Source organism: Daphnia pulicaria, chromosome 1 (assembly GCF_021234035.1).
Source record: "Daphnia pulicaria isolate SC F1-1A chromosome 1, SC_F0-13Bv2, whole genome shotgun sequence".
Classification (NCBI taxonomy): domain Eukaryota; kingdom Metazoa; phylum Arthropoda; class Branchiopoda; order Diplostraca; family Daphniidae; genus Daphnia; species Daphnia pulicaria.
Genome location: NC_060913.1, coordinates 1609561 through 1681250, shown reverse-complemented (window position 1 = coordinate 1681250; position 71690 = coordinate 1609561). Strand labels below are relative to the sequence as shown.

The window sequence follows — 71690 nt, the reverse complement described above, 5'->3', positions numbered from 1 at the left end:
CAACGGATTTCCGTTGGCATGATGTCCATACTTTACGTTGGCCACAATATGCTGGATATGTCCCGGGAGTCAATCCATGTTTTTACTCTTGGGGATGAACGAATGGGACTTCTCAAATGGGCTATGGTTCTAACGACAGCAGAAACGTTTTTTTCAAAAACACCCAAATACTGGTTGATGTTGCGGGGTTCTTCAACGCGGTGAATCTCTCTTGGGAAATCGTATGACAGGCACCCGGGAACCATCTTAAATTTCCTGCTAAATTAAATTTAAAAAATACTATAGAATAAAAAATAAATGAATCACTCGAATAAAATTTATAAATACCCAAATCTGTGGTCGTCGACGAAAATAAAATATTTCCAGAAAGAAAAATATGACGACGAAAATTACAGGGTGAACAATTGTTGTTGTTTCATGTTCTAGATGAAAGGCGAAATTGCGATGGGACTGTGGCACGGCTTACAGGGGAAGTAGAGAAAAAGCAACTTAGAGCTACGAACTATATGTATAACTTGTCAAGTACGACTCTCGGAGTCGGCATATGTTGTTTGGTACACAAATACATCGGGGAACTGGGGGTTGTAAAGGATGGCACAAAACAAGACGAAGAAAAAAAAAACTAGTAAAAACGAGAAAATAGAATTAGACACGACAAAAATGAATATAATGCGAGGTAGAAGGAGAGACAAAAATAGTAGGAAAGTTGGGTGATGGCGATTTTTCGGAAACATTATCGAGTCCGTGAGTAGAAGTAGGTAATCTTTGTGGAGGACATAGAATTGACGTAAATGCATTCATAGAAACTGAAAAAATAAAGAAGGCAAATATAATAGAGGGTAAAATAAACCTGAAAAAACGGATCAGCTAAATAGAGAATTTTACGTATGGGGGTACGTAAATAGAAAGATATGTATCTCTTGGTAAGCACTAAAAACATGGAAGGGAGCTAGAAGAGGAGAACGGAAATATACTACTGGTTGGCACGCATGATAAACGAGCAAAGGCGTGCGAGAGGACAATGCGGAGGTAAACTGGGGAGTAAGGAGGAAAGGAAAAAGAAACAAAACAGAACAACAAACACAGATGAAAAGCGATCTTTCGGGGTAAATAGGGATATTGGTGCAAAACCGAAAATACAAAAAAAAATAAAAAAGATTTAAAAAAAAACATATGGAGAAGGAGAAAATCAAACAAGATGGGGAAAAAATAAAATAGCGATCAATCGTGTTGGTGGGAAACTTTGGGAAGGTGAAATAAATGCTAGCGTTGCTAGGGCGCTGGGTTCTTAGAGCTATCCCTGTGGGCTTGGAGTTCCCTGCTTCTAGTTGCGTGTGAAACGTGCACTGCGACCTAAGGTGTCCACTTTCGCCGCATATAGGGCATTTTGAACTGTGCCATTTTTGATGTTTTATCCGGTCTACGCGCATGATTGCAGGCTGTGGCCACCTGATGGTGGTTTCCGGGAATTGCAATTTTAGATTTCCCGGGGCCAGCGCGTCCAATCCATAAACCAATCTCACTGGGATTTCCGCGATTAGGATGTAAATGTTTGGGTTGCAAGGTAACGGGAATTAGGACTTACCCAAGATGTTGACCGTTGTTTTCGTTATCTGGTCGTAGATTGTAGGTGGACCCTTGTAATTGATGGCCACTGCATCGTTGCTTTCTTGGAACCATTCTGGTGATGCCAGCGACATGGTTAAACCAGTCGAGAGGATTGTCCAATTTTCCCCAGAGATTGGGTATAGCGGGTTCATGCAGCTGGCTTTGTTCATGGTGATTTTCATTCCTAGGGCTAGGGGAGTGTCCATTCCTAGGATTACGGGAAATCCTATTTCGCAATCGGCCACAACGTGCATGATTGCTGTTGCGTGGTTGTTACCGTAATTCACGAAAAGTCGTGTTTCCAAGAAGATGGGCATGCCGTTCTCTTGCATGCCGCGCATGCGTTAAAAAAATTCGAACTGAGACGCTTTTGCGTCTATGCGCTCTGGCCGTCGGACAGAGTGCTTTCCGTTTTTTTAGGCCTACGCGGCCATAGACAGGGGTAAACTTGTTTGTTTTTTAATTAGCTCCGGGTTGGGAAAAAGAGAAATAAAAAACAATATTCAGCACACACACAGCAAACGGAGGTGGTTGCCTTTGAGTAACAACTTTACGGTTTCAAATTCGCATTTTGAACGAGCGTAAGCGAAGTAGTTAAATGAAAAAGGGGCCCTTGCTGAGAAAAAAAAACAGAGAAAATATTTAAAAGGTGCCAGTTATTATATATATGAGAGAAAAAAACTTGGGGGCCTGTAGGCCTAGCGATTATTAATAGCGAAATTGGAAAAGAATCAAATCACTAAAGCGTTCCTCAGAACCTACGGAGTTTTTCGTGATTGCGACGCAATCGTAAAGAATAAAGATGGGCTTTTGAACGGTGTGATTTTATTGACGAACGGAGAGAACGCTTTTAAAAGGGTGCCAAAATAGACTTATCAAAACTGTCGATTACTGAAATTGTCTCCCTTTTTCGCACATATTTGCTTTTCAGTAAAATGCAAATTGCAAAATGCAATTCAAAGGGTCAGCCGTAACTGTGTCCGAAAAATGTATGCTTAAAATTAGTATTTAAAAGGTACTTCATTCGTCATAAAGTTTCGTGCTGATCGTGGACGAAAACATTTAAACTATCTAATTGCCGCTAGTATTATTGCATTTACCGAATGCGGTATTAGTTAGTCATTGGAAATATCATGTATAACCGTATCTTTATAGAAAACGCGTTATCACGAAACAGGTGAAATAGTTAGTTAAAGGGGTTCCAGTAGACCCAAAAAATTGACACTTGTGGATGAAGAAAATATCTTTCTACCGGTCGCTGCAAGACCTATCACAACAGCGCAAGAAATCGCAGGCAAGTTTGGTGTTACAAGCTCGCATTAAATATAATTAACATGATTTAAAAATCGTAGATTTCATCAATTTTGTTGTGACACCAAACACAATCAAACAGTGTTCTTAAAAAATGGAATATTCATCCCAGGCGAGTTTGGATGATGCGATTGATATCATCCCACATATCGTCAAATAACAAAAAAATTGGCTTTACAATAACATTTATTTGATACCAGATTTCAAAAGTAGCAGAACACGAACTTAATGAATGATTGTAAATACTAGTACAACACTTGTTATTTTCATTTTATCTTCTACTAGTAAACATATTTTACTTTTCTTTACTTTAAATGTGGGCGTATTTTGTTATGACATTTCAGTATTTTTTAAATCATGGCTGGAAACAATTCGTTTTTTAATAGCTCGTTAAGTGAACACATTAAAAAACATTTTGATCACCTGAAAAGTTTTATTTTAAATGTAAAAAAGCGAAATCTGTAGTAAAATCCCTCATTTCATTTGATGATACATTTTAGACATTGTTTACAATAACAATTATTTGTTTGATGTTAACTCCAATGGATTTATACAAATACCTGGTTGAAATCGGATTTATCATTAATACTGTGTCTTCAATTTGTGCACATTGTTCTGTGCTACTAACATTGGTAATTATACATAATTAGTGAAAGCTTATTGAAATAATTATCCAGCATTTTTCATAGGTTCCCTCTATAAAAGTTATTGATGGGTGTTTGTTTAAGTGTAACAAAGAAATTGGCGTAGACGGCAGTAAGATAAAAACTGAGATTTTTGGAAAAAAGTATACCACCCGGAAGAATTCTTTGTTCCATCATTCCCATCTTACTATATTCGAAATTTTTACTTTCAATTTTTACTCTTATACTTAGAAGTTCTTGCTCTAAAATTTATTGAAAAAGATTTGAAACTTTGGTTTGCTAATAATTATTAAAAATACTTGATGATACAAAATTGATGATACAAGAAATTTATTTACTTACTTTACTTTAATTTACTTCTCAACTCATGGTACACCTATTGACTAGGCAAAGTTTTGTCGGGAACTTGCTGAAGATATCATGATTAATAATTAGGAAAAAATTTGAGGTCCTGGTGTGATTGTCGAGATTGATGAATTCAAATTTGGAAAAAGTAAAGACTTGAATTGATTAGTAAAATAGAGTAAAGTAAATTTTAATAGAAAAATATAACTGGGGGAAAAGAGTTGAAGAAGTATGGGTTTTTGGTGGTGTAGAACGAGGTACTGGCAGATGTTTCTTAGTAGTTGTAGAAAGTCGATCCGCTTTTTTATATAGATCCATTTGAAACATGTATTCCGGAGAAATACTTCCGTTTCAATTTAGTGTTAGATACGCCTACACACTATGCCCGTCTCCTCATCTTTCGCCCCCGATCCCCAGCTACATTTTGGTATGGCGTCGGAACGTTTTTTATCGGTACGATACCTTCAAACCAGGTTTTTGGCATCCATTCGTTTATCCTTCATGGTAACCTCAATAAACAGGTAAGCTTGTTATAAGGACTCGTAGCTTTGATGTTTAGAATGGTTTAAAAACACTATAATCACTAATACATACATTATTGCTTTAGGTTCCTTTAGTCACAGTGAAGATTTCCGGGAAAAATAAAAAGTAAAATGTTATTGTTTTGGCTTCCATTCTTGAATTTTTTAGTTTCACGGATGAATATCTAAGAGTGAATGAATTCATGATGGTTTTTGAGGCTGCTATTTGACATTTATCCTTATCTTAATTTCACCTTTCACTATATTTCAGGAATACATGGCGGTATTTTCTACAGTGAAGCCGGCCGGCTGCTCCTTCACTTGACCCAGCCAGTACCAGTCACGCTTTAGGCTTCAGGACCTGCTGCAGCTGAAAACAATTGGAAAATGTTCCAAAGCATTGCTTCCAACGCCAAAGGGCTAAAGTTGCGCTTCTGAAATTATGTAGAGATGATTAACATTAACAACACGATTTTTGCCCTAAGAATGCTGGTCAATGTTTTTGCAGCACGCAAGGACTTCTAACAACTTCGACCCGTTGAGGGTACCCACAATAACCTAAAAGCTGTTGTTGGATGATTATTTTTTTTGTAATGGTATTTCTGTACTAAAGGACTTGCATCGACCAACCTAGTGACCTTTCTGAATAAGGTAAAGAAAGAGGCAGAAAAATTGCCAAGACCGGAAAACTGTTGTAAAAAAAGCCACAAATTCTTAAAATAACTCAAAAGGACTAAGAATCATAGCAGTAACATCTGACTGTAATGTGGGAATTTTGCACGAAAACGGACAATCCTTTCTCCTCCAAAGAGCTGCTGTTGCTGCTTGGAAGGTTGAGTAAGAAGCATTCCATCAACCGCGGGATAAACATTATTTCTGTCCTTTGAGTGGCGAGTAAATCACCAATTTAGATGTTTTTTTTCTAGCTGATTGGGGTAGACCTTCGATTCTTCTGTTCACAGTAGGCTTCTGTTTTTTTATCACTTTATTACCTTTCAAAACATCATCTTTTTTCATTCCATTCTACTCATCATCCACCTCTTGCGTCAATGTCCATTACTTCCGTGTGAACATTCAACAGTAGACTACATCACACAACCCATATCAATCAGTTCTTCAAAAAACTACTACAACGACCCGCCCACCTCTCATTCCACTCTCCGTGATCAGATGTTGGCCCAGTTAGTCACGCCCCCTCTCTCTCTATTGGCTGTTCTGTGTTGGAGTTCATAGCCTAATCGAAGCGTGGAGAAAAAAAAAGTTTAACGGAACATCGCAAAACCTCCAAACCCCCGAAACTGCACGTCACAAAGCATTTTACCCTCTCCTCCTCCCTTTTTGTTTTAAATGAGCGATTTAAATAATCTTTTGAGCTTTGATTGGTCAACTTCAATTCAAGGTCTACAAGGATTATTCCTCAGTTTTAAAACCGTCTGTATGTCTGGATGTTCTTCATATATTTTTGCCAGTTTTGAATTTGAATTGTCTCTTGCTTTTTTAGGGAGGGCTGGTGTGTTTGAGATAGACAAGCTCAAATTTGCATTTTTTACTTTCGTTTCCAACGAACCTTCATAGATGGCAGCATTTAATTTTTTTGTTGTTGTTTAGAACGTCGGATGTGCCTCCATCTACATCTCCATCTACTATTTGTCTCTCTTTTGAGTACCTTGAGTCACGGCCATGTTGCGCATTGTAGAAAGTGGTAACTGATGTCAAAGAAAATACATTGCCACGTGAACGTGGGACAATTTTTAGATAGTAATCCGGCGTTGAGATTGCGAAGAGATAAGGGAGATAAAGTAAAGATCTTAATTGGCCTTCAGATTTATGGACATGTAATGGTTCCCTTCTGTTAAAGAAATCGCGATGGTCTCTTCAATCTGATCTTCTTCTACTTCAGCCAGCTAGCAAAATATATAATGCATATGAAATTAAATAATTTAAAATTGGCGTTGTAATGTTGTATAACCTATAAATATACAGGTGTAAAATTGGTTATAAAAACGGATTGCAATTTATCAAAATAACCTTATGTTTGATCTCAATTTTTCTATTTCGTGTCTACATTTAAAGGATTACATGGAACAACGCTAGATGTTACGATTTATCTCCCGGCGACTGCCGAGTTCCATCTTCATCTTGTTTTATACTTCAACTTCCTTCAAACTTATATTTTTATCCAAACTTGAAGAAGTTTCTTTAACCGGCTCAAGAAGGATTGTTTCTTCATCCTTTTGCATACGACGCTCTTGTTTTCTTCTAAATTTTCAAGATTTTCAGGTAAAACAGTTTCTTTATCCACAATTGAAGCATAGCGTATAATAATCTACGATGCGCTGGTTTTAAGCCATCACGAACGTCGGGCAAGGATCTTGACATAATTGTTGATAGAGCATAAGACAGGTAACGCTCTGATAAAGCATTACCAAAAGTCTTCCACAAGAGAAGGTACAGGAAAGATTGTTAATTGATTCTTATCAATGTTAATGCACCCTTTATCTATATTTTCACGTTTTTCTGAAATTACAATTTCTCTATCCAAAGGAATAATTCTATGGTCATTCGCATCCCCATTTAGATTTCTAGTAAAAGGAAAAATATCATGTTCCTTTGAGCAGCAAGCTCAATTTTTTGTTCTTTCAACTTAAAAAAATAAATAAAATGTATATGTTTTAAAATAGTTAAACTCTTTATACATTACAATACATTGACCTTGAGAGTTTCGTTAAGAAATTTAAAAATAGATTCCGCGCCTAGATTCCTATTACAAATAATACAATGACTTTCATGCAAGAACTCACTTAATGGTGAAACACAATACCTTAGATTTGTTGAATCAAGGATGAAGCGGCGGCATTGTCTTCAGGAAAGCGCTTGTGGTGCTCGGCGTTCGGCACATACCTACGGCCATCAAACAGTTTAAAAAAGATAACGAGACCAGCAATGTTTGGCCTATCTCGGTTGTGCTGAATGCCAGCAGGAAGCAATTGCAGACATTCTAAAGGATTATACAATTATAATAATTAAAGAAAAATAAAGAAAATGACGACAGGTGCAAGTAATTATCCTAAGCTTACCCTGAGGAGCATAAAAAGTATTTTTCGACTCATAACCGTGCCGGTAAGTAACGATATTGTAAAATGCTTGATCCCGACGGTGTCAGTTTAAAACAGATTCGAATGAAAGTACCAAAAGTCGGCGAGATTCCTTCGCACGGAAACACTCGTTTCACGAAATCCGGCCGTTCTTCTCTGAAGGGGTACCGTATAACGGCACTTCCTTCCGAGTCTGACTCGATGATGTCGATGAAAGTATGAATTCTGCATCAATATTTCAATTTTTCGGGATACATAGGCTCTTGAGTCCCCAGAAAATAGTGAAGTGTTTATTTATAATTGCTATCTCACAATTTCTAAAAATTGGTCAAATTAAATCTGTAAACAAACTCTTCTGTTGTCACGTTTAAACCTTAAAAAACAATAGATTAATTCAATAATCCTTCTTCCAAAAATTTAAATATCAAAATATACATGTCTCATATGTAAAGATTTATTTTTTTTAAATAGTTGGTCAACATTTTACAACCTGTCTCCTCTCCAGTACGATATCACAATTAAACAATTTTGGTCACGTTAATTTTTAAACAATAGTTTTTAGTAAACAATAAATAAATTTAATAATTATTATTACAAATTAATAGTCAAATATTACCTAAAGAAAATAATCCAATCAAGATATAGAGCCACCGCATCATCTTCTGGGAAACGAGCCGCGTGCTCATCGTTGGGCACGTATCTGCATGATCTCCAATACATTTTACATCAATAAATTTATGTTAAGATATTCCAAAATCAAATCTAAATATTAATGCAAGTATTATGTGATACATAGTTTTACCACATATTCGATATTTTCAATTATGTACTTGAAAGGATTCTTCCAATATTGACATTCCAGTTTCTTTCTCAACTTAACTCAAAGACGCTACTAGCTTTTCTTTCTATTGAAAAATATATTTTTTTTATTTTGGGAACAAGGAAATACAATTATATCAAACCTTACGTATGTCAAATACGAAGATTAATTATATTTTCTTTTTTCTTTTGATAATTATCTATTTAATGGTTTTGACTTCTTTTTTGTACCAGACATTAAGTCAGCTCTCTTATTCATTTATTCTTTCGATAACGTGTCAGTCATCATTTGGGAGAAAATCACAATAGATTCAAATGTGCAATGCTACTTGGGTTTCTCGTCACGAAACAGTAGAACAAGGTGCTTATCCCAACTGCTACCTATCTAAAAAAATCTGCTGTGGTCAGTTGGTTCCGCAAAAACCGTGGTTCTTTTTTGAAGGAAAAAAATTACATAAATGGTAATACCCATTTTTTTTATAATAAAATTATTTATATGAATTAATTAAATGTTACATATTTTGGTTACTGGTTGTTATGACTTATCAAATTTTAGTTGCTCAGACTCTGCCTTTAAGTTTCTGACCGACACACATTCATTTTCTATTGGTTTTAATTCAAAGGTTAGGTTCAAGAGAAGTTAAATATATGAATTACATTAATATAATCATTAGTGTTCTTTCTATTACTAATTAATCCTTTTACAAGTTTAACTTTGGTTAGAATCATAAATTTATACTCATTTGGATTTTCCATTATCATTCTTCGTTACATTATGCCTAGAGGCTTTATTCTTACTTTAGGAATGCCATACAACTTTCGAGGCTATTCAATAACGACAGTATAAAACTCTCAGGCTAATTCTTCAGTCAGACAAAGCAATCTGTAACGAAACGTAAGACGCAATTACTAGGACAACCTATAAAACAGATTAAATAAACAGTAGTTCATTATTGAATCGTGAATAACATCAACATGCAAATATAACCTTACATTTCTCATATTTTCCGTAAAAAATGAAGATCGGCGTGGCTTGTAAGTCGGGTCACATTTTACCATTGCTTTAGTGCTTAATAATTCAAGTAAGACAGACAACTTTCACATAATAAATAATAGACTCTGAGAAATTGAAATAATATATTAAAAATTAAATATACCCTATCATATTAGAATTTATGTTCGATTGACTATGGCAAGTACTTAGTGCCATTATTCTTCCCCCGTACAGCTACTATGGGTCACCCAATCTCGTAATCCAGCTATGTTATCGATCCATCTGCTATCACCGCTTGCTATATTTCACCCATGTTTTTTCAAGCGCTTTTGACCACTTGCTGCTCCCATCTACCACAGATTAATGAGTGTCTCGTACATCCAGCTTCCCCTCATTTACAAAAAATGTTATTGAGACTTTTGTTTAATAAGGCTCGTTCAGTCTGGCGTTTTTTTTTTGTTTGACGTAAAGTCATTATGTTTCTTTGTTATAGTCGACATAAAATGGCGCTTTTCAATCATACCTGTATTAAATGTTTATCTAGTTTTATGCAATCATATCTTAACGAAAGCAGCGTAAAATCTGCTTTGAGTGTTTTTATAAAACCTTGTGTAGAGGGTGTTTAAAAAATGGTCTTCTTCTTGTTTGTTTACATTGTCGTTTTATTCTGCTTAGTCTTCTCTAGTCATTTAAATACAGTTACAACTAAAAGTTTTCTTCACCAAAATGGATGAGAGTTATACAGTCATGCTTCTAAGTTTCTTGAGCAGGCAAACTGCTCTATATGGTTTTATTTTAAGTTGACGGAAGGTATACTTAAAATCTAACTATTCCCCCTTTTTTTAATCCCCTTTTCGCCTTTTCTTTCTCTTCTTCTTTTTCTTTTTTCTCCGCTTTAAGTTTTCCCATCCAATTTCCCACACCCTTTTAGCGTGTTAATTACGGTTTGCGCAACTACTTTTCTAATATCATTTTTTCATTTGTGGTTAAATAAATAAGAACAAAAACGCGAAGTCAGGGAAGAAATAAGGTTTAATATTTCGTCATATCTCCCTCAAGTTCCAGTACACAAGCCAATCTATCAGGCATTGAGTCTATCAAATGCTCCCAATAAGCCCTCTCTTCTCTCATTTCTCCCCTGCATTGTGTAACCCAGTCCCATAAGTGTTCTTCAGTATCAGCTTCAATCAATCCCATCCGATTAACCATCCACCCCCAAAAATTCTCAATTGGGTTGAGGTCAGGACTAAATGATGGCCACCAAATTTTTATTATTCGGTGTTGATGAAACGCCTCGCCGGCAAACCAATCTCGGACGATTATCGCTGTGTGGGCTGGGCATCTTAGTAAAATAATAAGGCATAAAAAACTTGAAAAAAAAATTAAATTGTAACGGAACACTAACCCATCATGCATAAAAAACCGATATTGCAGCAATAGTAGTAATGGGTCCTCGTTGTCAGGCAGAGGAAAAGACTCTCTGGCGAATGGTACCATTTGGTCAGTTAAAATGTCAATGTAACTGTGCATGTTTAATCTACCACGGATCCTGTGTAATACACCAGGACCATGATAAGTCGCACATCCCCACACATTTATCGTTTTTCGGGTACTGTGTCTACTACGGGAAAGATTGCAAGGTTCTTGTCTACCGCCTGGTAAAAGATGAACCCATTGAGCATTATAACCATCGGTAGAAAATGTTTTTTCGTCAGACCAAATGACTTTTCTACAAAATTCATTTGTGTAATGAATGTGCTCTTGTGCGAAACGCAGCCGTTCCGCCTTCCGCACATCAGTCAAATAATTTTTTTTAGCTGGTCGTCGACCATAAATACCACCATCTCTCAAACGACATCTTAAATAGTTAACGGAAATATGGGGCACATTAGCCGTCTCTCTTAATTCCTCTGCTGAATCGAATGGATTAATGATACCTGTAATAAAAACGGACATACTGAGCCCATCTAAAAATCACAATTGAAACTAACTTTACTTACAAGCAGTGATTATGGCCATATCTTCGTCTAAAGTAGTCAAGCGTGGCCTCCCTTAACGAGCACGCGTAGTTAGCCCTTGGACCCCTTAATTTTGAAAAAAGGGGTGGTAAATTGGGTGAGAAAACTTAAAGCGGAGAATAAAGAAAAAGAAGAAGAGAAAGAAAAGGCGAAAAGGGGATTAAAAAAGGGGGAATAGTTAGATTTTAAGTATACCTTCCGTCAACTTAAAATAAAACCATATAGAGCAGTTTGCCTGCTCAAGAAACTTACAAGCATGACTGTATAACAGAAATTTTTGAAGCTGCTGCATGTAGCTTGAATTTTTCTTGAACGGATTAAAATGTTGTTGAAACAAACAGCTATTCTTCGTAAACGTCGACCACTGGGAAATTTGTATTAGGAATAATTGTTTTTTCAAAATTTACTTTCTGATGGATGACATTTCATTTCAGGCCGTTTATGGACTCGCATGCACAATACCTTTTCTTAGCGTTAACATCACTCTTGTTTACTACCATAATGAAAGCTTCAATAGATAAAGATCTGGAAACGTTTTACAATTTACAACAATGAGTCCCCAAGCTTTCTTTTATTTAGTTAGAAAATTAAATAATGTGGTCAAGAAGAAGTATACGTACAAGATAACGTAAAAGAAAAACAGTTGGTAAAATAATTTTGATACTTTTATATGCTATCGATTACATCTTCCGAATTTCTGTCAATATAGAGGAGCGTCTGGCAATCACAATGTTTTTTCTAGGTAAAGGGTCAGCATTCAAAAGGTGGCTTTAGGTTTTAGAATAGGATGTTCCACTCCTCAATAAATAGTGCTAGAAACAAGCAAAGCATTATATCAAGTGTTGGCTCAAAACCATCCTGTACCACCCGACACAGAGGAGTGGACACGTCTGTCATATGAGTTCGCAAAAACCTGGACGTTGTCAAAATGTGTAAAAGCGATTGATGGAAAACATATAGCTATTCAGTGCCCAGCCAATTCAGGATCAGACTTTTACAACTAAAAATAAATTTTCAGTATTGTACTCATGGCCGTCTGCAACGAAAAGTATCGTTTATTTCTCATTGACATTGGAGCTTATGGTCATGAAGGCGAAAAGCAGGTTTATAGTACGTTTGAAATATCAAAATCTCTAGAAGATGGGTCAATGGATCTCCCTGCCCAACACAACTACCATTCTTTCCTCTTAAAACATTTATGATGGAACCATACCCTGGTAGGGGTTTAATTACAGGTAATAATATGCCAAAGAGTATTTCATGAGAGTTTTGCTAGTATTTATTATGATCGAAATTTAGACTCTCGCGTGCAAGGAAAGTTGTTTAAAATGCATTTGGTATTCTTGCCAATCGTTGGAGAATTTTAAGAACAACCACAAATTCCAGTTCTGAACACGTCGACCACTACACTAAAGCTTCTATGATACTTCATAGATTTCTTATTGACACAGACCCGGAATACAGTGGTGCAAGTTTGGCTGACCATTTTGGGCCTGATGGCAAATTAATCGAAGGAGGTTGGAGAAAGTAAACAAGTGGAGCACATACCGTTTGACAGAGGTTGTTCCCTTACAAGGCCGAAACTATTCAAGGGAAGCTAAGTCTGTTAGATATTTATTGAAAGACTATTGTTTCGATGAAGGTAGTATACCATGGCAATTGGAATTTGTTAATGAGGATGGTTATTGCTCTGAATCTGATTATGAATTATTGTATTCACATTGTCTTGTTAGAACTGTAAGATGTCAAATGTTGATACAGAATTTCTTCCATCCCATATCTAATGGTATCTCCTTTACCAACATCGCTAATGGAAGCAACTCTTTTAGCCTAGGTAGAACAATATGCAAGCTAATCACTGTAAACAGGGTCTGTAGGTACTTTGGGGAGAACTTTATTTTCAGGGAATTGAGTTATCCTGCTCGAAAAAAGCTTCCCATTGCTGTTAGGGCCCAATCTATTTTTTCATCAGCTGCCAACAAGGAATGATTTTTCCTCTTTTTAGAATTTCATCGGCTGTCATAAATGGAGTTTCGTTTACGTCCCTCATTGAACCTGTTGAGAACAGCACGTAAAAGATACATTAGTTCGCCACATGTTGTTTAAAACAACTAGCCCATACCTTGCCCGTCCTTTGTGGTAGTCTTTATTATTTTGAACAGATTTTGGTTGCATTACACTTTCCGGAAATCCAGTTTTCTTGAGCTGGAGATTTGGTAAGCCAAATGATTTGCTTGGTCTCTCTTCATCTGCTAATGGATCGTTTTTTCAAGAGCTTCAGAATCACTGATTAATGCCAAATCTCCGTTCAAGTCCTTGTCGTCAGAAACGGGACTTATCTCTACTTTTTTAAATTTTATTCATATAGCCTTCATCAATTTTGTAGTTCTCGTCGTCAATGGTTATTGAACTAGATTCACCGTCGTCACTGATCTGATCGGAGTTTTTTCGGTCCCCTTAATGTTACTTGTGTGCCTGTGTTTAAAAACAAGAGAATACAAAAATACTGTCATTTTATAAAATCAATACTTAACTTGTTTGCTTGATGTGTTTTTCAAGAAAAGGCATTAGCTCCATAAACATCCGGTCTGCTTTGATTCTGCCAGCGTAGGCTGAAATTTCACTTTGTGGTTGCTCATTTTCAAGTTTTTTCTCTCTTTGATATCGTGTTTCTAACAGCTGTCACTTTGCGAAAGCTTCATTTGGATCTAATAATGGGCAATAAATAAAATATAAGTATAATAAGGCAAAATAATGCATGATTCTTACCACAGTTACCAAAATACCTGCAATCATGGCTTTAGCTTGAGTTAAAATAAGATCATTCTTGTATTGAGCATTCTGAGAGTCGTAAAGACATGGAAAATGGTGAACCTATTCAATCAAGTTGAATGTTTCAGCCTCAGTTCAGGATCTCAAATTAACAGATCTAAAAGCACCATGAAAACACACGAAAATTGATTTTCCCAGTCTCAAAATTCCATTGTTCTCTCATTTGAATCAGTTGTTCCTTTCCACTCGTTTGCCCAACTTTGCTCAAGGTACATCCAAATGACACTTACTAAAATTGAGTATCTAATTTTTCAAATTCGTTAATATACCGTAGCCCGTGAAGTGTATAAAATATCTGTTTCGTTTTTCTAAGAGATTGGAATCGTGCAGGAAGGCTTATGCCTCAAATTTCTGATCGTCGTCTGGGAAAATCACCGTGTTCGTTAATGGAGAAACTTTGAATTTCACCCCATTAAAAGGGGCCTCGCTGTATTGGATGTAGACAAGGTTTTAGAACTCTTATTTTTGTTAGGACAAGTACCATAATAAATTTTTTTCTCATAGTTGCTGGTGGACGAACAAATTCAAATGTTGTTTGTGGACATACCAATAATCGTTACCACTCAAACTTTATGTATGATTGTTTGGTCTGGAGAAGCGCTGTAAGATACGCCTGGTGCAAAAAACTTCTCCGCGCAACCCAGCGCCCTTTCACGCTTATTATTGCTGCGCACTCGTTCAAATCTAACTCCACTCTTGCAGCACCATTCCTAGCAAATTTTTAACCCATCTACTACGAAATCATCAATTGCATAGACCAAAGGTCGCTATTGGAACACGAAATTCCTATGACTCCGTCTGCCAGGGCACTGGTCAAAAGCACAGTCATCCAAACAAAGAGCCTGAAAATGCCTCCCAGCTGCTCTGTGATACAGTTCTTTCAGGCCACGTTTTTGAAGACGATAGCGTCAAACTGGAATCAAGAATTTGTAACTTCAGCTAAAGCCTTGCAAACTAAATTTTTGTTTCCCACAGTTGCCCCTTCGGTGTTTCTTGCAAAAAGACCGCGCTAAAGAGTGTTCCCGCTTTTTGGACGAGGATCTAGGTCTGTTTCTTCTCGACAATCACCTATGGCATTTGCCAGTACTGCATTCGGTACGCTCATATCTATATACACAGCTTACCAATACCCACCTCTCTTTCTCTAACTAATTCCATTGTAGCTTCTACCGGAGAGGACTGCTGGCACTAATCTTCCCAGCCCACTCCTGGACGAGAAGCAATCAAATCATTTCCTTCCTTGATCCGTACGCCTGATTTATATACTCCAAAATCCATACTGTCGAAATCCATAACATTGTCCCATTCAGTCAACCAACTGTTACTCTGTCTTGCTCCTTTTTCATTACGCGGTCTATGATTACCATCGTGTCGATAATGTAAATACACAAGTTACACTCGTCTTACGAGTACGCCTTTTATATTTAAAAAAATACCCGTTACCGTAGCATAACTTTAGGAGATCCATGACAACGATTCAAAGCCTTCAAATCCCGAAGCAAAAATGTGTCAAATCATGTCGTTCAATTTTTGCGTTGACTTCTTGAACAACGTCACCGACAGCAAAGTTTTCTACCAAATCACTGCAAGATTTCTTGTTCTTTTCTGGAAAAATTATATTATTTCATTACCGGATTGAAAAACGTCCCCGTTTGATGAGGCAGTTTCAAATACAGAATTAAGTACCAACTGAACGACACCATCAATCGATTTCGTCCTTTATCAAACACCTATCCCGGAGTTGCCCAGCTTACGCTGCCAATCGTAGAAAAATACAAGGACAGGAGGATGTATGTATTGATGGGGCATTCTGCTTGGAAAACGGTCTGGCCGTTTGAAATTTGATCTATATTTACGAACATCACAAAGAAAATTTGCAAACGAATGAATACTTTTCTTTATAATTTTTAAATTGTCTGCGTATTGAAATGATTGAGGTAAAAACTCACCAAATCGGGAGGTTTTCTGAGCAAAGAATCAAAAAAGTAATCAGAGTTGTTATCTAAAATCCGTTTACTTTCCTCGAGCAAGAAGGTTCACTTCTTTTATTCAAAAAAAGAGAGTCCTTCTATTTTCACTTGAAGCAATCGACAAATTTCTTTACTACGAAGTCTGTCTTCTTCAATCCATTTTGTGTGAAAAAGAACATTTAAAACAATGTATGTATTTTTAATTGACACAATTTACCTTCTTACCCAAACCTTTCTTAAGCTGTTGTTGGTAAATTTTTATTTAGGATTTTCTTTTTACAGCAGAAACAGTTTGCTCGTTCAGACGAATATTACTTTTAAGAAACACAACTTCTAGAATAATGATAAAAAATAAAAAAATAATCCTTTTGCTTAATTACCAGTTTGACACATGTTTTTCAAACGAGCAATTTCAACTTTACATTCACAGGATTATGCAATCCTCAAAAACGATATCAAGAGGCATCCTGCAAGACAAGTTTTTAATACGCTGGATTTTAGAATCAAGAATTTTCGAAAAAAGAAAATTCAGACAAATTCAAATCAGAAAACATGAAATGAACATAAATGAAACACAAAAAAAAAACTTTTGTACATTAAAAGTTACGCGCAAAGCTTTCGTAAATCTGGTAAACAAAAGTGTTTCAACAACAAAGGTTTTCGTAAATGATGGGAGACACTCATCTATGTAATCTGTTTGAACAATCTACCGGTAGATGGGAGCAACAAGTTGCCAGAAGTGCTCGGAAAAATAGGGATGAAATATAGAAAAGGGGATTAGCGGGTTGATTGATAACAAAGCTGGGTTACGAAGTATGGAAGGGGAGACTGGAGTAAAACGGGACACCGGGTCAAAAGGGACAGTGGGGGGAAAAATAGTAGATGTTAATAAAACTTTAAAATTTTTTAGTCTTTTTTAGTCTCTTTAAAATCTGTATAATCTACTTTGGCATGAAATTTGGTTGATTTTTGTCAATAACTGCATGAGTTATTGACAAAACTAAAAAAACGGTTTTTTTTTAGAAATTTTTGTCTCCGCCATTTTATGTTTTAGAAAGAAATAAACGCTAATGGCATGTAAATTTAACATAGAAATGAAGCTGATTCATTTCTTGATCGTTTAAAACAAAAATTAGAATTTTAGATCAATTCATTTAGACAGTAGGAACTTTTTAAAAAAAGAGTCATAATCGGGAAATCGGGACAGCTGTTTTTGCCTAAAATGGGACAGTTACGGGCCAATCAGCGTACAGCATTTTAAAGAGGCTTGATTTCCTGACCTGGCAAGGCAGGATATCCTACTGCTCCATAAGGAATTTTGTTAATATAAGAAAAAAGGTTCATTAACAAAATAATCAAATTGAAACATTTATAAACTCAAAGAGTCTATGCAGTGGAACACTTTTTCAATTTTTTTTAAATTTTATTAATGAATTTTAAGGCGAAAACGGAGGACGTCCCTCACCACCCACCCCAGTGTCCTCACTTACCCCAAAAAATAGGCTCCTCTCATAAATCTGATTAAACTTTAAAGGTATTTTATGGGGAAATGGTTTATTATAAAATTATAAAAAAATATGGGGGTACATTACAATAGGGAATCATTAAAAAAAATTTCAAAGAAATTAAATGATTAGTTGGGGAGATATAGGGGGCAAACGAAAACCGTCCCGTTTTACTCCAGTCTCCCCTACGTGACTTATAATAGCTGCTGGGGGGAACATGGCACTAAAAGTACTTGCCATAATTAACTAGAATGGTTTCCTATGAATATTAATAAAACTACGGATCTTTTTACGTTTATTTGTCTATCTCTCACTTGGTTTCGGCTGCGCCACCCACAAGAACCGTAAGAAGCGTGGCTAATAGATTATAGCTTAGATCTAAGCTATTTTAAAAGCGATAGAAATGTGAAGCACAATTCAGAATTATTTTTTGAAATAAGCGAAGTTTGAAAATTCATGGCCGAACCATGTAACCCACCTGTCCCGTTTAAGCCCATTCTCCCCTACTTGATATACCCTATTTTGGTTACTTGTGTTTAAAATACTACAATACCTATTACATTGGTTGTAAAAAGCCTAGTTGTTGAAGTTAATGAAGGGCCAGAAGCTCATGAAACAACTTCTGGATTTTGCACAATTCTCTAATCAGAATTCATTAAATATTAAATCAGAAGCAATAGACCAAGTATTTTTTACCGCTGTAATGAGCCCGTATTGAGAAAACCACACCCAAATAAAATAATAGTACAATTAATACAAAAAATCAACCTAACAGATTAAATGAATAAAATGAAGTCTGATCTTAAACTACCTCTAAGTATGGTTTTTTATCATGAATCAGAAAAACAAATTTCTCCAAAAGCGGACGATTTTTCTGTGAGTACTTTGATGTGACGAACATGTACACCCGAGTCAATATATTTCTACCCCCCCCCCCCCCTCCTCCCCCCCCCCAAAAAAAGGCGCGAAAAATTATAGTACCGCAACAAAATTGGTTGTGCGCTTACTGCTATTTAAACAATATACTTATCAACCATCCTTTCCACTTATTTTGCGTTGAAAAAAGACATTTCTAGATTACAGTAAGCGCACAACAGAATTTTAATCAGAATTTTAAGAAAAATAAGATGGCTCGAGTCTTTCCTAATTCTTGGTTATAAATTCGGAATAAGTTTGAGACAAGCTTGTACTTGGATTTTCAACAGTTAACCAACCTTTCTTGAAGATTATTTCCTCGAAATTATAATTTGGTCCAACCGTGATTTAATCAGAAGAACATTTCCGTTATCATTCCAAAAAACTGCAGCAAGATTCAATCAATTATAGACTGCTTTCAAATTGAAATTCAAAAGCCTAGTGATCCCGTTCAGCAATTACTTACATGAGCGAAGTATAAAGGATGCAACACGTTGAAGTATTTGTTTTCATAACTCCCGACAGACTCATAAATTTTATTTCTACAGAATTTGGAGTCCGAACCATTGAAAAAGTGCTAATGAAACAGTCAGTCTCTCGTTAACATCGTTCGGGGATTCATTTAATGGCCAATCGAGGTTTTGAAAGAATTGAACGTTTCATATCGAGCAAAAAGTGTATATTAGTCCGGCAATCGTCGGTAATGTCAGGTATAAGGTCAATCAAAAAAGATTATCTTGATGGTATAAATATTTCAAGAATGTGCATTCATTTGGAATGCGACATTAGGCGATTTGATCTCTAATTTGATTCCCCTTATTTATGGTTACTGATTTCATTCAGTGACTCTTGGACAAGGTTCCAAGGGAGCAGTAAATATCAATGTGTGAGGTATTTTTTTTTTCATTTCCAACATCAATCTGTTTTTGGTTGATGGCCCCCTGAAATCAACGACCCCAATGGATCGACAGGGGTGATTCCTAGGCGATAAGTTTTTCGCCGTTCTAAGTCTCTCCTACAATGTGGGAGAGAAGGATGAAAGTAGAAAAAATGAAGAAGAAAATTGTAGTAAAGGAATTCAACAATCCGTGGTCGCCGAGTGTTCTGTTGATTTCTAAACCCAGTCATTCTTTTAGTTTTTTGTTAACTAAGAATTTAAGTGTGCAACCCGTTTTACGAAGTCAACATAAGTTTCACTACCTTCTTCAGGATATGGAAATAGTCTTTCGTGAGGAAACTCCACTTTTTGTCAATAGATAATCTCAAACGGTGTCATACAGTAGCTTGACTGTCTTTCCGTCTTTATAGCCACACCACTTCGGTTGTCATTTTCACAAATCAGTCAAAGAATTATAGGTTTTCTATGAATATCATTTGTGAATTATGATTTTTTTCTTCTTTTAGAACGGGAGAGAAAGTTAGGCGTTTTTTCCGTGTGGGGAATATCATCTGTATTTGTCACTTAGTAATTTTTTTATTGACAGAAAACGAACGTGCATGCTACAATGGTGGAGAAGATTCCCCAGCTGAATGGTGGAGAGGAAATTTGCATCGAGAGTGTCCAAACCACAAATCCCTGCCTTGCTTATTGTTTCAAGAAGTACACGATTGGAGACATTGCCCCACCCATTGGTTCTGGTAAGAGATGTGCCTCAGCTCCGACGACAAGTCAGAGTTCTTCTTTATGCTGTCTTTGATCGGTGAGTTGTCATATTTCTGGATTGTGAGGATCACTTTTAACAGAGTTTTTTTAGATGTACCAACTTTAAAACTCTGGTTTGGTGTTTTCTCCATCTCAAATTGAGTTTGATGCCTTTGAAAAATACATCTTAGAAACCTATGCCGCTGATTGGAAGAAAAATGGTGGCTTCATTGTCAGACCTCCCTCAAGTTTGAAACTATTACCAACTAAAACCGAAAACCGATTACCAACTAATGGCAGATATGATCATCTGAAACAAAAAAAATTACCCCATTGCAGCAAGTCTACACACCGCCACCCAGCAAGAGGGAAAAGGTTTTTTTTTCCCACTTTAAGGACCGAAAGAAAGGCAAGGGCGAGAAAGGTGACTCAAAAGACACTGTTGAGACTTTCATCGACGAATATGCCAACGAATCCAAACGTGGAGCTCTATACAGCCATGAAACTAAGCAAGAAATGTCCTTCCGGTAAGCCTTGCTTCACAATTTCAAGAAGGTTGCGGAAGGTAGGGAACAGCATCCACAGTACGTTCTTGACATACAGTTTTCCATCTTCCCAAGTAACAACAACAGCAAATGGCAAAGAATACAACAGAAAATTCGTAATGAGAATGTGTAATCCATTTCTAATTCCCAGCCTTACCGAAACTTTCAGGCCAGATAAACATCGCCCAGATAAAATCATTCCAGGAATAAACGTGCCACAGATATTCCTCGGCCAGCTGGGGAATTGCTCCTGCTGGCAAATATAAGATCTGAATCTATCCCCACTATTTATCAATCAAAGTCGTAAAAAATTGAAATTTTCGCAATATTGATCTTTTTTAAATTTAATTTTTGGAAAACCTTGTTCCGCAATCCCTTTCATTTTTTTATCATCAACGGAATGATATCTTAACTATAACAGATAACTTTAACAACAGACAATAGAAAACAACCTACAATACTTGCGCAAAAAGTTACCAGGTAAGGAACAAGGAATTCATTTTCACTGACAGGTATAACAATATATGAGCCATTTAGAAATGTTTCAAAATATTGCAACATTTTTTTTACAACTGAACCTGGAATAATTCAAGCTGAAATTACTACATGTGAAATAAATAAAAGGAATTAACTATGAAGAGTTTAGCAGTGTTACGCAGTCACCTATTGCCCAATTGCTAATGTAGGTAAAACTGTAAAATATCAACTGACAGGAATAATTATACAACACTAATTAATCCTTAAATTACCTGCACTAGAAATCTCTATCTGAAGGCTTCCTGAATATGAAAATGAAAAGAAATATTACTTGCAGATAAAAAATAATTGTAGAGCAAATGTGTTACTTGTAAATATGTACAGTATCCTGCAGAAAAATCCGAAAGCTTTCGTCCCTTTTTTTTCTTAAATATGTTGGCATTTTTTCCTTAACATTAATAATATAATAAAATAATAAATTCTAAACACAATATAAAATTTTGAAAGTTCAAAAAATATATTACAATGAATTTGGCTTTTTGAAAAAAAATCGCATTCGGATTTTTGTGCAGGATACTACCACTGTAGGTAAACCTTCACTATATATCACTCCCAGGTATGAAAAAATATAAATTGAATTACAGTTAGCTTCTTTAAATGTGATAGCTGTGTTGTCCATACTTAGAAGTTACGTATCACGTCAGTTAACTGTAAAAGTTTTAACATCAAGTCCGCTAATTGTCGCAATTTCAAATAAAATTACACCCTGAAAATATTATTTAAAGAAAATAGTTATTCCATTAATAATACAACTTATAAAAACAGACTAACACAAATTATAAATAAATAAACACTTTAAACAAACAAACTACAACCAAATATCTTTCAACTTTCATGAATCTGCCCAAATACACAATTTAGCAGAAACTGTGTACTTGACACAGTTGATGACACGATATAGACAGTATGCGTACACGATAAAGACTGGTCCCTATCTTTAGGTGCTTGTGGATTCAAATTCAAAGGAAGACAAAGTGAGAGTCTTGAGCAATTAATCAAATCACAGTTTAACACGTCTTTTAGTGTAATATAATTTTTTTAGTTGAGAACTAATTGTTACTGGTCAAGCAATGGTTAAGGATGTTTAAAATAATAAATGCCCCCAGCAGCTTACACTTCTTATTCTGCATTAAAGGTGGAATTTTTTTCCTTTTTATTATTCCAAGATTTCTGTTTCGACAGATCTTTTCCCTCTTTTGCCATTTATTGCAATATAACACGTTTTTTTTTTGGATTTTGATTTGAAATGTTAGGCATCATGCTCCCACGAAGTAGGATTAACTGGTTTTCTTTCAAACAAAGACCTTCCACTACGAATGTTACTTGCGTTCTAGATTATAAGATGGGAAGAGGGTGGATGTTGTGATGGTTTTCTGTTCTATTCTGCTGCTGTTTCACTTAAATCTCATTGTCACAACTTGATCTGTTGTGACATGTATCAGTCCAAAATCCAATAAAAAGATATAGGGTTTACTACAAATTTAAATCTAAAAAATATAACGTTCTTTTTTGCAGTTTATGGATTTGGTATGAATTCAATAATTGTAACAATAAAATCAGTATTACTATTCCACTCGCAATTATTATGAAGTATACTAGCATCATGTATGTATTTTATGTGGTGGGAATGTTGGCTGTGGATATAATTTGGACTTGCTATATTTTCTGCCCTTAATGCATTTCCAACTTTTTCGTAGTATTAAAGGCCGTAAATATGTCTCGTCTAATTTCCGACATCAAAAGAAAAACCTATCCCTAGCAAAGATTTTGGGTTTGAAACTAGTGTGATGCAATACACTCAATTCAAACTCTTTTTTGTTGGTTTCGAATTGATGCTGCAAACGCTAAGCAATTTTGTTCAACTGAAAAACTTTGTCTCACTTATAAAAGAAATGTGCGTGCGAAACACTCGTTTAATATTCGTCTGACTTTTGAGATTTGACTCTGGAGATTTTTGTTTTTATGTTTCCTATAGCTTTTAATGGGTTTGAGACACCAGTTAAAGCGACGTCTGAATCTGGATTGTAAAACCGAAATAAATTTTCTTTTTATCGGGCGTAATGGGTCATTCCACTGAAATTGAATTATTTTCGGCTCTCAACATCACCGAAATTCCCAATTTTTTTACAGTGTGTTTATTGTTGGTGTTTTAAATATTCTGTAATGGGAAAAAATTTCCCCTTTACCAAATGAAAGATAAAAAATCCTGAAGTTTTGGTTTTTTAATTTAAAAAATTTATTTTTTTCGTTTAAATATAATTTTTGCCAATGCCGTTTGCGCTATAGGTTTAAAAAATAGAAAAAATATACAGAATTTTTTCTCTTTTTAATCACTTCTTTGCATTTTGACGATGACGATATACCTGATGGTTTCCATTTATTAAGCATTAATGTCAAAAAATAAAAAAAAACAAACAAAAAAATTCATTTTAATCATTTATCGATGAGTGGTACTAACTCTAATAAAACTAACTCGTGACTAACTAACTAAACTAACTAACTCTAACTCAATAAACAACTTTGACTTACTGATCATCTTCTCCCAGCAAGGGCAAATGTTTGCCAGGCTTCATGGACAGGAAATTTTTCTTTTGGGGCGTTGTCTTTCTCAATGTTATCAAAATTGCATTTTTTCTGAGACGAACGGCCGGTACAAAATTAACATTATTACGTTACCAATTACCAAAAACCAATTACCTTTTAGCATAGTAATAATTGTTGAATATCTTTGAATTGTCGATCAAACTGGGGTGGTTTGACGAAGTTCTTTTTGTCGATGTTTACAGGTTTAACAAATGTCAATCAAAATATTTATATATTTATACAAGAACAGAAGGGTCTACCGGCCCGATCTGTAGTACTACAACGCTGGAGAACGGCCAACTATTTTTTTGGATCAAAGAAATGTGTTACTTCTAGAATGACAGTCAACTCGTCGACGAGGTTCCTGTTAATGATATCAGGTAACCGTAAAAACCCATTATTAACGGGAATATTAGATATTCTAGTCAATTCATTGAATTTTTGTTATGGCATTTTTTGTTGAGATTGTTATTATTGGAGTTGTTGTTGAATTCGTTGTCCTGCCATCTGTTGTTGTTGTCTGCTTCACCACCATGTTTTGTCTGGCCTGTTGAGTAATATTTTTATTTTGACCTGCTTTTCCGAAGTCAGGTGGCTGCTAGATAGTTCATGAATAGACAATTTTGCGGATTAAATTGCCAAATGATAAACATGTAAACTTTTACCTTTACTTGTTTGTTTTTTTGCAGTTGTATAAACGTGAGAATCTTGTTGTAAAATCCTGCTTGATCTTTTGGTATAAAGCCAATGTACGCTTCCTTGTCTGGACAGTAAAGCAGACTGTAACGCATCAACACTTTAATCTCACTAGAATTAGGATTAACCACATCTGTGAAGTAGACACAACCAGCCTAGACATAACAAAAAATTTATAATCAATGCGTCATACAACGGCAAAATTGAGGTAAGAGTCAGTAAGCTTACATATCCAGTTGACATCATTTGAGCTAGAGATTCTAGTGCCTCACATTCCTGAGGATGAAAAATTACAAAACGCGCATTCCGGAATTGAGCGAAGCCAAAATTACTTTTAATGATTTCGGTATCAGATGTATTAAAAAAAACAAGTTCGAGTGTGAATTAGGGCGCGGTTTGGTCAAGCTAAACGTTAGCGTGTATTGCGGGCTGTCGCAAGTGACGTGGGAAGAGAAAGTCACCTGTTTTGTCGTTAGAATATAATGGTGGAACTTCGTGAACATAAGAATTGCCCACGCAGTAATTCTTGATTTGTTTGTTTACTAGATTCAAAGTATCGGTATTAATATAATAAATTTTCTTTGTTTTAAAATAGTTCAGATTAAAGTTGAAATTAAGGAGAATGACAATGCAATAATTTCCCAGAAAGATATTGACATTTTTAATGAACTTGAAGTGAAACAGGAGAGAAGAATATTGACAGAAAAAGAAGAAGCGAAAGAAAGAAGGAGAATAGCATTGAAGAATTACCAAAAAACAGAAGCCTATAAAGAAAAACGGAAGAATTAGCAAAAAACAGAAGCCTATAAAGAAAAACGGAAGAATTACCAAAAAACAGAAGCCTATAAAGAACAACAGAAGAATTTGAGAGAAACAGAAGCCTATAAAGAAAAACGGAGGGAAGCACTCAAAAGATTCAGACAAAAAAAACGATTCAGACCGCTCGAGAAAATCCTGTACCTGAAAGGAAAGTTATTCGGCAGGGTGTCCTGGAGTGGGAAGTGAAGACTTGTGATACGCAAAAACTTCCACTCCACATCCTTTGTCAGGTTTCAACAACCATCACCAACAGCGAGAGTCAATTGACAGTTTACTTCTTTCACCCTACTTTTGTGTTTCTTATTGTGTTTTTTTTTTTATTATTATTTGTTTGTTTTATCAAAACAGGAAAGGGGAACATTGGCCGCAAGACAATGGGAAACTATAGATGACAAATGACTTCAATGAAAAATCTCTTTCTCTCAAAAAGTCTTTAATTTATTATTTTATGAAAATCAATCGACAAATTCACGAACGATAATAAGAAAAAAAGGGAGGTACCTATGGATTCGAAGCGTCGATGGCAGCCATTGTCAGAAGCAAAAGGCCCACGCCGATGATGGCAATAGTAGTTGATTTCTTTATTCTCGGATCGGTTGTAGTGGTGGTCAATCAGAAGAAAATGGAGGCGGTTGGACTCCACCACAGATACACGTGGGTCCAACCAAGACGCCCTCACCAATTGATTGTTTCCCGTTCACTCGTGGGCTGTGTATGTGTGTGTGTTAGCACCACGACGTCCAACGTCAAGATAATTCAAAAGGGGCGAAATCTGAGACGTTTCTTTTGCAACTTGTTCCCAAGAGTTTACAACACAAAGTCGAGAACAGGTTTTTCAAGTCTCAAAATATTCGGTTCATTGCAAAATCTCGCATCGACAACGAGCACCTTCTCTAGTCTAAGTGAAACCATCAATTGACGTCTGACCTGACCTCTGACGCGAGCGAGAACAAGAAATGAAGAAATTGTACCAGCTTTACTCAAAGCTTTTATGCGGTGGTGGCGCCAGCTGTTTACCGGAAAGCATCTACTAGTGCCTGTAGTGCCATGGCCTGAAATGCAATGTTATCTACCTTTATTTTTTATTTTTTTACTAATTATTTTAATGTTTTTTTTTTCAGAGTGATTAAACGTTTAGTAATTATAGAATTAATTCTAAAACGTACAATTGAAGAAAAAACGTTACTAAAACGTTAAAGAAAAAGAGAACATATACCCCAGGAGGCAGGGCTGCCACTTTTGGCTATTTTTTAGGTGTCGGGCTATGGCTATGGCTATAGCTATTCCAACGGGGAAATTAAAAAATTTATTTCCTTTTAAGGGAAATTTCAAATTTAATTTACAAAAAAAATTGTAAAAAATTGTTGGACAGATGTTATCGGAATTACGTTATAATTTCAACGTTGATGCAGAGCCATTACTTATGGTTGTGCGACTCATATGGCGGAAGATTCTCTCAGAGATGGCGTCGTCTTGATAGGTCCTCTACGGACATGCCTCCTTCAAACTCTATTCCGCCCCCTCGAATTCCTATTGAGATGGTCCCGCCACTAGCGGTGATAGTCTCCACTTATTACAGAAAACGTCGAAAGCATCAAAATCTTACCAAGCGATTGTAGCAAAATGCATTTGTTTTCAATTGGAAGTAGCCTAGTGGTCAGACGGCGAGGTACGAAGTCAAAGATCGTAGGGTTGATCCTAGCGACGTCTAAATCTTTTTTTAATGTAATTTTACCTAAATTTAATTAGCTTGAAAATATTGAGAGTAAACCAATTAAGACAGTAAGCCAAACCATTAAAGACTAAGTAGTAAAGCAATAGTTTCCAGAAACGTATTGTTAGAACTTAGTAATTTCAAATGGTAGTAAGGTGGCGCCTGGCACGTAGTGTTGTTACACACCCACCAGGTGGCAGTGATTGTCGTCAGGAATTCAAGACGACGCCAAAAGCCAGTGCTTCCATATGCCGGATAATTATCCGATCACCGGATAATTTTGGGAAATTTTCGACTAAGCGGATATAAGGATAATTTCGGATAATTGGAAATTTACCGGAAAAATGTGCGAATTTACTATTTAGCCATAAATAAAAGTCAATTTTTTAAATGTTTTATGTAAACAAGAGACCTCTGGTGAGGTCGAAGTGAGGTGAACTTTCACTTATTCAAACCGGTTTTGTTAGACGATTCAAAGCTTTGCACAACAAGTGGCCGCCAAGATGTTGGAAAAATTTAATTCTTGTGGAGATGACTTTATTACTAGCTATTTGCATCCTTTATTCGGTGCAAACAATGATTCAGAAATGTTTTCCCTTGCAAACATTGTTGTAAAAAAGTGGACAACGAAAAACCTTTAGATTTATGAGTTCTGACAGGTCACGGACAGGTCTATTTCAGTTGCCTGAACCACTTTGAAAAGACTTTATCAGCTTGCGCTTTAGTTACTGCTGGACACCACTCAAAAATGGCTTCTATAACAAAAAAAAAGTTAACAATTTAGAAACATAACTTAAATAACAATGATAACCTTTCACAACATCACACAAATTAAGCTTGTGAAAGTAGAAAACTTGGCCATGATGTGCCTTTTTATAGGCAAATTCCACTTTTAATTCATCAGACATAACAGCTTCGAGAATATTTTCTACAATGGCACTACCTATCACCCCTACAGATCAGTGGCAAATGTACTTTATTTTCATTTTCTATACTTTCAAAAAATAAATTATTGTATGTGCACTACTTCCATGCTACAACAAAAAAAACTCACGAAAAAATCAACGTTTTCTGCAGTGTTTGCGTCCAGCTAGCAATCTTTCTAAATTTTCTACCTCGTATATCTGGCGTCTATAGTCTTCAGAGGTAAAAGGGAAAACATTTTTTGGATGTTGTCATCATCAGCTAATTCAGCCATCCCTAAAGTTCGTTAAAAAATTGTTACAAGGAGAGAAATACACTATCTCTTAACTCCAAAAAAAGTTGCAAAGCATTCAAATGTCAGCTTCAAAAAATCAAACCCAGGTAAATATATTCTGTTGTCTGCTAGTAAGCTAATGCTTAAGTCGCTTAAGCCTTACAGTTACAGCTCTGCTGAAATTGTTCTGGAAACGTGAAAAAAAGCTAAAAGCATCATTTTAAAAAATTAAATACCAATCTTCGTAAAGCAGTATTTTTAAAAGTAGCTAATGGGTTTTTGTAAGATTTTTTACTTTTTACATATAAAATGCTGTCAATGGTTGTGTTAACAGCCCTTATCAATGTCACACTAGTTCTCTATTACGGGTCGGGACAAATTTTAATGATCAGGTGCTGGTGGGAACCAAAAGTCATTTTACACACTACCTGTTCTTCCTATTCAGTGTTAGTGTTTCATCTGTTTGTTGTCCTTTACTTTTTTTCCATGCATCATCCTGTTTGACTCAAAGTATCCAAGAGTCATGGATAGGCTACAGTCAATTCATCTCATGTACAGTACAGTACTCAGGTACAGTATTGTGATAAAAGGGCATTGTCCCGATGAGACAATATCGTATTGTAATAAAAGGTCTTTACTAAAATGTTTCAAATAATTTGAATTTTACTACATACAAATATTGCCTAATTTTAATTTTTCATCATAGCCGATTAACCAGCATTTACTTTCATAGATTAAATAAGAAAATCTAAATTTCCGGGATGAGACAAAAAAAATTTTACGAGGCTTAATTAAAATGGCATATTCCGATAAAAGGGCTGCTTGACATTTTTTCACATAAGTATTACGTTATAAAGTGTTGCTTGTTGACAACTCCAATGGTGGGACTGGACTTCATCTTGAATCATAAGTGAATAATTTTCGGCAAAATCAAGTAAAATGAGACATTCCTCTTCTTTTAAATTTTCCTTCAACTGTTTAAAGAATTTCCCCTGTTTGTCGGAGATGTAATGATGTCGACACAGTTGTTGTAATTTTAAAGTAAGTTTCTCCACGAAGACGTCTGCTTGATCGATAACTTTTTCCATCAAAGTTTGTCCTTCTTCGGAAACCCATTCAGAATAAGTTATTTCTTCCTCTTGGAGTTTAGATCGTAGAAATTCAGAAAGGACACTGGGATCAGGGCAGTCAGTGCAGCGGTGGCTCGGAAAATTCTGATAATACATACACGACTCATTATCAAGCGAGCAAACTAACATAGCCAGCATCTCCCTATATTTTATTGAAGGATCCAAGGCGGCCAACATAAGCTTCGGATTTTGATGATGAATGCAAACACACACGTTTAAAGTGTTAGTTGCATCAGATGAAATACACCACCGGGGACGAAGCGAATAGAATTTGGAAAGGCCAATTTTCAAAGTTGGATATTCTTCTTTTAAACGGAAAAAAAGCTCTTTGATGCTGTCCATAATTAACATTTTAGACTTCGGTATACGTTCGCCTTCTTTGTTAATCATGATCACATCTTTCATCCCTGGGATAGTTTTGCTATTCTCTTCGTAAAATTTGATGATAGTTGACACGTCTACTTCAGATAGTTTTTTTCCGGAATCTTTTGATTTCAATTTTGGTAACATTTTCCCGTCATTTCGCAGACGAAGGGCTTCTTTAGCCAAGAATTCAGCAGAGCAAGACATCTCCTTCATAATTTTTGAACGATTCCAAGATTTCGGTAGGAGAGTGATAACTGTTTGCGTTCAATGAAACTCTTAGATTCTATAAAGCATGACTTGATTTCCGTAATTAAGTCTTCTTAATCCTCTGAAAGCTGTTTTCTATCGTTGAGGTCTTCCATTGAAACTTTATAGGCCAGAGCGACCTTTTCAACTGAAGCTGGTACGATTTTTTAAAGCTGTTTATTCGCAACTACATTTCGCTGTTCGCTGTTCAATCTTTTTGTTGCTGAAATAAGGGGAGATTTGCCAAGAAAAGCTGCGACTTGATCAAGTTGTTGGAAAGTCGAATTTCTTATCTCTTGCGAGTCGACAAACTCATCATTCGATTCAACCGTCGGCATAGCAACATCGTCTAACTCTCCGTCTGACTGCGACTTCTCTCGTAAATCATGTTAAAAAAACTTAGCTTTGTTGGTGGTCGTGGCGTATTTTTTACAATCGATGCATATGTAGCTGCCAGATTTCAGTTTTGGATCACAAACAGTCGTACAAGCAAGCTCTAGCGATATTATGTACTTGATGCCTTGAGCTAAATGTGAAACGGGGAAAAATGTCAGATGCTGTAATTAACCAAAAGAATTACGAAATATTTCATATATACCTTTGCGATTCTTTTCGTGCAAATCAAAAGGGTTGTAGCAGATATATTTCTTGACTCCATAAAAATACGATGCATTATTTATGAGAAAGAAATTTTGGTGGTACGAACAGACAGTCGAAAGATTCCATGTCGATTCGGCAAATTGCCGTTTCGGCGAATCACTGATTGTCGATTCGGCAACATCGCCGAAATGGTACCCAAATTAAGTCATTTCGGCAAATTTATATGTCGATTCGGCAACTAATGAAGAACGAGATGAAGACAGTGAGTCATCATCTTCATCATCTCGCCCAAGACAATGGCATGTTGAGCCTGAAGCAGGAAAGCTGTAATAGCTAATTTTTTTTTAAACATATACTTCAACTTTTTTTCTATTAGTCGCAAACCAATGTTGGTAGATGACAGTAACAGAGGGTTAGGGATTTGGAATGTCAGAAAAACTGGAACAGTCATGTGGCGGTGTAATTTTCGCCCTAAGAGAAATCCCTGCAAAGCCCTCGTTTCACAATCTGGAGAAAAATTCATTGAGCACCATCCGCATGCCTGTAAGTCCAAGGAACATCCTAAAATTAACGTGTTGTTATCTGCTCGGGCTAAAAAAGTTGCTTTAGAAAACATTAAGGAACCTGCTTTGAAATTTGTGGAGCCTCTTATTGTAGAGATTCCATGTCGATTCGGCACTTCGGATTCCAACTTTCTACATTTGGACAAAGTTTCAAATTTTTTTAATGAAACTCTGATTTTTCCCAATTTTTTAAAAAGAAAATTCCGATCAATCTTTCGTGGCGGGGGGATGAAACCTAGCCTTGGGGAAGAATAGAGGGAAGAGAATAGGGGAGAACAAAGGGGTTTGGCGGTTTTCCCTCTTCTATTCTTCCCCCGGGGTAGGATACGTTCCACGCGACGTCAGAAGAAAATCAACATTTAATAAAAAATCGGCAAAAATCAGCGTATCATTAAAAAAATTTGAAACTTTGTCCAAATGTAGACGACTATGTCGTCTACCGTTGGTTCAAGTTTCAAAAAAAAAACAAGTTTCAAGTAAAAATTGATTAATTTATATTTTTTATGATTTTTTAACTAGCATACACTTTAGCTTGGAAACATATGGCGAGCAAGCCGATGTTTCCAAACTTTATGTCTAGCACTTTGGGGATAAACTTCAATTTACTAAAATCTGAAAAAAATCATGGTGAAAGAAAATTCTTTCCTCACCAAGAAGATTTTTTAAAATTTACTTTGCGATAACTCAAACGTGAGTTATCGCGAAAAAAGGGAGACACATTGGCCCGTAAGCCGCCGTGTTAGAAGCCCAAACTTTGTGAGGGTACTGTATATGATTTATTTGTTTTTTAACGAGGAAAAGCCTTGGTAATTATTCTTTTGTACCTTTTTATTATGCATTCGTGTGCTGATATATAGATTTTATTCAATTATATAGTTGTTGAATGATTGCCAAAGACTGTGGGCCTCATCTGTAGTGCATGTTGAGCACAATGAAAGCGTCGGTGAGTGAGGATTATAATTTGTATGATTCTGTCATTTTGCTTATTGGACATTGCTTTCTCACCTAGGTATCTATTATCTACCCATTCTTGATTCTTTTGATTGACACCTGCATGTGGCAGGGTTGTATGATTTTGCTCGGTCACACCTGGTGAAAGATTGCTGTATGATATCGAACACAAGCCTCTTGCATTACCAGGTATTAATCGTGTTAAGCATTATGTTTTATGTTTTGTGTTGTTGCTAACTGTACATTTGGTTCTATTATACAGTTGTTTGATTCGTTTGACCAAGATTGTGGGCTTCAGCTGTAGTGCATGTTGAGGACATTGAAAGCGTTGGTGAGTGGAGGATTACAATTTGAATGATTCTTTCGTTTTGCTTATTTCATATTGCTTTCTCACCTAGGTATCCACCCTCCCTTCATTACTTTGATTGACACTTGCATGTGGGCGCATTGTATGATTTTGCTCGGCCACACTTGGTGAAAGATTGTATGATTTCAGCATTTCCCACCTAATAATCTTGCATCACAGGTATTGATTGTGTTTAGCGAGTTGTCTCGTATTGTTGTTACTGTCCATATTCACATTGAGGTATCATTTCTCTTTTCTTTTAGAATGAACCCGTTCGTTCACAGGAAACGTAGGGTAAACAACCGACAACTACGAAATCGCTTACAGCGAATGGTTGATAATGTTCTTCGAAGTGCCGTCAGTGTGACTGGTGAACGGTTAAATTCCGAATCGCATTGCAATGCAAATGAAGAAACCGGTTTTGTAGCTGACGACGAAGCTGATGACAGCTCTGATGAAGCAGAGGAGGTCGGTGTAACTCACGACATCAGACTTGTCAGCAGCCCGGAAGATATCCGCATGGAAAATGTGTCGTTTACGGAAACCGTTGCGTCAGAATGTGAAGAATACTACACGGACTCGAGTTACTTTTCACCAATCGAGACAACTAGCGACGATGGACCATTACTTCATGGGGATTTCTCTTGCAATTTCCGCCAGTTTCGCAATGTTCAGTTTCACCAATGGAATTTTTCTATTCGCCACCCAAATTGTTATGTAATCATTAACGACGAAGGAGATGTCCAAGCTTCTGTCATTTCGATTGAAAATATTATTGAAGATAAGTACGGTTCTGTCTTTATTGTTGGTCACTCATACCACAATGAAAGTGCGTTCTTTGTTCACCCTTGTAATTCAGATGAAGTGTTGTCTATCAAGTCTGTTAGTTTACCCTCTGCGTTTTCATCAAAATGGCCAATTCAAATTATTAAAACAAAAGCAATTGTGATCCCAACAATTCCTGATGATGATGCGGACGATGATACCGAGGAAAGTTATGCTGTGTTTCCCCTCCATATGAAAAACAAACATGATTAAATATGATGGTAAAAAAAAGCGTTTCGTGACTTTCATATCGTTACATTGCAGTATATTTTTTATGTAAAAATTAGCAACATTTGGGAGCAAATTGGTCACAATGGGCTAATATTTTTAATCAAGTACTATTTAGCAACCTTTGGGAGCCAATTGGTCACAACAGGCTAATATTTGTAATAAATGATAAATATAATGTAATATGGATGCAATATATCAGATTATATCATGTCATCGTTACTCACGTCCTTCCTTTCGTTAAGTATAATATTCGTATTACCATGTTCGCTCAGTTCGCGGTCGGTCTGTCAGCTCAGTTCTTGCCATAGCCCTATCATTGACTGGGTGGTGGAACGATTGGTGACCATCTATTTCCAGCAATGGTAATGGTGGTCGCCATGTTCTCACCACCCTATCATTGACTGGGTGGCGGGATAAGGGGTGACGGCCGGTCGGACAGTTCGCGGTCGGTCTGTCAGCTCAGTTCTTGCCATAGCCCTATCATTGACTGGGTGGTGGAACGATTGGTGACCGTCGATTTCCAGCAATGGTAATGGTGGTCGCCATGTTCTCACCACCCTATCATTGACTGGGTGGCGGGATAAGGGGTGACGGCCGGTCGGACAGTTCGCGGTCGGTATGTCAGCTCAGTTCTTGCCATAGCCCTATCATTGACTACGTGGTGGAACGATTGGTGACCGTCAATTTCCAGCAATGGTAATGGTGGTCGCCATGTTCTCACCACCCTATCATTGACTGGGTGGCGGGATAAGGGGTGACTGCCAATTTTGACGTGTCCGAGACTTTGAAAAATTAGTAACCCTGCTTTTTACCTGTCACTAATTTTTTTTTTTTTCTTAGTCACCTATCACGAGTCAAGCCCGGCGTTTGGAACAATGACGTTCCACCTACTCCGTATCCTCTTCTCTCAACTCCTACTAGTATGTGTTGTTTTTTTGTGTGTCTCTTTCTTTATCTTTCTTTTTACCTGTTCTTTTCTACGTGTTTGTATGTGTTTGGTCGTTTTAGCCATCGGGCGGCGAATTTGAATGAAGAAAAGCAGCGGGTTGTTAAATGATCAAGCGATTTTTCTTTATCCGTAATCCGTTTTTTTTTGTTTTGTTTTTTTGTCTTTTACCCGTAACACGTTCGGAGAGATGCACGAAACACGAAATTTATCATCAGCAATATACCTTGTGGCCGCAGCAGCGTAGAAAAATGTTCTCTTGACTTTTCTTATTAAATTCGGTTAGACGCTTTCTTTTTTTCTTCCAGCGTCCGAGGTCCCTTTTACCTTTGTGCATTTATATGTAACGGGATTGATCTTCAAATCACGGGGGGGGGGGGGATTTGTTGTTCAATCCGATGTGAACTTTCACGCAACTTGTAGTATGTTATGCGTCCATTGCGTGAGAAATCAAAGGGATGCAATATATTAATATATTAGGATAATATTATCAGGACGCAATATAATTATCATAATTTATCATTAATTATTATCATGATAATCATCAATTAAGTACCATTTAGCAACCTTCGGGAGCCCATTGGTCACAAATGGGATAATATTTTTAATAAGGTACCATTTAGCAACCATTGGGAGCTAATTGGCCACAATAGACAAATATCTTTACTACCAAATCAATACCATAAAGTGCCCAAAATAGCCGGGAGCAAATTCATTGCCAGGTCACGACCAGGTCATGAATTGGGAAATACGTGGCCAGCTGGGTAACTAGAAGAGGGGGATGAATGTGTGGATAAAGAAAGCGATAAGGATGAGCAAGGTAACTAATAGTAACAGATTATTTGGATTAACTGATAAGGATATGAAATTGAAAAAGCAGATGAAGATATTGGGGCTCAGCAGAATCCAAAATGACCAAGGAGATGAAGATGATGGGGCGCAGCAGAATCAAAATGACCAAGGAGATGAGGAAGGTCAGTGACCGGAGGTGAAACTAAACAAAAAACAGCAGAAGAGGAATGCTAGAAAGGAGAGATGGCTGGAAAAAAAGAGAAGATGAACTAGAACATCGAATCAATGTCAGAAGACTTGGCATCGAAATGCAAAACTGGTAACTACAACTGTAGGGAAACAACCCGATTCTCCCTGAAAATTTGTATTTTTTTGTGTAGATTCGGAAAATTCTGACAGCGAGGACGACGTTGATTACTTCGACGATTGATTACTACGGTAACCTAACCTAACCTAACCTAAGATATAAGCCCCCTCCTTTTCTAGTTGTTTGTAAACAAATTTCTTTGCATTCCCCCTCATGTTTGTTCGTGCAAGAAAACTCTGCATAGTTCTTCTTTTTGCCAAATTCCATTTTTTTTGTATTGTTTTCAACGGAGAAAGATAGTATTGAACTTATAATTCCGTCGAAAACTCGACAAAAGTTGACAGTACGTCCGCAACGATGCTGTGCGACCACACGACTGAAGCATGGAGTCATGGACTGAAGGCCTGAATCGATAGAGTGGTGGTGGCGCGGTGTGTTTTATAAACATACAACTAGCGCTAATGGTGGCCCGAAAGGTGGTGCCTTTTCAGACCACTGGCCCGAAGTGTATTCATCGTTCCCTATATCACCTAGCGGTACAAATATAAATGTTTTTGTCTCTTATATATTTAGGGTCTGTTCTCAAAATCTCCGATGGAAAATAAATCTTTTTAGCCAGATTTGGTTCACTTACTTCTAACTGCCGATGTTCCCATTAGTCAATCGTCATTCATCAGCTTCTTATTCTTGCGCTGATGAAGATTTAGTTTTAACCGTAGGGGTTTTTGTGCGCTACTGGGATTCTACTTTGAATATAATAGGGGGAAGCCAATTTATTTTTTCGTTCTCGCCAATTCTCGCTTATATTATTGATTGTTCCAGTCAGAAATCAGAATACGAAAACGCATTGCTTGTGTCAGTTTTAATGTGTTTCAAAATATTAATTTATTACTTTAAGTATTCCGAAGTATTCAAGCTTATCATTCCATTATTGCTTGTTGTAAACTTTGGCATTGGTTTTCTGGCTCAAAAAGATCGAAAACTTCACCGTCAGTTTCGAGTTTTATTTGTCGACAAGCAGTACATTGAGAATTTATCCCTTCGCTTCGTTAGCTTTGAAAGTGCCCCACGCGACTTGCTAGCCCAGCTACAACAACGTGTAGAATATAGTGGTTGGGAGTATTAACAACGCAGAAATGGCCCACCTCTGGGAGTAATCGCTCAAATGTTAAATGGAAGTTATTAAATTCAGTCCGTTCCTTTTCCCCCTCCATCAAATTTATTTTTTTATTTTATTTTATTCAATTTCTATAGCGCACTTTACAACTACATGATCAAATGACGCTTTAGGTAGAGTCACTAAAAAAAATGTACAATTTGGGTCATTTATAACATTTACCGAACAAATTGGATTTCAACAGAGTCTTAAAATTTTTCAGCTCCGTCATTTTCTTGATGTTATCCGGCAGGTCGTTCCACAGCCTCGGACCCATTCTTTCTCCATTGTGCGCGAGCCATAGAGCCCAGGTTTTCCTGGTGGGACAGATAGATCACTAGAAAATGACGATCTGAGGGTTCGTGGTAGGGCTGTGGCCCGGGCGATGAAAACCCGGGCCACCGCCCGGGCTGAACGAAAAAAAACCCAACCCGACTCGACCCACCGAGGCATTTTTTTTAACGGGGCGGGCGACGGGTTGAACCCCCGGGTCCGCGGGCCAACCCGAGTGGTGGCGCCATCTAGTAGTCACATAGAGAAGCTCGTTATTCTCTATGCCTGCGGCCTCAAAATATTGCCGCCAAATGCTCTACGATAATTTCGTAGCATGAAAAGTAGGATAAGTGGTAGAAAAGGGCGTTCAGGGGTATTCAGAAGACAGAATTGACGTGTCACTGTTGGAAGAAGAAGATAATTAAGAAAATAAGGGAATTTTTTTAAGTCTGTAAAAAAAAAAGTGTGTTTGACCCGATTTTTTACCCGGGCCGTTACCCGACCGGTAAAAATTTTTTGACCCATGGGTTGGCCCGGGCCAAACCCGTTCACTCAGTTGGCCCAACCCGCTCCGACCCGCGGAAGAAGAAAAACCCGTCTAAAAAACCCATAAAAAAAACCGCTAAAAACGTCCCGGGCCACAGCCCTAGTTCGTGGTGGGTTGTAACGCTGAATCAGGGATGACAAATATGGAGGGGCATATCCATGCAGACACTTAAAGGCCAATACCATAAAATCAATCGTTCCTCTCAGAATCTCATAGCAATGTTAACGCATCTGATGCAGGTGGCTGTATTGAGTAGCGTAACTTAACGGAGTAGAATTCTTCTTTTCTTCACTGTCTGACAAAAAATAAATAGTTCAAATTGCGATTTTTAACGCGAATTGATTCGAGTGGGAGCGCTAATCGGAATATTATGATTTTTCAGTAGTTGTTAGTCTTCTCGTTAGATGGTGGTGGTATGTAGGCTATAAATGAAAACCCTTCAAAGTTGCACCATCGTAGCACCTGGGAGTTTATAATATACAAGGCTAACTTATTCCCCTCGGCGAGAGCTTGTGATGCGGGGAATTTTTGTAGCATGCCTGCGTACCTGCCTGCCTGTGTCTGGGTCTCTATCTTACCATATCATTAACTCATAACGTTTCCCAACTTTTTTTTAAATTACCAATTGTCCCAATTGATATTGATATTCAAACTGTATCTTGCAGCGTCTTTTGCAGTCTGTTTAGGAATAGCCTATTTAACAGTGTAACATACGAAAAAAACTGTTCCGATGATCTTTATTCTGAATTAAATCAATATAATTTATGCAGCGCTTATGGAAATCAGGATCAGAAAAATCCCTCAATAAGTCATAACTCATAAGTAATAAACCTGGAGGTAATTTGACGTTTTTATTATTCGGACAGATCCGTGTGAGTTTTGATTGATTTGGCCGATTGCATAATGTAATTCATTCTTTTTTTCTACCAACATCAGCACATTCCTGTTGTAGGGAATTGGTGACCCTGAATTCTCAGCGTAATTATTTTAATAGTAGCCTGCGATGCCTACAGTAGCAAATTCTTTTTTCCAGTTTTGCGGCACGCGCGCCAAGCGAGTTCATCTTACCTGATCCATCACGTCTTGTATTAAAATATCAGAGTAAAAAAACAAGCAGAACGATAGTATATATGGTGAACGTATTTAATTTAATTTTCCCGAATTAACAATGATTTAAAAAAATATGTTATATTAAACCTGTATCCTATGAATGGACCACCAGTGGTATGCACTGTATGGAGCCCCCGAGTACACGGAACGTGAAACGCACCTGTTGTTTACAGGACTTGTGTTTTAAAATTTACGACTAGAGCAACTTTGAAAAGCTTTTGAGAATGTTGATAGTTCCCGGAAACGTGAAGACCTCAAAGTAAATCGGTGCTTTTTTAGATTTTTCAACAGATGGTTTTTTTTTAGGGGTTGTCAGAATTTGGTGGTTAAATAATTTTACCAACATCATTCCCGAACGTTATTTAGATATAATAAGGGACTTTTCGGCGTTATTCTTCAACTTTTATTATGACGTTGAATATCTTGTCTGAGAATGCTGTCGAATTTTCAAAATAAATACTTGGAATAAATAATCAAGATTCCGTTTGGCTCTCATCATAATATTCTATTGTTTTTCACGCTATCTGTGTCGCATGCTTATGCGTCATAGAACCATAAAATAGAACTCTCATTAGCTGAAATTTATAACCGTAAATTTGCACATATGAATACTTGAAAGAAGGTTCGTAACTACATCTCAAGTCTCAACATTGCGGTTGTTGGCTTCAGGTAAGTCACACGTTCCTCCAACCATGCATTGTCTACAGTTTTTAGTTTAAGACAATAATGCTGGTTTCCTGACAGCGATATACTAGCGCTATATAAAAGAAGCCGGAATTTTCTGTGATGTCTTATTAGAACCCTTTCCCTTTCTTCCCTTTTTTTTATCAGATTTAAAACTTGGCGCTTAAAAATTCCTTGGGAAATGGAAAACGAAAAACGTTGGCTGTTTCGAATGACATTCACAATTTCATATGAAGCGAAAACAAGAAGCTGCCGACTCCACAACTAACAGCTGCGCCGCGCCATATCAGTCTGAAGCATCGTCTTTCGGTGAAGAAACACGGCGATTGAGTGAGGCCTCGTTATTCAAGATTGTGAATCAAAGGCTTTCGCCAGAGGCTCAAACAAGTTGTTATCAATTAAATACGTTCCATCCAACCAACTTTCATTCAAGTTTCTGTCAACTATTTTACTACTGTACTAACTATAATCTTTATTATTATGGTGGAGTTGTCCGAGAGTTTAGCGCGTCCAGCAGTAGGTAGTCGTGATTATTATAAGAAATAACGTGCGCATAAATTCAAAATAATAAAAGGAAATGATAAAACTATACGTAAAAAAGCATCAATCGTGTAATAAAAAAATGTTTTCCCAAAACAAACGATACACACACACAAAAGGAAACTGCAGTTGAAACAAAAAGTGGTGAAATGCGATGAGAGCTACATGATCCCATTACAAACCGATGAAAGTTTAAGAACCCCATGCAAAAATCAAGTCAACATCAAGTAGTTAAAAACATGGGCGTACATAGCCAGTCAGATATTTGGAACAATACATGAATACACTATTTCAAACCAATCACCATGAATTTAAAAAAAATAATAATAATAATTAAAAAAATGAAAAATGATTGAAACAATCGTTTAAGGTGTAAAAAAATTACTATCAAAGAAACATGAGAACAGATCGATAGGCATCATTGAGGTGTGAATAATACACCGAATTGCACGCGCGCCAATTTAAAAAAAAAATTGTAAATCCAGTTAGAAAAACTGAAAAATCGTTTTTCCTTCGCTTCTCTATTTTTAAATTTGAGTTAGAATAGGAAATTTTGTAGTTTTCCGCCGAGGTCCGTAATAGCTGGAAATTCCGCAATATATAGTATGAGGGAGCGTATATCGCCAAATTACATGTTCGACATCTAAAAATCGGAATTGATTGGAAAGACTAGCTATTACAAAATGTGCAACGGAGTATCGGTATTCCTACTGCTCAATCAAAGGAAAATAAAAGTCATTTAGATTCAAGATCTCGGCTATCCGTTCCATTAGCATTATAGACGAGAATTCAAAAAATCAATTACCTAAAAGGACGGAATGGATTGACAGGTTCATTTCAGCTGACGAGCCAATGACATGTTTAGCCCCTGGTTGAGAAACAGTCGCTGACTTCTTTAATATGCGCCGACTGAAAGGTAAATGAAAAATAACAGAATGTCAAAAACATGTCAAAATTCCATTTGAACTGCTGTCCATCATGTCAAATAAAATATACCATTTCGTCAATCTGATGAGAATTTAGATCCATGTTGTTGGATCGTTTATTACAAAGGTGCTTGAGGCGTGTCAGCTGAAGCTGTAGAGCGGCATTGTCCGTCTCCAGCTTGAGAAGCCGTTGGCGGTAGTCGCTGTTTTCATCGGCCAGCACTTGGGCCCGTCTCTGCGATGATGATCGAAAAAAAAAGTAAGAGTTACAGTATGCCCATCACAAATCACAATAACTACAGCCAGACAAATAAAAATTTCAATTTACTTCAAGCGTGTCCATATATTCTTTCTTTTTCCGGCGCGATTCTTGAGCTGAAATTTTGTTTTTAATTTTACGACGGATTTTTTTCAGGGATTTCTCTTCGGCTTTCGTGAGCGGCAACCGTGTCGGCACTGGATAACCTTCAGACAGTAAAGTTCTTTTCTCCTCCTCAGTCAGCTGGAGTACTCCCGTTGAACCTTTCTGTTAATATTGAAATGATCATTAATTAGAAAATGTTTCGAGTTCTTTCCTCCAATAAATATTTTTTTTGTTTTTTTGTGTTGGCTCATTACAGGTTGGTAGCTGATGAGAGGGCTGTTAATAGGATGGCGGCTACTTCCGCTACCAAACGAGTCAGGTAATGGTTTGGTGGTTAAGAGTACTCTTCCGGCCTGGTTCAACCTTCGTGTCCCAATTTCGCCCCCTGATGTTTCTTCCAGTTTAGGCGACGCAGCGTCTCTCTCGGGCGAGAGACTCCCTTCGCTGTCGCTCGACGTCGACGACGGCGGCGTAGGCGGCAACGAGAAGCTGGCTACATTTTTCGTAAACAATATCAAATACAACAAGCTGATGAAATGGTGATTCATTCAATAACGCAAACGGCAGTGCATACAAATACGCTGACAAACTCATTTTTAAAAATTTCATTTTTTCTTTCCTATATTTTTTACTAATTTTTTTTTTCCTGTATGGCATATGCCGATAGACTTCCAAAACATATGGTTTACTGTACGTGCGTTTCATAGACAGATTACTATCGTCTGCTTTTCATGTCGCTACGAAAGGAGGGAGTGCGTCACCGGCCGAAATGTGCGAGGCAGATCGATCCGCCTCGTCCAAGTGTGGCACACAAGTGCGCCACCATATGTATATTATTATGTTATTGTATATACCGTATATATATGTGGCAATCTAAAGTGGCCCAGTTAAAATAAATGGCAATAAAATGTCGCTAGAAATTTACCTGATTTGCTGGAGCACGATGAAGCGTTTGTTACCCGCGTCAGCACTAGACGGCTGTTTCCCGAAACTGGTTTTCCCTGAAATGCACACCAGTTATTTATTTAATGAAATTTAAATTCCAAACCCAAACAAGACGAGACACACAAAAAAAAATAAAATAAAATCCACCGAACAATTCACTTTTTTTCTTTTTACCTTGGCTGTATGTCGTTCGCGATTACACAAATTGTTGGAAATTGAAATTGAGCGCTTCCGTGATTCCGACCGCGAGCTTTTCGAGTTGGTGTGAGCATCAATGAACGTGTCAGGCGAGGCCGGCGTAGTGCCCGGCGAAGCTGGCTCCGCCTTGATGCTCAGTGAAAGTGGATCACAAAACTGGTTTCCCATTTCTGAATCAATTAAAGCTAATGAATTAATCATCGTGTTGATTTGACTAACGAAACCTGTTGCTCGTCAGGCTCGTCCCCAATTGTTTTTTTTACCTGTGCTGGACTCTGGATCTTCGGATATTTCAACTTCGCCCCGGCTGCCGATGGTGATGTTGTAAGTGCTGCCACTCTCCTTGCAATTGATCAGGGATGTGTCGCAGTAAAGCGACGAGGCATTCGTGTTGGGCTGGACGCGAGCCGAGTAGCGATGAGCGGGATTAGCCAAGACTTGATTGGCCGCAGAGACGGAAGCGTCCGTGATGAGGCGATCGTGAAGGACCACCAATCCCGTGTCGGCCGCCGAGAGATCGTCGTTGCTGTCGTCGTCGACTGGCATGAGACTGAAGCTCAGTCCCGTCGGCCAATCTGGATGCTGATAGTTGTCGCTCTCTTGCAGTTCTACCACCATAGACTAATGGAAAAGATAAGAAATAAAAAAATGTCAGTAAGACTAGACGCCATGACATTGTAGACAATTTTTTTTCTTAGTCATAAAAAAATTTTTATTTATTTTTTCGTTTGTTTTGTTTTTGAATAATTTTAACTCTTACTTTCAAGAGTATTTTGAGTCTGTGTGATGACTACGTCAAATGGAAAAACCCCAAAAAAATCTGTTGAGTAACCAGAGCTGTATAAGATCTGAAAGAGTTTCATGAATCACGTTGGTAAACAAAAATTTCGTGTGAAGTGCGAAAGAGAACTTCACATGGACTCTTCTTTTTATTTACTGTCTGGTCGTGTCCCCTATTTTTTTTTGTGTTATTTGATTTATTTTTTCAACAGAAACACAAGTGATGGGAGACTCGCGGTGTTCAGTTGACCGAAATGACGCTCAAGTTTTTGGGGGGTACATAAACATCCAAAAAAGAAGAAGACGAGTGCGTAAAATGTATTCTTACGGCTACTACACACAGTATATATACTCGGCTGCCTACTAGCTACACCAGGGAAAGCAACTGCAAAGAGTTTTATTATTTTCTTTCTTTTCTCCCGTTTTTTTTTGGCTTTGGATTCCAACGTCCCCTATTTTGTCAGTTCACAAGTAGACTAACAGAAGATTACCATCTGTTAAGGTTGAAGACAGCGCAAGCGTTGCGCTTGCACGCTCAGTTGGCCAAAGAACAAAAATGAAAGAAAACGAGAAAAGGCGAGTAACGATCAAAAGGAAAACGAAGAAGAAGAAGAACAGAAGAGGAAGAAGAAGAAGAAGAAGAAGAAAAAGTTTCACTGCTTGTCCTTGACCATCGGCTAATGAACTCTCCTATACCATATCCACGAAACTCCTTTTTTTCCCACTCTGTCGTCAAATGCTGCACAGTGCCAATTCGTAAAAGTAACGACAACACGAGGAAAAGAGGAATTTGTGCGAGCGCTCGAATTAGCATAAACAAACACTAAATCTTCTCTTTAAATTTAAAAAAAAAAAGTACGTTATAGGGGCTTATGAAATGGATCGAAAATATACATAGTGTTGAAACATTTTGTATCTCTGCAGCAACAACTCGTCGTGTAAACAGAGCGGTCGTCTTATCTAGTTCCATAATATTTCAGCTGTCGAAAATAAAGGCGCATGTTAAAAAAAAAAAAACCGGACCCCATCCGTTCAGTCGATGATTTCCTTTTGGGCGGGGGGATTTTTTTTTTTCGTTCCTTATCGTGTGCGAGCCAAGCCCGCAGAGTTCTACTATACTTTGTACTCACAGAGGCTTGGTTCTCTCGTCGCCTTGCATCATTTTCTCAACCAAATCACTTTCCTCGCAGTCTGCATGTTTAAGCTCCCCGCGCTTTTAAATATAAAAACATCTGGTTGTTGGTGGTGAACGTGTATTTTTTTAAAAGGCAACCTGTTGACTATTTATTTTGGTATCCTTCACTTGATTTGCATGGTCTGAGAGTCTAAAGCGACTCCTTTTGGCTTGGCGCAAAATATTCAGCACTGCGCAGAATGCAGTCGGTACCGATGATATCAAAGCACGCTGGCCTGGCGGTCCTGGCCAGTGAACTCTGCGCTCAATGACAGTTAAAGAAGAAGAACCGGTTCCACCAGAAAATGCCATACTACCGTCCGTCCGTCCTCTGCCGAACAATTTCGTATTCAACAATGCTTGTGTGTCCAGCTTCTTTTTTATCAGCTATAGCCCCCGCTGGCCTTGAGCGCCAGAAGCACTGGCATATCAAAGTCACGGCACCCAGAGAACTTTCATTTTCCCTCATATCAACAGGTAATCAACACAGGCAAAAATATAGGGCCGCGCGCGTCTTGTTAGATGATGATGATTCCAAGAGAAAGTTTTCACAAATTTTTGTTTTTTCAAGACCATGAGGAAGAGAGATCAATAGCCAGAACTTGTATTTTATTTTATTTTATTTTAAATACCCTACGGTCAAGATCATGCCCCGTGGTACACCCACCAATAATAAATATTTTACCTGAAGGTCAACGAGAAGAAATATTTTTTCTTTGGTCATGTCAGAGGAAAAGCCACAGAGTACACACAAAACTCCCCTCCCTTAGTGATCACAGGTGACTTTTTTTTTTTTGGTCGACCGTGTTTTTCTTGGGAAAAAGATTTCCGCCCCTTTTCTTTTCAAATTGACGAGCCTCACTCGCACGTGTCTACATCATCCCACCCACGAAACACATATTTTTTTTTGCTCTTATTTCAAATTCATGACTTACTTCATTTCCATATCTTACGTTTTTCTACCCTTTTTTAAAAGAATGCCGATGGTACATTTCCTTGTGTATAGACGCAGGCGAGTTTGTTTTGAATCAGCGGAAGTTCACAGGTAATTAACTGTTTGTTTAGACGACATACGAGGAGGGCTAGAAACATCCAGTTCACTTACCGACTCGAACGAATCCGTTTCCCACAGTTCCGGCAGAGCATCCATGCTCTCATTGTAGTCGCAGAGCGGCTGTTCCAAGCTATCGAATGCTTCCATTGCGTTTTAGCAGCTGATGATTGTTCCAACAATTGAGAATCCCAAATAAAAAAAAAGGGAAAATCAGCCTTCACGAAAGTCTAGCGCGAGCACAAATTCACAGACACATGTAGAGGAGAAGCACGAAAGAGTTAGTTGACTTGTATCAGTGCATTTCCTTCCGGGACCTTGCAGCCAAAAAAAAAACACACGAAAAAAGAGTCCGCGTTATAGTTTTGTGGTCTGGTGTCTCGATATTATATTCTCCCACTCGCAGAAAAAGGAAGAAAAATTGGCAGATATTTCCTGTTCAACTGACACCGACCTTTGCAACAAGACCAGCGATATTTGATGATGGGTTTCCAAATAACGTTATTGGGGGGAGACCTTCGAAGTAATAACCTTGCACCACTCGGGATTAATGGCGAAAACAACCAAATTACTGATTGAATGGCGATGCAAAGTAAATCGGTGCTGGAGTAAAGATCTGTGTAAGAGCGGTAGGGGGGGGGGATGGATAAATAGCGCGAGGGGAATAATTTCTATCCACCTGTTCACTCGTCGGCGGCTCAGAGACAACTGCCGGCTGCCGGCAGCCGGCACTGTGGCCATACACAACGCCAAGTCGCTGAAAGCCCAAAGCGCCGTCAGTAGGGATATAACTTAGATAAGGCAATTGGACAGACCTTTTACACAGTTGGGGTGCTAGTCTAATGGTATGCTTGCTCAACCTTATTTTTTATACAAATCCAATTACTATTTTTATATTTGAACATTTCTATTTTCAACGGATTATTTTTTTTTCTCTTTTCAAACTGTTTTATCTGCTACCGAATTAAGAAAATCACGTTCTCGAAATTTCTAGTACAAAAAAATTGTATTAACTATGAAAAAAATATATTTTTTAAAATTCGCGGGTTATTATTCTACATGTCAACTTTTGAGATACATTTCGGCGCACTTGTTTTTCCCCCCTTCAACATATTTACATTTTAGTGGATTTCTTTTTATGGGAGGGGGAAAAGAATGTCTTTTCAATATTATTGAATGTATCGGTGCACCCAGAGCGCTGTCATTCATGTATGGTAATTTTAAGGACATGCCATTGTCAAACCATGAAGTACTTCATGGTCAAACCTTCATCCGAATTCTATACCCATCTCTCGTTGATGCTGTCAACTCGATTTCGCCGGATTGGTGCAAGCAAACCCAGATAATAAGAAGAACTATCCGCCAATAAAAATTAAAAGTCGTAAGTTTTTGTTTTTGTTTATCTGTGTAGCCTACATACGGAAAAGAAACTTCCTTAAGCCGCAATCTGGCTATAGCTCTGTCCGTAAACTGATAACATATGTGATATGTAGTATGCATACAACAGGTTACCGTATACCAAAAGTGATGCACTTTATCTTAACTGATTCTGATTGGAATACAATGTATTTTGTCCATTCTAGACAGTCGAAAAACTGAAAACTGAAACGAAACTGAAATCCAACCGAAAATCACAATTTGAATTGTAATTTTTCTGGAGGGGCCCCGCAACAATCAATCAAAGGCCAACCTATCCTTCAACATCCAATGCGCTGTAGGCCATTTTTCTTTATTAGAGAAACCTGTTTGATCCCACTTTTCGTATGTCTACCAGGGCTCCCTACATTGCTACACCCCAACTACCGTCTTTGACGAGGAGGGTTATTTAGTGAGCATGAGCTCGTCATCACTCTGGGCTATGAACTACAATTTCAACACACAAGGTTGAGTTATTTGAGTTTGATATTCGGAGCGTAGTAAGTCGGACTACTTGTCAGTCAATTTAATGAGATTTTTGAGTCTAAAAATAACCGAAAATAACTATTAGCTTAGTCAGATTTTCTCATTTATATACTCGAAAGACGTCGAAAGATTGCGTTTGTCCTGCTGAGCTTGTGGGTAGTGGCCGTCACTTTCTCATTTCCTGATCCATTATTGTAATTGTCGATTTTCAGGGTTTTTAAAGTATGTCAGTAGTTGAAAACGACATGGTCAATCCTGGCCGGCTGCGACCTGTATCGTTCTCTAATGTCTTGTGATAAATGACATGTGAAGAAATGTTGCATAGATATTATATATATTCACCATCTTGATCGGCATTGAACGCGGTGAAATATATATCAACTAGACAGAAAAGCAATTTACAGACAAAATGTTCTCTTGACCGCCGAGTGTTTTTATTCGCAAAAATAAAACAGTTGAATTACATTTTTTTATCAGCCGTGAAACATGGTGCGGCAGCAAGTGTATATCAACTAAATCGAAACCGTTTCAGTCACTCTGATTTCATTTTCGAAAAAAAAAAAAATGCTAGGAAAATAATCAAATCTGTTTATCCAGTCAAAGAAAAAAAAAATAGATACCTCCTCACCCGTCAGTCCTCTATAGTCTATATAGGTTACTTATTTCGATATGACTTTGACTATAAGCGATTTACCAGCAGACGTCGGGACAGTCATATGTCTGGGTTGTAAAAAAGACTCGAAACCTTATTTCTCGTTACGCTTGTTTTTCAAAAAACGTACTTCCCCGATCCCCCCCCCCTCTTACCTACCCCTAAAATTGCCCAAGGAACAAACTTATTTTGTACGACTATATAAATTGTTTTTCTCACATTTTTTTCTCTTTTAAAGGTCAACTCAAAAACGCATTAATAACGCCACAGAATAAATATTCTTAAAACATTCATGTAATAGCATTGTATAAGGAAAATTACTTTAGATAAACTTAATAAAGCTTATTTTATTAGGAAATGCATTAAAAAGTATGAATTACTTAAGTTTCGAATTCGCACTCGATTATTTAGGAAATATTGACCGGAGGCGCCGGGAGACATCAGACATCGGAGTCTGCAACTTTTTGTCAACTCTGTTTCGATAACGGTAGTCTAGATTACCGGCTCAGCTGGTCGATTGCGTGGGGAAATCCTCTTAATTAAACACGAACATAAAAACAGAAAAATTTTTCCACATCAACAGAGAACACGTGCACGGTGTATTTTTTTTTTTCAGGAGAAAGAGTCCGGGATATGGAGAAGAGGGCGGTTTTTTTTTGGAGAATTAACAGCTAAATAAGTAACAACAAGAAAGAAAAAAAAAATAATATGAATAATGATAAAGTACGACGAACAGCAGAGTTCCACAAAGAATAATGGCTTTTCTTCACGCCGCTAACTTCCTTAGATGCCGAGGTAAAAAGTGGTGGTACTCCAATCAACCTCAGTCACCGGAATTAAAGTACAAGGAAATAATATAGTAAAGCGGGGGAAATAAAGTGCACAAGACCACTAAGAAATATTTAAACTTGGGGAATTTCACAAACATAGATTTTTTTTTAAAGGAGAAAATTACCGAATCAAATCGTTCGGTAATGAAGACGAACAAACACGTATATGTTGGGCCCGATCAAAACTATTTGCCTATTGCAAACATCTTTTGACGCGTGGACTCGGCGATGTCGGTTGATGCCGGGATTTTTAGTTGTTGTTGTTGTCTTGTATGAAAATCTTTTTCGTCATTCGACTAATTTCTTTACGATAATTTTTTCCTTCAGTGGGTTGCATGTCAACTGTTATCTCTGCTGTTTCTATATAAGTTCGTTTCACGCGTGCCTGTTGGTTCAAAATTGATCGCAGAGAAGATCGCATATCAGCTTTGCCACCGAATCCTTGCTCGAACGAATAGTCAGACGATACATCTGTAACACACACAGGAATTAGTGACGCCACGCATAAAGAAAACGTGTAGCATTTAATTATTTATTCTCGTTTTCTTTCTTTACCTGGGCTTGACGGTTGGGCTCAAGCCTTAGTAAGCAACCGATCTGCTGGGTGCGAGTGTGGATGATGCCAGCACTAACGTAGTTTTCTGGGTTTGGATCAATGCCGTCTAACAATTTCATGCCTGTACCGATCAATTTCGTGCGAATGTGAGACGCGTCGATTGGTTGAGTAGCTTGGAATATTTTCTGAGCTTCTTGATTGGAACTGAACAACAACAAAAACGAGCATAATTAGCACACAAAACGATCAATAGTGAGTCAAAACATCGAGCTATCAAGCAACTCACCCGCTGAGATTCTTCCAACGGGTGAAAAATGCTTCCGAGTTCATTTCGGTGGGTTCAAAGAACTTGTTAATTGTCAACGGCAACTTGAGACTCAATCGCTGTTGCACTCCGTTGTAGAGGAAGAGAATAGTTAGCGTCGGATATTCTAAAAAGAAAAACAAAACAAAAAACAGTCCACATTACTCACTGACTAGGCTCGTAAAAAAGCGAAAGTAATTGCAGTGGCTGAAAAAGAAAATAAAGGCTTCACCTAAGAATTCGTCGACACACTCGACATTGACCAGCTGTTGAATTTGTGCACCGGCATCGACGTTCACATCGACGGGTTTAACTTGAAGAATCAGTTTCGTTGCTAGATCTCCCGGGGTTCCCACAGAAGACGAAAAGCCCTAAATAAATGGCCCGACAAGATTTATTGACATTTTCCAGATTCGCGAACGGAATACCAACTATACCTGTAGAGCAAATGATGTTTTGTTTCCAAAATATAGCGCAATGCGCCCGAGATTCTGACGGAATTCCGACTTGACTCCGATTTGAAGCAGGTCGTTTTCAAAGAGCACCCCGTTATTCTTGCAGGCAAACCTAACCGCAGAATCATTAGACCCATTATTTGCGTGTAGCGGAGTACAGACTGACGTTAACAGTTACAAGTTATACCACGCGGCTCAAACAAGAAACAATTCTGGCAATTTACCTTATTATAAAGTTTAGACTTTATAAGAAGTTGTAGCCAAACATCGCCAAAATTAGAAAGAAAAATGTGTCTAAGTCGAGAAGCGTTACTTTTTCAAATTGTCGATGGGTTGAAACGAAGAGCCAAATCCGTTATTGACACTTGGCGGAGAAGCTGAGCTGAATACATCGGCAAGCATGTCGACTAATGGAGCAGGATTTGGCGAGGCCGAAGACCCAGAAGGCGATGTCAAACCAAGAAGATCGGTGCTCTGGTTACTGGTATTGTGTGTGGAGTGATTGCCCACCGAGTTCAACGCGGGACTCTTCCGCTCTTTGGGAGTAGCCGAGTCGTTTCCTGCTGTTCCGGGCTCGGCAACGCGGCCTGGCTTCTTCTTCTTTAAAATAGCCAAGATGGAAGATTCCCGTTCTGGGAAAGGAGGCATCTCTTCTAGAACTGTTGCCTGTGAACAAATACGAATAATGTCTATTACATGGAAATGGCTGATTTCGGTAAACGAACCAAACAAACCCACCAAGACATCGGTTGACGCGACGATGCTAAGTTGGAGATATTCAGATGCTCGTTGCTGGAGCTCGGCATCAGCACTGCGTAGATTATTGTCAGCTTTGAACACATCTTGTATAAGATGTTTGATCTCCGGAAACAGGTTGACAAACTTAACATAGGTAGTCAGCAAAAGAGCACGGGTGTTGGCGGAACAAAGGTGGTACTAAAAGCACAAAATATTTTATGTAATTTGTAAACTGGATAAACGGATTTGAAAATAAAAATGTCTTACTTTGGAATGTAGAAGTTGGAATTGGACAGCTGGGGAAGAACGCTGATCTCCTGCAATTAGATTGCCAAACTCCCCTAAAACATAGGAACCTACTTTCACCATATTTTCGTGACATGCCGGTGCCTGGAGAGCCTGTAATATTTCCCAAAGAAAAATTAATAAAATATCAATAATAATATTAAGAGAGGGGGAAAAAAAATGCATACTTCGAACACTGTTTTAGCTGCGTAACCTTGAACGTCGTCCCTGTTTATTACAATCTGGATAACGCGGAACCAGACTTCGTCGGAAACATAATCCCCAGCAATACGAATTAAGTTGAGAATAACGTCGACGTACCACGTGTAGTCTGTAGCATATTTCTCAGCCAAAATAGCTACTTTCAACACCTGCACAGCAAATACCAATGAAATGGTATGGGTTAAATTTAAGAAATGAACAAAATAGCTCAATAGAACCCACCATTTCTTCTCGAATCGAGTAATCAGCAGTTTCAAGATAGTTTAGCATTTCCTGAACGATCTCTTCGGCATTGCTCTTGTCACACATGGCATACAAGAGATCAACTGCTCGTTGACGCACCGATACATCTCGTTCCGTCTGTAGCAAAGAGAGAATTCTAATAAAGTAATCACTGTTTTCGAGAGGAGTGAATACCTTAAGTGCATTGATGACAGTCTCCTGATGCTTCTTCACCGAGTCATGGGAAAATTCTGAAGTCGCCAAGAGGCATAGCGACTCTAGTGCTAGATACCGCAGATTTGTTTCCCGGTGGGACAAGAATTGGCCGAGCTGGTTACATCCCCGAACGAGCAATGTTGCATCACTGAAATTAAAAGACAACAAAGGTGTAAGGGACTTCACACAATATTTCCTCCGCCTCAAATAACACACTAACTGATGTGGTAATAGCAAATGCCGATTTAGAATAGGAAAAAATATTTTCTACTAGCGAAGAATTTTTTTTTAGAAAACCCACCTATCGGCGTGAATGATCAAACTGATTGCCTCAAAGAGAACAGCATTTTTAGCGTTAGAATGCTGCACTTTCTTTGATTTCGGCGGTTCTTGTGCCTTGTTTAAGATGGTTTCTAAACATTCAGTTAATCTTCCGCGGACACCGGCATCCTCTGAAATGAAATAAATAATTCATATTTAAGACAACATTAAATTGCTTCTGATTAAATTCAGAAATTTACCCGGTGGAGGGTAGTTTTGCAGTAGTCTCAGAAGTTTAACAGACAGCCAGGGAGCGGGTACAAAATAATAAGTGTAGTCCTGTAAATCTGTGTAGCTGGCTGTCACGATCTGAATGCAATTAAGAAAAACAAATTATTTATTTTTCTTTTGATTGATTTTAGTAGTAGTGTTTAGATTGATAAACAATAACATTAGTAAAGTATATTGGAATTTATATTTCGAATTTACCCGGCTGAGACGAGAGACTGCTAGGCTAACACATCCCTTGTACTCGTCAGTGTTCCGTTTCACCAGGGCTTCAATCAAAGAGGCAGCAGCCGTTACAACTCCTAAGTGCTGAAAAAAAAGAAGAAATGCTTTTGATATTATTTTGGTAAAGACCAATTCAAATCATGATGTGGACAATGGAGAGGAATATCTTGTTCGAACAACTGTCGATCTTCGACCGAAGGTTCCTCTTCTACTTCGACCAAGAAAGGCTTTGAACTTAGGAACCTAATGCCATCATGCTACCAGGTCATTCACACCTGGTCATTTAGTAAGTGGATAATTCGTGATGTCCATTCTCCGCTTGGTATGACTTCCGGGCAGGTTCGAAGCAGTCTCAGAAGACAGAGAGCAGCCGACTGCTTTACAACGTCCATAGTGTCTCTGTTTATGATGTTATATGAACAAATTTAAAATATGAAAATGTCTTATTTTTTTTTCTGCAAAGGTAATTCAAGTCACTTACCCCGACACAAGTAATTTCGGGATTTCTGTGCCAAAGGTCTCGGCCATTTCTTTGCTTCCTATGTTGGCAATGCACTGAAGTGCCAAGTTAACGTGAATGGGATTGCGTGACGCCAAATCATTCTTGATACTTTGAATAATCAATCGAATCAGATCACTGTTAGTGTTGACCAGCACTGAGATGAAAAGGTAGCCCTGACGATAGGTGTGAAATAAATATTAATAAATGAAAACTGCACTAAAATCGAAAAAGTTCAAATGGTTTGTACAATTTGCTTCTCGGTGTACTTGTTGGATGATAGAAGATTGACGGCTTCCATGTGACCAAAATCTATATCGTGTCCCAAGAGGAAGATGAATAGCAATTTGCACACATATTTCTTTTTTTGGTAGCCATCCAAGGTTTTGTCGCCTTTGAATTTGGATCGTATGTTGGCCAGCTCCTTATTAATTCGCTTTATTTCCGCTTCTTTGCTTTTACCTGCAGACAGATGGTAAAATGTAAAAAAAAAAAATGAAAAATAAACAAATAAAACAAAAACAAAATGAAATCAGAACAAAAATGAAGAAAATACACACAGTTTCGAATGTCCGAAATGAAGACGGCCAGGCCCCGCATACCATCTCCTCTGACGGCCGGCATTCTCTTTCTGTTCTCAACTGCAATAGAGATCGAAGTATTAATAAAGATACAATACTATACAAAGTATTAGGCTGTTACAGTAGTGTTTATTTAAAAAAAATTATATGTGTATATATAAATATATACGTTTGTAGAGCGCTTGCGCACAGTCGTACGTAATGGCCACCGAAGCCACAGATATTGATTTCGTGGTGCAGGTCATAAATAATCTTACAACTAAATGCATAATAATTACCATATTTTAAAATGATCTAGTCACACTACATACTCAATCATTAAAATGAAAACAATTTTTAGAAACCCTAATAATATGTGGCCCACATAAAAAAACCAAAACATTTCTACAATGATCGGGCATAATCTAGAATCACAAAATTTCAGTTCCCTGCTAATGAAGGTAATAGATAAATTAACTTGAAAATTTGAAGTGCAATAGGCTCATTGAAATGAAAATAACTGAAACTAAACTTCGAGACCACTAACATACAAAAGGATATTGTAGTGTAATAGACCAATGACACCTTCTGGTTTTTAAAGATTTCCTCATAAAACACAGATTCAAACAAAAAGACTGTTATCAAGGTCTACTCCCGAAATTTTATAAAATGAGTGGTTCCTGTCATTATAACCTAAGGGAGTAAGGACTAAAGAGATCAGAAATGTCTCGTATAAGAGTAGGCATACCGTGTATATAACTAGTCCAGTACAACCGATCAAACTACCCAAAACTTGATAAAGAATAGAAATATATGTGAATATCAATGAAAAACCAAGTGCCAATTCTTACTGAGATATTCGACCGGTGAAGAAACTCCTTGCCTTTACTGTCAATGTAGTAAACCTAAGACGATACCAAATACCACCCACTTCACACATCCACGACATCTAGGACATCTAGCGGTTGAGCTGAAATTTCAATGAGCAAAACTGTTGTCTGCTTGAAATGAAATAACAATAAGGTGATGGTGATCGTCAATGCCGTAATTGCCGCATGCACCTGCTAAGAAAAAGTCCGATTTGAACAAGCCAGCACGTTTTGTAACTTGCTCCAAGGTTTCAAAACAAATGCTATAATCTCCTTCATTTCACTAACTACCGTTCATCTCCTACTTCCAGTAACGTTTTGGCTAGACAATTCCAAACTTTATACTGAAGTAGAATGAATCAAGTCAAGGTATGGCCCTCTTTTATTTATTTTTGTTTTAATATTTCCAACTTCAAAGAGTCTCATTTTATGTACAATGTATGATTTTTCTATTAACTTAATTTTTGTATTAAGACTTTAATATGATTTTTTCTTTTCCATGAAGAATGAAGAAAAACATGTGCCAAAAGAGTTGTGCTCTGTTTGCAATATACAAATAGACCGCATCAGTATGGAGCAACATTTGAAAGGAAAAAAGCATATTTTGCTAGTTAATCAAATAAAAATGAAGAAGAGAATTTCTCAACAAATTAGCAGTGAAGGAATCTATATAACTGGTAATTCAAAGATACCTGAGAAATCTTTATTCTGTGTTCAGTATTTTGAAATATTTTCTATCCATTTAAAACTAGGAATTCCAACTTCCCTAAGGAAAGACAAACTAGTAAAACATTTCAAACAATTTGGACAAGTAATAGCCATTTTAAGGAATGAAACGGAAAACACAGGATTGTTGCAGTTCAGAACAAAGTTGGTTAAATTTTTCACAATCATCAACAATCTTTTTGTATCAATGTTTAACTTAGATTTTGTTTTTAACCTTTAAAGAAAGCAAGCAGATATGGCACTGAAATGCTCTCATCATGTGGAAGGAAGTTTGTTGGGAGTGCAACCAAGAAATCAAGTTGAACATAATCTAACAAACTCATCATCCAAAGGTTTTTAAATTTAAGTTGTAATTTTTTTTAAACATCTGAGTTTATATTAGTTGCTGCTTAATCTAATTTTGATTGATGTTAACATATTTTGTAAATTAGTTTTAATTGTCATCTTCAAATAGGATTATAATATGTTTGCAGTTTATTAATGTGATAAGTCGGTTGAAAATCATTCTTATATGGGAACGGGTATCCGATTTTACGATACCAAAATTATTTTGATTATGATCGCTTTGTTCAATCACGTTAGTAAGATTCCCTTTTTTTAATTTCTAGGTTCAGCTGGATTATTTGACGAAATTGAGGTTTTCAAAAGAAAATTTGAAGAAACTTTAAAATCAAATGCTGTGATACCTGTAGATGAGCAAATTCATTTATTGGTTAAGATAGTAGAAACTACAGAAGAAGAAAAAAGCACGAAGTCTCAGATCATATCATCTTTAGAGGAATGGCTGTCGCTCGAGTTTCCTGGCTGTTGCCTTCATCTTTTTGGATCATCCGTTACTGGATTAGCCTTTCGCAATGATTCTGATCTTGACATTTTCTTGGAGATTCCTAAATGTATGATATAGAAGAACTGCAAAAAAATTTAATTATACGTCATATATTTCGTAAAACAACTAAAAGAATCTGTTATTTTTCATTTTTTTTTTTTTTACAGATGATGAAGGACTTGCTGTAGCAGATGCTTCTTTATCGGATGAAAAATTAACAGAGAAAAAAAGGGAGTATATGTTGAAAACTCTTCGTCGAGCTTCTAATATCATACGCAGTCATCCGGACATAACAGACCTGTTTGTTGTTTCTAATGCTCGTATCCCTGTTTCCAAATTTGTCTACAGTGCGATAGGGGTTAAATGTGATCTCACTTGTAACAACATCATTGCCGTCCAGAACTCTAAACTGTTGTATTCCTTACAAAGTTTAGATGTTCGCATCAGACCTTACCTCTACGCGCTTAAATTTTGGGCTAAAAGTCATCGTTTAATTAGTTCTCCTGAATCGACGTTATCTAGTTATGCCTTGACTCTTATGGCTGTGTTCTATTTACAACAAACTGATCCCCCTCTAGTTCCATCTATAGAGTCCTTACAAAGTGAAGTGCCACAGGAAAAAAAGATATATTGTAACGGCTGGAATATAAGCTTCCAGGTCCCATTGGATACAGGAAAATCACCAACTCAAGCGACCTCCGAGATGTCCATAATTTATTTATTGATTGGATTTTTTCGATTTTACCAAAAGTTAAATGCTAACGAAGTGGTAGTGTGTCCACGCATAGGAAAATGTTTACTCAAAACTGAATTCGTCGATGCGCCTCATTCGCCTGAATGTCGATCAACCTTGCTGTGTAACACCAAACAAGGCGATTCAAGACCTCCTTTAAAAATAAGTCTACTCTCCGTTCAAGATCCATTCGAACTTAATTTCAACGTTAGTTTTAATTTCCGACATTTCGAGTTGTTTCAGTCGCTATGTGAATTGGCTGAGCGTACGTGTTTGAGAATAGTTGACGTTAAAAAAAGTGACAAGCAGTCCGCCTTACCCGCACTATTTAAAGTTCCTCTCAAAACCAAACATGCCTCAAAGGCCAAAAGAAACCCTACCCAGTCTTCAGTGCTTCTCAAATTCGTATCACTTGATGGTGTGGCTAGTCTTGAAAATGTAAAAAAACTGTGCCAGTCTGTTGGCCAGTTCATTATTAGTTTGTTCATTTTTTCTTATGGTATTCGAGTAGAGGAAACCACTCAGATTGAAAGCAAACAACGAAAATTGGATGATTGTGATCTCGAAGTTCTGGTTGGAAATGATTCGATTGTTAAATGGAGAACTAATTACTCAATGACTTTACCATTTGACATTTTTAACAAACGAGATGAGTTATTAAGTGAGATTCATAAAGGAAATGATAAAAATTCTTTGCTCGATCAGGAAAAAACTATAACATCGTTAATTTCTAGTGAAAATGCCTTATTTGAAAATGTAAATCCATTCGCGATTGTGAATTTCTCTATTACTTGTGATGCCAAATTTCCGATTGTAGCTCTACATTTTGGAAACACAGATATCCCCGAATCAGTTTTTGTGAAACTTGTGAACAATGTTCGTCGCTTTGTAACAAAATCTGTAAAGCATCATTTGATAGCAAGCGAATTGCCTTATGAACTGAGCTAGTGGAGTCGTTTTCACTTTAAATAAAAGAGCCGAATAATACCTCATCAGTAGTTTTTATCTGTACCACTTTGTAAGTACGGGGGGAGGGGAGGACCGCAGGATCTGTACGGTGTTTTAATCCCACGAATTGGGATAAAATAAGAAATTTTTACCATTGTCGAAGGTTAATTAAATACAAAGTCCTCATTTCTTTAAAAAAAAACGCCGCTATGTGTCGGCCTTTGAAACTAGATTGTTCGTATTAATTGCGAGTAGAAAGGATAATTTAAGGTACCGTAAATATGTTATTGTCAACAAAAATTGTAATTTAGATGGCGATTGAGTGTACCGTCATTTAGCAAGACTATAGGGCTCTTTCGGATCTGTTTTCTTTAGCCGTTTTATCTGGCGACGCAGCATCGCTCTAGACTTTTTTAGCGCGAGAACGGGGAGAAGAGGGAGAATGGGACGAGTGGGAGGGAGGAGGGTGTACGAAAAAAAGGGGACCCACGTTTCCTCTTCTCCTTCATTCGTCCCATTCTCCCTCTTCTCCCCGTTCTCGCGCTAAAAAAGTCTACCAGCCATGCTGCGTTGCCAGATAAAACGGCTAAAGAAAACAGATCCGAAAGAGCCCTATAGCTAGGGCTGTGGCCCGGGCCATGAAAGCCCGGGCCAAAGTTCGGGCTAAAGGAAAAAAAACCCAACCCGACTCAACCCATCGAGGCATTTTTTTAACGGGGCGGGTGATGGGTCGAACCGCCGGGTCCGCGGGTCAACGGCATGTAGACATTGGGACTAATAACCACAAGGACTAATCGAATGCGTCACTAGAACGCGACACTAGAACGCCCTTCCACCACTAGAACGTCCATATTTTAGCCACGACATTAGAACGGAAAAACCTCTAAATTCCGCAGCGACACTAGAACGTCCACATTTAAGTAACGACAATAGGACGGAAAACCTCTAAATTTCTCTGCGACAGTAGAACGGATTTTGCGACATTAGAACTTTCATATTTTAACAACGACTCTAGGACGGGAAATCATTTATAATTATTGCGACACTAGAACGGCTATAAAATAATCTGCTGCAGGGAATGATTCTTTACCGCTAGATGGATTTGGAATGCGTCACTAGAACGCCTGCCCGACACTAGAACGTCCATATTTAAGCGATGCAACTAGGACGGGAAAAACTATAACGACACTAGAACGGCTGTAAAAGAATCTGCAGCGGTGAATGATTCTTTATCGCTTGATGGATTTCGAATGCGTCACTAGAACGCCCGCCCGACACTAGAACGTCCATATTTAAGCGACGAAACTAGAACGGGAAAAACTATTGCGACACTAGAACGGCTATAATAAAATCTTCGGTGGGGTCTCATTCTTTACCGCTAGATGTAGGAGTTGTATAAAGTTTCCGTTTAGGTTGCGCGAATTTTAAAACATCGCATGGATAGACTGGTACAGCTTACAGACAAAAAAGACAGGATAACAACGGCAAAGTATAGTAAATCCTATATATTAATCCCTAAAAAAACTATTCTTTCTGAAAACCTACATATTATCCTTTAAGTATTATTAACGAGTTTTCAGTTTCATATCTGTCTTTGTAAAATAGATCGTATTAGGTTGAAACAAAATAATAGAATAACAAAAATTGTAATTAAAATGTGTGTATTACAAAATATAACAGTAATTGGGAGACGCATGAATTTCGTTATCGTAATAAAAAGAATGCTGCGGAACATCGAAAACCAAGTCATTAAGAGAAACGAAAATGAAGGTATTCAGAGGGGAAATTATGAACGAAAATCGGCCTTGGCAAAATAACGCAGTCTCCAATTCCTCCATTACAAAAACAAAATTTTCCGCAACTTCTGCAATCCTTAAGAAAACTGCGCTGCTCTCTGAGGTAGCTAAACGCCGCAAAAATACCGTGCCCACGGTACACAATCTGCCTGAAATTGTAATTTCAGAGTTTGACATTTTGAATTCTCTGAAATGTCGTATCTTTGACGTACACTAAATTGCTCCATCACGAATGAGTGACTCCCACAGGGGGATTAATAGATTTCTGTAAACATAATTTGTCAACATTTGAAAAGTATTGCCCCCCGCCATCAGTTTTCATGTGTAATCTGGCGAGAAATAAAACTCACCGGACAATTGCAAGCATCATTCCTTCAATACTGGTTACAGCCAAATGCTCTGCAGATGTGTGTGTTACTGTGGTTTAAGATGTTTAAGTTTAAGTGTGGTGTTTAAATTGGTGACGGTCATGAGCCCGTCACGTGAGCTGCAAACAAAGACCAAGCCGCTAGGGCCGAGGATGAATTCCGTTTCGGCGCTCATGCTGGCGTCGCCAGTAATAATCCATTAGGCTTGTTGTACCGAGGCTTCTATTTGTCTCGGCATTGTAATAGCCCCTCTCGTTTGTTTGAATTCAACATAGTGACTGGCTGGTATGCGCAATATCGCCAAAATCCCGGTAAAAGACTAGATTGGAAATCCTTGCGAGTGGGTTAAACGAGTTCGCTTTTATTAATAAAAAGACGGGGGCAAGAAGAAACTTGTGAACGAAATTTTTATTAGGGCCAAAAAGAATTAAATTAAATAAAATTCCGGCGGAAAGAATTCGCCAAAACTGCGTTGCCTGGAGACGACGGAAAACATCCGGGCCCGAAAAATGTGTTTAGATATCTCGGATATACTTTTACAGAGTTACAAAAATTTTGTTTTTCGCTTGTGGGGGGGGAAATAAAAAAAAGGTAAACAGGAAATCAACATTTAACGAGCGTCAATGATGGATTCGACAAGGCCCCTTTAGAACGTCAAGCCTATAGCCGGCGGAACCAAAAATGTTAGTCTGCGCCTATAATATCAAACGAATAGATAACCAAATAAAAATTTGAAAAAATTAATTTGAAAAATAAGAATTATCGACCAAAAATAATTGGCCATCGTGGCTGATCTACTCGGAGGTCGTTTTTCGTATATTTTCTTCTGCGTGCCTGATCCAATAGAAACATTTAATTTGACAGAAAGAAAGAAAGAAAAATGTCTCTTCTTGTGATCGTACAAACAGACAAATAATCACCAGCCCAGCAGAAAAATCAAAGGCATTTTTAGTAGAAGAGATTATAAGGCGGCGGCGGCTGTCTGTGAATGTGTGGGAGAAAAAGAAATGGATACAAACAGCCTAAACACAAGAAGAAGAAGAAAAATAGCCAAGGCAACCAAACAATGTATTAAGCTTCCGATAGTTTCTTCTTCTTCTTCTCTATCTCATAGAGACACACACCGACCGCAGAAAATCTTCTTCTCTTTCACCCTTTTTATTTTCCACATTTTTTTGTATATCCCCAGTGTCTTTCTCGTGTTCATTTTTTGGGAGAAGATTCTTATTGGCAAATTGCAGAGCCGCTCTTACAAGATCGCCTACGCTCTGCTGAACAAGTTGAGCAAACATGGCGGTGATGGGGTGGTAGGAAACGGGACGGACGAGCTGATGGGCAGCTCGAGCTTCAAGCCTGGCGATTGGGTCGCTCTGGTCTACCACAAAAGCGACGCCATCGGTTTCATATGAGTCTTTTACGGCTGTCTGCGCGCAGGCGTCGTGCCCGTTATCATCTAAGTGCCGCTGACGAGACGGGACACCGGATCACAGCAGATCGGCTTCCTGCTGGCTCGTGTGGCGTCCAGGTGGCGTCCCTCACGTCCGACATTTGCCTAAAGGGCCTGCCAAAGACGCGGCCTCCAGTGGCGAAGTCATCGCTTTCTGTGTGTGACTGCGTGTTTGCCTGCGTGATGTGGGGATACCTGGACCTTATGACACCCGAAGTTTAGAAATTTTTTCATCATTGAATTGATGAGGAATATAGTTGTCCCTTTTTAAACCAAAATTCCCTTTTATTTTTCTTGTTATGACATATTCATTCTACCATCACATCACCCAGCACCTCTTTATAGCTATGAATAATTGTTTCCATTTATTTTTTTTTTAACATCACACAGCCCCAACATCACAAAAATCTGACCGCGTTCAAGTTTGATTCTTCTGTTTGTTCTTCTTTTTGAGAAAATCTCAGCTGATGACTGCGTGTGGATTTTGTGTGTGGCTGCTGTCGTGTGCTGCTGTGACTTTACGTTGAATACATGACCAAAAAACATTTTAAAAAGTGTAACAGAATTACTACGTTTAACCTGCATTTTCAAGATCAGCTGCTGAGCATTTTAATGACAAGCAATTTTGACACGCCACGAATTTTTCAGAGTCGTATTTATTAGAAGTTGATTGACAGTAGCCAAATAAAACCCCCTGGGGGGGGATAATGATCACCGTTGATCGACTTTGTAATACACTTTCATTACAATTTCTGTTATTTTGTTTCAACCTAATACGATCTATTTTACAAAGACAGATATGAAACTGAAAACTCGTTAATAATACTTAAAGGATAATATGTAGGTTTTCAGAAAGAATAGTTTTTTTAGGGATTAATATATAGGATTTACTATACTTTGCCGTTGTTATCCTGTCTTTTTTGTCTGTAAGCTGTACCAGTCTATCCATGCGATGTTTTAAAATTCGCGCAACCTAAACGGAAACTTTATACAACTCCTACATCTAGCGGTAAAGAATGAGACCCCACCGAAGATTTTATTATAGCCGTTCTAGTGTCGCAATAGTTTTTCCCGTTCTAGTTTCGTCGCTTAAATATGGACGTTCTAGTGTCGGGCGGGCGTTCTAGTGACGCATTCGAAATCCATCAAGCGATAAAGAATCATTCACCGCTGCAGATTCTTTTACAGCCGTTCTAGTGTCGTTATAGTTTTTCCCGTCCTAGTTGCATCGCTTAAATATGGACGTTCTAGTGTCGGGCAGGCGTTCTAGTGACGCATTCCAAATCCATCTAGCGGTAAAGAATCATTCCCTGCAGCAGATTATTTTATAGCCGTTCTAGTGTCGCAATAATTATAAATGATTTCCCGTCCTAGAGTCGTTGTTAAAATATGAAAGTTCTAATGTCGCAAAATCCGTTCTACTGTCGCAGAGAAATTTAGAGGTTTTCCGTCCTATTGTCGTTACTTAAATGTGGACGTTCTAGTGTCGCTGCGGAATTTAGAGGTTTTTCCGTTCTAATGTCGTGGCTAAAATATGGACGTTCTAGTGGTGGAAGGGCGTTCTAGTGTCGCGTTCTAGTGACGCATTCGATTAGTCCTTGCGGTTATTAGTCCCAATGTCGCTATCCCCGGGTCAACCCGAGATGTGGCGCCATCTATTGGTCAAATAAAGAATCTCACAGCTAGAAAGTGCCAGAAAGATCTGGAGGGATAGGATAGCTTAAATCCATGCATTGCAGATGCAGAGTTGCAGACATTCGATGTTCAGTCATCACGTTTTAAGTAGACGCTGACACGCGCTAGAGCTTCAAAAGGCAGAACACATGAAGTGGTGAAGGCTGTATGTCTAAACGTAAATCTACTTCTAATAATGGCGAGCAGTTATCGCGTAAACCTCAAAGTTTGTCTAAATCGAGCAATTCTACTGGGAAAAAGAGAAGTTTACCAATTAACATTAGCATTGAAAGTGATGATGAGAATGAGATGGATGATGCAGATGCACTTCCTGCAACAAGCACAGAAATAACCAATCAGTCAAGTTCAGCTCCATTGAAAGGTATCAATTAGTCTATCTTTTAATTTGCTGTTTAATGGCTAGAGATCTCCTCAGCATTCCAGCGACAAGCGCAGCTAGCAAGAGGGCCTTTACCAAGGATATTTTTGGCATTTCGAGAATGAGCTTGAAGCCTGAGACCGTTGAAGCCCTAATCTGTCTACGTTCATGGTACAAAGCAGGATTAGTGGGGGTAAAAGAAGTCTACGATTTCTTGGAAGAAAACTTTGATACCTTACTTTTCAACTTTTGGAAAACGAAGAAGAAGATTTTTAAAAACAATTTTTTGTATTTGTTCGATAACTACAGTTAATTCGGATTTTTACTTCCAACACTTACTTCCAAGTTTCTTTTCGTTTCATTGATGTATGTTTGTTTACATCAATTCTCATGTATTAATTTTTTTTTTGGTTCATTTAAAACAGAATAAAAATTCAATTTTTATACGTTAGGAAATTTTGCCATTTATTGATAAACAGACTGAAAAGATGATGAAAAAGTATGATTGACCCGTTAAAAACCCGGGCCGTGACCCATCCTGTTAATATTTTTTGACCCATGGGTTGGCCCGGGCCGAACCCATTTACTCTGTTGGCCCAACCCGCTCCAACCCGTGTTTGAAGAAAAACCCATCTAGGCAACCCATTAAAAAAAAACCCGCCCAATAAGCTCCGGGCCACAGTCCTACCTATAGCTAGAGCTGTGGCCCGGGCGATGAAAACCCGGGCCACCGCCCGGGCTGAACGAAAAAAAACCCAACCCGACTCGACCCACCGAGGCATTTTTTTTAACGGGGCGGGCGACGGGTTGAACCCCCGGGTCCGCGGGCCAACCCGAGCGGTGGCGCCATCTAGTAGTCACATAGAGAAGCTCGTTATTCTTTATGCCTGCGGCCTCAAAATATTGCCGCCAAATGCTCTACGATAATTTCGTAGCATGAAAAGTAGGATAAGTGGTAGAAAAGGGCGTTCAGGGGTGTTCAGAAGACAGAATTGACGTGTCACTGTTGGAAGAAGAAGATAATTAAGAAATCTAGGGAATTTTTTTAAGTTTGTAAAAAAAAAAGTGTGTTTGACCCGATTTTTTACCCGGGCCGTTACCCGACCGGTAAAATTTTTTTGACCCATGGGTTGGCCCGGGCCAAACCCGGTCACTCAGTTGGCCCAACCCGCTACGACCCACGGAAGAAGAAAAACCCGTCTAAAAAACCCATTAAAAAAAAACCGCTAAAAACGTCCCGGGCCACAGCCCTACCTATAGCTCAGTCTGTCGTAGGGCTGTGGCCCGGGCGATGAAAACCCGGGCCACCGCCCGGGCTGAACGAAAATAAACCCAACCCGACTCGACCCACCGAGGCATTTTTTTTAACGGGACGGGCGACGGGTTAAACCTCCGGGTCCGCGGGCCAACCCGAGCGGTGGCGCCATCTAGTAGCCACATAGAGAAGCTCGTTATTCTCTATTCCTGCGGCCTCAAAATATTGCCGCCAAATGCTCTACGATAATTTCGTAGCATGAAAAGTAGGATAAGTGGTAGAAAAGGGCGTTCAGGGGTGTTCAGAAGACAGAATTGATGTGTCACTGTTGGAAGAAGAAGATAATTAAGAAATTTAGGGAATTTTTTAAAGTTTGTAAAAAAAAAGTGTGTTTGACCCGATTTTTTACCCGGGCCGTTACCCGACCGGTAAAAATTTTTTGACCTATGGGTTGGCCCGGGCCAAACCCGTTCATTCATTTGGCCCAACCCGCTCCGACCCGCGGAAGAAGAAAAATCCGTCTAAAAAACCCATAAAAAAAACCCCGCTAAAAACGTCCCGGGCCACAGCCCTAGTCTGTCGAGCATGAGACATGTGAGACTCCTAATAAAGTCGGGATGGGGACTCGAACAATATCTAGCCTACTCGTCTAATCAGTAATCACGGCCCGGTTGTGTTGCTTGAAGCAACACTATCTTCCCAAAATCCATACCCTTTCTCTTTTTCCCTCTTCGGTCCAAGGGAAGAAAGAGTTTTTGGGATTTGGCAAAACTGGTGAAGGGGAATCGAGGGAAAAAAGGAAAACTTATAATAGAGGCTATTCACCTCGCGGTTCCGCGTGTCAATTGTTTCGATTTCCGCCATTTTTGTTGGTTGTTTTGGTCGGAGAATTGGCCCGAGGGAAGAATAGGGAGAAAAGGAAAGTATGAAAAACGGGGGGACCCATACTTTCCTCTTCTCCCCTCTTCTCCCCTTTCTTCCCTCGGGCCAATTCTCCGACCAAAAGCTGGATTATATGTCCGTTTTTTCGGGGTTTAAATCGGACCAATGCCGGTTTTTAGACTTCAAAGTTCAAACAAAATAAATCCAAGTTTTGTTTAAATTTTGCCTAAAACATGCTAAAATTTGGTTTTTTTATTTAAAAATAAATTTTAGGTTATTTCACTTAAAGTTTGCTTTCTGAACCCGAATTTCAATTATAAAAGATCTGATTCCCTCTTGACTTCCAAGAGGGTCCTGGGGGTGTTATTAGGACCGGGTTTTCGGACAATTTTCGGGTTTCGTATAAATTGTCTCTTTGATCCTGTCTGTGGTGGGTAGGTGAAGTTAGGCTTGATGAGACGGACTAGTTGACACTAAAATCATCACGGTCCGTTCAGCGGATCGTGAGCGCTTTCGATTAAACCGCTTTTTTCGTTTTTGCGGTTCGGATTGGGGGAAGGGTCGATTTTTTGGCGAAGGGTGGGTAGGAACTGGGAAGGGGGTCGGTTTTTTTAGGGTGGTGGGTGGGAGGGGGCTCTTTTTTGCGGGGGGTTGGTTGGGATTTGGGAAGGAAGTTTGTTTTTTTGTAGGGGGGGGGGATAAGACGGTGAGGCGATTTTTCTACAGACCCCCCCCCCCCCCCCCTTATAGTTAAAGTATCGTACTGTCGTCTGCTTTCGATTTTTTTGTTTCAATCAGCAGACAACAGTCACGACACCAGTGCGTCCTACCTTTTTTTTTGACACTGTTAAAAAGGGTACCAATTTTTGGGGGTTGTCAACCACTAAAAATAGGTGAATGTACGAAATTGTGACGCTTTTCGCCAATTTCGTGGTTTTACGCACCAATTTCATTTTTTTTCAAATTTAACTACAAATATTTGGGGAAAATTACCCCAAAATTTTTGGGCATGGCTAGACATTTAGGGAGTGCATAGGCCTACTTGGGACATAGATTTTAGTCATGATTAGCAAAGCAATCCCGTCGGCATCCGGCGGGCAGACAATGACAAGTTCAGCTTTTCTCTATTCTCTAAACTATGCAGCAGCGAATAGAATTATTTCAAGTACATTTAACATTTTTATAGTTTATCCATTTTTATTTTTAATCAAAGTATTTGCAAACTACTTATCAAGTAGATCAATTTTCATTTATACATATCACATTTTCCAACTTGAAATATTTTCAAGCATGCATCCCTTTCCTTAAAAATTATATCGATTTCTGAAAACGTAAGTATTCTATCGTATAATAAATATTAAGTCTAAGTACTAGTATTTTCGACAAACACGCCCGCTACCCTCTAACTCTTATTTTCTTTACTAACAAAGACTATAAAACTTTTTAAGTCCTTACGTACATTAAATAAAATCTAATTTATAATATGATAATAAGTCTATTGGTCAAATGGTTAGCAAGCTGAGCTAGCAAGTTAAAAGTTGAAGGTTCGATCCTGGCTCAAGTCGCATCTTTTATTTGTCTTCTATACAACCCCGAACGTTTCGTATTGCGATACGATACAAATTTTTCGGGTTTGGGAACCCCAGATCTGGTTTAGCGAGAATTTAGGGCGTTTAACCCCGAAATAGTTGTTAAGTTTTTTAATAAGTTTTTTAACAGTGGAGCGTGAAGATAGAGATACTTTGTTTTAAAGTTCTCAAAGATAAGATAAAGATAAGATAACCCAAAATTTAGGAGAAAAAAAGATAGAAGATAGTATCTTGAAAAAAAACCCCAGATAAGATAAGATAGATACAAGATACAAGATACTTATTTTTTTTTTAAATTATTCTTTATTATTATTTTTCAAAATTACTAAAAGATAAGATAAGATAAGATACAAGATACAAGATATTTTTTTTTAAATTATTCTTTATTGTTTATTCACCACTGATTACAGTTTATTCTTTCACACAAGCACAGATAAGGAAAGATGAAATTCTACTTGATCTTGCTTTGTGAATTTGGAGCATGTGAAGCATTGCATTTAATAAACATTAAATTATCAAACAAATCAGGCTTTATTCCGTTTCTCTTCGCCGACATTATATCGGAAGCGGTGCTAAAGACTCGCTCAATCGAACCGGACGAGGCTGCGACAGACACAGCGTCTCTGGCAATTTGACTCAGTATTGGAAATCTACTTCTGTTTGTTTTCCAAAATTCAAGAGGCTTCGTTGGATGCAATTCACTCTCAGGGTCAATAGGATTCACAGGAACCCCCATGGGAACACCTGGCTCATTTAAATATGCTTCAAGCCTATGGTTGCGACTACCCAGGTAGCACACAGACTCTGTTTCAGGTCTGTTACAGATCTGTTTTTGAGAGTCTGTAAATTGTTTGGAGTGAAACACTTTTACAGACTGACATACAGGTCTGTGACAGATCCGTAAAACGGGATCACCATTTACAGACCAAAAACAGATTTTCAAGAAAAAAAAGTTTTGCCACCCACTGGTTTTGAACCATCAACCTGTGAGTTCACAAGCCAGTACGCTAACCACAACACCATAACTCGATAATGATTTGTAGATATATTTCAATATGATCTATATTTCACAGTTGTACACTTGTACATTCAACAAACAGTCTGACATGTCTCTCTCACGAAACTGATTGCTACATATGACTACCACTGGTCTCCTCCGATAGTAACAAGACCAAGATTGGCCCCACACCAATTACAAGTCTTTATTATACCTATTTAGGTATAATAATACTTCTCCGTCCGGTGGATAAACAACTATTGTTGTTATTTGAGTAGGCCTACTGAACTAAATTCATAGCCATTAGCTGCATTGACTATTAGAGTGTAACTTCTTACTGCATGGTATTGCAGTGATATTACACATATAAGAAAACGTTTAATTCAGTTTTCCATTGGGATCGAAACATGTACCATACTTGGGATACAGACACAGATACGATGATTACTGACTTATAGGTGTTACAAGGGAAATACAGACCCGTACATACCTGGGGCACAAACACAGAACAGATTATCACTGAACTAAGTTTTACATAGAAAATACAGACCTGTACCATACCTGGGGTACAGACTCAGAACAGATTATTACTGACTTATGTCTTACAAGGGAAATACAGACCCGTACCAGACCTGGAGTACAGACACAGAACAGAAACATATTGTACTCGGTAATACAGAGTTAAAACATGCATGCGACATACCTGTATTACAGAAGAAAAACAGAATGTCTTTCTACAGAGTAAAAACAGACAAGTGACAAACATGGGAAACAGAGCTAAGTCAGAAACAATGTTCTCAAGTAAAAAACAGATCTGTAACAGGTCTGTAGTACAGTTAAAAACCAGATTTATGTATTAAAGAAATATAACAGATCTGTTCCAGATCTGTGAAACAAACTTTTACCAAATCCTGTAAAACAGAGCAATTCCAGACAAATTTCCTGTAAAACAGAGATGTAACAAGCCTGATACGGATCTGTTTCACAAGTATGTGAAACAGATCGGTTACAGGAGTCTGTAACAGCTCTGTGTGCTACCTGGGTACTGAATACTGACTAGAACCTTTTTCTAAGCGTGGTGGAGAAGAATAACGAGAGAGAAGAGGGTCTGGCTAAACAGCTAGAAAAGTACAGTGGCTACTAGAACCAAGGGCCGATCTTGAATAGTTGAATGACTGAAGTTGCAATTTTTGACTTCAAATTTCCATCACTAGATGGGAGTAAAAAAAGTATCTTGTATCTTATCTGGTATCTTTGGGGGTTTTCGCCAAATGATTGATTGATCGAATGATCGTTTTTCGAAAATGATTGAAAAAAATGCTAAAATTATTTTAGCAATATAGATTGATTAATTTAATAATTTCCACTTCCAGTATCCAGTTAATTGCTCTTATGAACTTTAAGGATCAACAGCAATTAAAAAAAATCGTCTGATGCAAGCAAGCTGCTACAAGACGGTTTCGTCTTGCTGTTAATATCAATGGTCCTGCACTAAACAGGCGGCGTTCAACAGGAGCGCTGGAAGGCAGACCTGTATTGAAGCGTAAAAAGAGAGCTTTTATCCTTGGATACTTGTAAAGGGATTCCAGACTCTTATCCGGGTCAACCAAGTACAGATCTAATTCGTTCAGGACAGAATATGTTCTCTTTGGAATATCAAGAGGATCCTATGGTTCAGTTTGATTATTGTTGCAATATTGTTACTTGAATCCACAACGGACAACTCTTCAAGTTTAATCTCCAAAAGTTGCCGGACTTTAGTGGCCAATACATCGTCCTCTTTTGGTATCCAATTCAATTTGAATCGTGGATGGAGAGCAGTTGAGAGTAAAAATAACTCACTTTTCAAAATTGGGTCAAATCTATTTAAGAATTTAAAATGAGTCGGGAGCAGGAAACCAGATTTTCAAATGTAATATTACCTTTAACTTATGTGAGAGAGCATTCTACGACGAATATTGATAGCATAGCCATTAGGCGCGAGATTTATCAATTCTGCAATTTCTGTCTTGATATTACTTATACAAGTAATGACGCATCCGAGATAAATTTTTCATTCAGATTGCATAACGTCAAGATAAAAAGCAATAGGGCCCATGACTGCTACATACTCCTTTAATAGCGTTCGGTCGCCGACGTTCGGAAGCCCAAGTTTAAGTTTCTTCATCACCTTCTCAAGTTTAGCTTCATCGAGTTTCGTTATGAACAAAAGAGAATCGTTCTCTGAATTCCACCAAATGACTACAGGAGTTTTCAGTTGGCACCCTGAAATAATAGGAAAAAAAGAGATATTTTTAAAAAATCATTTGGTTATTACAATTAGCAGGTCTTATATCAAATACTAACTACATTCTTAGTTTAGTATAAATAGCTTCAGAAGCTTGTATGCTTCGATTGCTCAAATTCCACAATCTTTGAAGTTTCCCAAAAGCTTCGCCGTGATTGGTTTTCAAAGATGAGGGCGAATGACACTGAGAACTTTTTTTAAATCCACAGTCGCAACTAAGTTCAATGAATGTGAGGCAAACAGAACATCCTCACATACCTTTGTAGCAACATAAAAATCAAATGACATGCTGGCTTCTATGCCTTCTAAACTTCGTTCTTTTAGAATTTGGGAAACAGAAATCTTTTTTAAATTCTCGTTGGAGATTTCCTCTTCTCCTTCTATATCTAAATCGATATAGACCATGTCTTATTCTATCTCCCCTAGTGGAACAAGATATCTTCATATGATCTTAAAGAAAGTGATACATCTATGGCAAATACATCTTATATATCTTTCTACTATCTTTGTACTAGCTTTGTACTAGCTAAATGTCATGGGTTGGAGATATCTTGATGGAAATGAGTAATAAATTTTAAGGCTCCTTCCACCTTTTAACCTCTTTTCTCTTCTTATATATTCCATTTCATTATTTTTCTTCATTTTCATTTTTCTTTATTATAAGATAGAAAAGCAAGCTTATCAGCTCGCCGCGAAAGGATAGTCGTAAGCCAGTTGAAAACGTCTTAAATGAAAAATTCAGGGCCTATTGTTAAGTCGGACTTTTTGCTAAATGCCTTCCTAATTTTTCAGAATTTTTCTGTAAATTCTATGTTTTTTCTCTGAAATTTTGTGAAAAAAATTCTATCACAAAATTTTGATTTGTCTGAGTCATGGTTAACAAAAGGCATGGGTCAAAACAATATTTTTATTCTAAAAAAAGTAAATCTATAATGAGACTTGAACCATGGCCCTCTTCATTTTCATGCCAGCGCTATAACCCAAAATCTATTTTTCGTCTTTTAATTCGATCCATTATCAAATGAAAGTGATTGTTGTGCGTCAGTGTCGTGTTTTTTATTGGAAAATTTTCATCGCGATATTTCGTCAGTTTCTGAACCTAGACTACACATACCCTAACCCATTCACGCCGATGTTTACGGTAAACGATATGGGTGGGATCTTCGCCACACAAATCTAAAGTCTTAACCACTACAACGACAACTAATTTGGTTGACGAACCTTTTTGCAAGAGCAAAATGGTTTCCAGCGATATATTTGCAGGATAGAGGGTTTTCACGCATAGCCTCCGGCGGTAAATTTGCATGACAGAGGTGCACTTTAATCAAATCAAAGAT

At 37.8% G+C, this 71690-nt stretch overlaps 3 protein-coding genes across 6 annotated transcripts; 1 reads left to right on the top strand and 2 right to left on the bottom strand.

The window, feature by feature from the left end:
• Positions 1 to 39973: 39973 nt before the first annotated feature.
• LOC124352289 (cyclic AMP response element-binding protein A-like) lies at positions 39974 to 46085 on the bottom strand. Of its 2 annotated transcripts, none has more exons than XM_046801997.1 (9): positions 45417 to 46085; positions 42621 to 42978; positions 42334 to 42542; positions 42140 to 42215; positions 41469 to 41707; positions 41179 to 41376; positions 40921 to 41085; positions 40730 to 40833; positions 39974 to 40634 (listed from the first exon to the last, which is right to left on the bottom strand). In XM_046801997.1, the coding sequence occupies exons 1-8, from the start codon at positions 45510 to 45512 to the stop codon at positions 40786 to 40788; spliced, it is 1389 nt and encodes a 462-aa protein (XP_046657953.1). In that variant the 5' UTR covers positions 45513 to 46085; the 3' UTR covers positions 39974 to 40634; positions 40730 to 40785. The 2 variants fall into 2 exon arrangements, with proteins under 2 accessions (XP_046657953.1, XP_046657954.1); XM_046801998.1 differs by having other exon boundaries at positions 42334 to 42527; positions 45417 to 46084.
• A 2407-nt stretch (positions 46086 to 48492) lies between these two features.
• LOC124352237 (AP-2 complex subunit alpha-like) lies at positions 48493 to 54530 on the bottom strand. 2 transcript variants are annotated; one of them, XM_046801992.1, is made up of 19 exons: positions 54429 to 54530; positions 53578 to 53658; positions 53268 to 53479; positions 53000 to 53193; positions 52794 to 52917; positions 52495 to 52602; positions 52266 to 52374; positions 52046 to 52196; positions 51724 to 51892; positions 51529 to 51666; positions 51273 to 51455; positions 51067 to 51198; positions 50800 to 50997; positions 50375 to 50727; positions 50044 to 50173; positions 49839 to 49977; positions 49589 to 49733; positions 49302 to 49506; positions 48493 to 49217 (listed from the first exon to the last, which is right to left on the bottom strand). In XM_046801992.1, the coding sequence occupies exons 2-19, from the start codon at positions 53639 to 53641 to the stop codon at positions 49140 to 49142; spliced, it is 2832 nt and encodes a 943-aa protein (XP_046657948.1). In that variant the 5' UTR covers positions 53642 to 53658; positions 54429 to 54530; the 3' UTR covers positions 48493 to 49139. The 2 variants fall into 2 exon arrangements, with proteins under 2 accessions (XP_046657948.1, XP_046657949.1); XM_046801993.1 differs by having other exon boundaries at positions 54326 to 54455.
• Positions 54531 to 54567: 37 nt separating this feature from the next.
• Positions 54568 to 57734, top strand: LOC124352263 (speckle targeted PIP5K1A-regulated poly(A) polymerase-like). 2 transcript variants are annotated; one of them, XM_046801996.1, is made up of 7 exons: positions 54569 to 54694; positions 54758 to 54815; positions 54952 to 55123; positions 55199 to 55316; positions 55395 to 55504; positions 55781 to 56065; positions 56166 to 57734. In XM_046801996.1, exons 2-7 carry the CDS (start codon positions 54801 to 54803, stop codon positions 57677 to 57679), a joined length of 2214 nt encoding a protein of 737 aa, XP_046657952.1. In that variant the 5' UTR covers positions 54569 to 54694; positions 54758 to 54800; the 3' UTR covers positions 57680 to 57734. The 2 variants fall into 2 exon arrangements, with proteins under 2 accessions (XP_046657950.1, XP_046657952.1); XM_046801994.1 differs by having other exon boundaries at positions 54568 to 54815.
• The last annotated feature ends 13956 nt before the right edge of the window (positions 57735 to 71690 follow it).

What these genes read in the sequence shown, in the direction of transcription:
- LOC124352289 (XM_046801997.1), bottom strand. Translation starts at nt 45,512, where the DNA reads ATGGAAGCATTCGATAGCTTGGAACAGCCGCTCTGCGACTACAATGAG. An exon ending in AGATCCAGAGTCCAGCACAG is followed by an intron (nt 42,543 to 42,620) that starts GTAAAAAAAACA and finishes TTAATTCATTAG; the next exon opens with CTTTAATTGATTCAGAAATG. An exon ending in AATATATGGACACGCTTGAA is followed by an intron (nt 41,086 to 41,178) that starts GTAAATTGAAAT and finishes TCATCATCGCAG; the next exon opens with AGACGGGCCCAAGTGCTGGC.
- LOC124352237 (XM_046801992.1), bottom strand. Translation starts at nt 53,641, where the DNA reads ATGCCGGCCGTCAGAGGAGATGGTATGCGGGGCCTGGCCGTCTTCATT. An exon ending in TCCAACTTCTACATTCCAAA is followed by an intron (nt 50,998 to 51,066) that starts GTAAGACATTTT and finishes TTGTGCTTTTAG; the next exon opens with TACCACCTTTGTTCCGCCAA. An exon ending in CCCATCGACAATTTGAAAAA is followed by an intron (nt 50,174 to 50,374) that starts GTAACGCTTCTC and finishes TTCTGCGGTTAG; the next exon opens with GTTTGCCTGCAAGAATAACG.
- LOC124352263 (XM_046801994.1), top strand. An exon ending in TGAAGGAATCTATATAACTG is followed by an intron (nt 55,124 to 55,198) that starts GTAATTCAAAGA and finishes ATTTAAAACTAG; the next exon opens with GAATTCCAACTTCCCTAAGG. An exon ending in TTTCTTGGAGATTCCTAAAT is followed by an intron (nt 56,066 to 56,165) that starts GTATGATATAGA and finishes TTTTTTTTACAG; the next exon opens with ATGATGAAGGACTTGCTGTA.